Source organism: Amphiura filiformis, chromosome 7, assembly GCF_039555335.1.
Source record: "Amphiura filiformis chromosome 7, Afil_fr2py, whole genome shotgun sequence".
In the NCBI taxonomy this organism is placed as follows: Eukaryota; Metazoa; Echinodermata; class Ophiuroidea; order Amphilepidida; family Amphiuridae; genus Amphiura; species Amphiura filiformis.
In genome coordinates, this window is record NC_092634.1 from 71461709 (window position 1) to 71524543 (window position 62835).

A 62835-nucleotide genomic window follows, 5' to 3' on the forward strand; every position below is an offset into this window, starting at 1 on the left:
TTTGGCCACATTTTATTATACGATTAATACGAATTTATTAAACATGGTAACAAATATTCTCTAGCAAATCGGTTATAGATGGAACTGGTAGGCATATTATAAATTCGGGATATTAAATATCTTCCTGACCAGCCAGATCTGCGCATGGTCAAAGACGAGTATCAGACCGACGCAAACTGGCTTAGTCTCCACATCAGCCAGTTTGGTTCCGCCCCTCCACAGGCAGCGTAACCTGTGAAGGAGACTCGGTCGGACCTGGTCGGACCTCATCTCTCCCCATCGATTGTGTCCTATAATCCCCGACATTGCCCTTTTATGAAGTCACATCGCCCTGATGATGGGTGTGATACACAACTTGCTGCTTAATAGTTTTAGGAAAAGGTCAATGTCTGTATATCATCATACTATGCATACCATGCATGCAGACCCTAACATCCAGTTATATTTCAATAAAATATGACCGAAGTTCCATGTCAAATTATAATTTCTGACGCTTGTTGACTCTTTCAATACGATTTATGATAAAGACTATTTTCAATTATCAAAATATCTTTATGTTTGCAGTTTAAAAACCACTAATCGCGAAATGAGGATATCGAACATAGGCCCCCGCAGGGCTACAAAAAACTGCTAACCGCAAAATATGGATATCCAACTAGTTTGCCCTCGAAGCTGTAAAAACCACTCACATCCAACTAGTTTACCCCGCAGGCTACAAAGAACCACAAACCGCGAAATATGGATATCCAACAAGTTTGCCCCGCAGGGCTACAAAGAACTGCTAACCGCGAAATATGGATATCCAACTAGTTTGCCCTCGAAGCTTCAAAAACCACTCATCGCGAAATATGGATATCCAACTAGTTTGCCCCGCAGGGCTACAAAGAACCATTAACCGCGAAATATGGATATCCAACTACTTCGCCTCGCATGGCTAGAAAGAACCACTTACCGCGCAATATCCTTTTACCTCAAAAAAAGAATTAATATCTACCAAAACACGTTTCAAAACGTAAAAAGGGGCCAAGTTTAAAAAATCTTTCCTGTGTGGCTTTTCACCCTTTTTTAAACTTGGTCCCATTTATGAAAGTTTCTAAAGACCCATACGAAGTCATCTTTAGGCTACTTGTTTGTTTTCTTAGTTGTCAGTGTTCATTTTGTAGAGTAAATTAATTAATGTTCGTGCTTGATTGAAGTTTTTCCGTAAAGACGTTATAATGTATTTTGATTTAAGCAAAAGTAGCAAATACTCACTTTGTTAAATTCTTCATCGTCTTGTGCGATCCTGCGCCTTATGTACAGATGTAGGGACTATAATATGTAACAGGTTGACAGACAGTCAATTTGCTAAGTATATATAATACTCTACTACTCTTTATGAACACGCAATATAATGAAACATAAACCTTCAAATGTTTTTGATAATACATAGCCTACGTCATATTGCACCGCTTTCGAACAGCCTTAAACCTAATTGTTGCATGTAGAAATTAGGACTCATTCTTCATGTTATTACGGTACCACTTTACTGAATGGGACCAAGTTTAAAAAGGGTGAAAAGCCACACAGGAAAGATTTTTTAAACTTGGCCCATTTTTACGTTTTGAAACGTGTTTTGGTAGATATCATTGTCTTATACATGTGCAGGTGTCTTGGTGAAGTGTTCACGTAACGCAATTCCACAGGATAACATAAAAGCACTTATTTTGATTTATCAATAACCGCTGTATCAATACAGGCCTCAATCGAAGATAGAAAATAAATCGATCACGCCTTTTTAATGTTCATTTTATGATTGGTTCATCCAATTTGATGACAACAGGATTTCTTAGAATTGTCATATTGAGGAAAACATATTTTTAAAAGACAATAGTTATTTAAAAGGGCATTTCGTGATCCACAGCCTCATCCCCCACTTTCCTCAAAAAAATTGAGATTTTTATACTACTGGATACCTCTGGCTACATAATGTTTATGCACCAAAAATTTCTTGCAGATTAATTCGTTTAGCAAAAATATCGTCGAATTTGAAATTCGTTCTGGTATACCAGAACGGAATTACAACAGTGGCCTATTATCAGTGAAATACACATAATCATGAAAATCATGCATAACTCACAAACGCAAAATCGGAATCAACTGAAATTTTGGGAGAAAGTTTTTTTCGTGGATATCTAAATGTCATAAAAAGAGGATGCTAGGATGACGATAGCCTCCTTTAATTTCGAATGTGTTCTTTAAAAAAATTAAATAGACTCAATAAATAACATCGAAAAAAATCCTCCCGCCAAAATTGTTACAAATTAGATTCACTTACGACAATAAAGTTAACACTATATCGCTAATCAACGCAACACGCGTAGCAGTTAAATGGTTAGAGAATGTAGGCCTACTAAAGAAAAGATGAACAAAATATTTATAATCGTAATTGAGTTATTTATGAAAAGTACGTCATCCAAATTCAGGCAAGAAATTGCTTAAGGGGTCGGTCACCCACGTTTGCATTTGTGGGGCATGTGAGCACATCAGACACACCAATTGCATTCTGAATACGAGAAATGCGAGGAATATCCTTCTTATATGATTTTTTTTTAAATTCGCGATATAATACAAATGTGATGGTAAATTATTAGAAATTGACATTTTTGATATTTTTTTAATATAAATTAACATCTTTGTAGCCAAACTTTACAAATCTAATGATATATAGGCCTACTTTAAAGTGTGTGTAGCTGGGAGGAAAAGCCGTCCATCATACGAAACTTTTGACCTTTCGTATTGAAGATCATAGAAGATATAGGCTACAAAAAGTGTCCCAAAAGACCTAAAAATATTAGATCTTTTATGAAAATCCATGTCTATTTAAAAAAAAATGATATCAGAAGGACATTACTCGTATTCAAAATGCAACTTGGTATGTCGGATGTGCTTTCAGGTCCAACAAAAATACTATGCAAAGGTCGCTATCCGAGCCCTTAAGCATGTTAAGGGAAGAAGTGCAGCAAAAACACCCATTTATGGTCATATTTCATTGTCATTCCAGGTAAAAGAACAGACTTTTTTCTTTCACTGGCTTACTTTTTATTCCAGAAGTCGCACTTACGGTTCCCAAGAAACTGTAATTTGAAGTGAATGTAGGCCCTATTTATGTAGGCCTATTTTATTGTTTTTCAAGTGGCGATATATGATATCTTTACAGTCAAAATCTGTATCTCAAAAAGCAAAGCTTTTATCATGTTATCTTCACAACAAATTGCAATAAATCGAGTGCTAGCTTGTTTTATATGTTGTTGTAATAAATTGCCATCTATTTTGCATAAATAATTAAAAAGGTGTTTCTAGGATTTTTCGCATTTTTGCGCCTTCAAAATAATACCGGGAGGCCATTTTACGACGGATTTGAATGAAATTTTCACAAAATTTGTATTTTGTTAAAAAAAAAAAAAAAGTCTAGAAGTAGATTATTTTTATTACGCATCGTCATATTGCTTATTAGGTCAAAAAATCGCATTTTTGGCGTAGGCCTACAAATCAGGTTTTGGATTTTTTTCTAAAAATGAAGCCTTTTATGAAAAAAATCTATTTCTATACTTTTTTTGCTGCTTTTTGAATTTCATAAAAAAAAAAATTACACCTTTAGCATCTACAGTTGCGTCCCGGTAGGCTATTTTGAAATCCGACACCTAAAATGCAAGATGGCCGCCAATTAAATATGCAAATGAGATTTTTTTTGTTGCATTTTTTCTGATTTCTTTTGTCTCAAGTACATGTCATTTAAATACCAAGTATGAAGTATTTAGCATGTTTAGTTAAAAAAATAGATTTCTGGCGTATACTCGATCATTTGCAGACAAAAACTTTTAAGTTTTAGAATGCTTCATTATGTACATTAACATAACTGTGTCCAGATGGACTTATCATGATGGATCGACGTGGCTTTCCAACACAGCAATAAGATAGGCCTATGGCGCTTTACATGAAGTTGGAGAGGCGCCTATGAATGTATGTATATACACCTATATCGTTGAACTTGAACCTCAACCTTTGCTCGTTTAACTCAGCATAGGGGTGCTATGTATGTAACAGCATATCAGGCATGATCATTATCTTTTACTCTGATATACAATATTATGTGTTGGTCGTTCAGTTTAGTTTTTGCACACATTGAGAAAACCATCCATCCACAAAATTCAAGGATGTGAACTACATTTCAACAGACGTCGACCGTTCTCCAAGTCATTCGATTTTTAGTAAACATGCAGTCACATCAGTTGATCTAATTTGCGGTACTATAAAGTTGAGATCTAATGGACTTTTTTAGGCCCGTGATAATATTGGATACCTGTATAACCTGTCAAAAATACCAACAACAGATTGCCGGCAATATTTGCATGTGAGACGGGAAACTGCCAATGAAACATTGGCAGCCGCAATTTTAAGTAAGTAGGGACTAGCTAGGGCCTATTGCTAGGCCTAGGGGAAAGTGGGGTAATCCCGGGCATAAATTGGATGATTTGTTTCACATCTAAACATCTCAAAAACAGTAACTAACCCCCTTTAAATAATGGCCATTATTCAAAAACGGACGATTGTATTACAAATCTGTAAAATGCGTTGGAAGCAGAATTTATTTGTAGCAATTGACTAAATATTGACGTCACACACGTACACCGACATAGACCCTCCTCGGGTCCGTGGAGAACGACTGGTAATGTAGATTACATAGCTCAATGGACTTTCGCGTTCACTTATAATACGAGTATATTTCTATATTGCTGCATGGTTGACTGTGGTGGGTGTAATTAGTGGCGTCGATTTGTGGATGAAGAGGAATGGGTTTTTGGCATTGAAGAAAATAAGGGGGGAGTTGGCATTTTTTTCATAAGGCATTACGTAATTATTTATTGTTACATTATCCAGAGATGGAACCGAACCGAGACTGGGGGCCAGTCTAACACCGACATCGCCTGGTTAATAATTACATTGTACAGCAGAGACACTAATATCAATACCCGGGATCGATACACGTGAATGTGCTATGCACGATTTGATATTCAGACGATAAATCTTTGGATACCGGGGTAGAAAATGATGAATATCTCCCGCAATTGTATAGTGAAACTTTCAAATCGGGACCTCACTACATTAAATTTACCGGTGTTTTATTGTTTTCTGGGCTAACGTATCAAATGAGGTGTCAAAGTGCGCAGAAATAAATTCTGCTTCCAACGCATTTTACAGATAGCCCGTTTTTGAATAATGGCCATTATTTAAGGGGGGGTTAGTTGCTCATTCCACATACATTTGGAATAACCCGTATTGTGTACACGTGCTATTATGAATAAGTGAGTGACTCATTTACTCTACACTTAGGGGCTGTGCAATAACAATGAGCCGGGGTAACATTTCCGAACGGCCCGCCAAAAATCGTTTGCATATCAAAACCTTTCTATGTGAAAAGTAACATGTTTTTTACCCAAAATAATATTCACTACACAATGAAAAGCACCTTGATGAACGCGAGCTGTGTGGAGTCATGCTGAAATATGAGATCGTATAGTCTACGCAAAGTCTACGCTTGGTCGTATTTCACGTAATGCGAATTATGCTGTGCCATATAGGCTGTGACTAAGACTGGCAGACCCAGCGAGTTATCGAAGGGACTAGAATTGACTTCTGATTAGGGGGTAGGCCTACCCATAGTTTTTTGTATGCGGCGAGACTAAATTCAGGTCTATCATAACCATTTTAGATGACCATTAGGGAAAATGTCTATACAGTCGATTAACCCGAAAACATTTTTAATAACGTGGCGCTATTTCGTAGAGTGACTGTTGGAACAGGGCAGGTTTGACAGGAAAACCCAGAAAAACTTGATCTCACGCAGGGAAAGGAACAAAATGAGTGAAAAGATGGAATAAATAAAAAATTCAGGCGGGTTTATGGAAGCACCTACAGCTTCAAAAAAATAATTTTAGGGTTAAAGAATATCTCAAGGTAATATAAACGTGGGTATAGAATTCTGAGTTCACTAGTTCGAAATTGACGGCGATTTAAAGAAAAATTTGGTCATTTTTAGCCAGTTTTCTGTTGCGTTTTGAATGGCCAAGTCTGCCGTGAATTCACTGATTCTGAAATGTTACTAAAGGTTTTGATATGCCCCGCCCCCTCTCGGCCTGCCATAAATCGCTTGCCCCCTTCTCGGCCCGCCAAAAAATCGCTTGTCCTCCCCCACTTGCACGTGCCAAATTTTTGGGATCCCAATTTGCAAACCTTAAAATGATCTATAGATATATATATTGCGAGCGCAGCAAGCAGGAAAATGTGCATATTAAAGCATTTTCGCACTGCTGTTAGCGCCCCATCGGAATGTGTGCCTAAATCGCTTGCCCTTCCTCTCGGCTTGCCAAAAAGTTCAAAAATTACTTGGGGAAAAATGGTAGGCCCCTACGGAAACGTTCAGGCCTAACCTCGTGGCCTGACTCCTCTTGTACACATGCATGGGATGAATTTGGATAAATATGGACACTTGTATTTTATTAATAAGGGTGGGGTTATGTTATGATCAGGTGGCTCAAAATAGATCAACAAATTACGGTAAACCAGGCGCGTACCCAGGGGGTGGGGCTTTGGGGCCTGCAGCCCCGGGTCTTAAAAAGAGGGAGACAGAGAGAGAAGGGAGAGTGAAGAGAGGGGGCGGGGAAGAGGAAGGGGAGTGACAGAGCAGTGGCATAGCCAGGCCCGTACGCATTATTTCTTTTAGGAGGGGGGTGCTGATTTTAAAAGGTGGACCTTTTTCCAGGGGGTGGTGCGATTTTGTAAAAAGTGGACCTTCTACCCAAAACTTTGGACTTTTTTGACTAAAAAAGCATTAAAAAAACCTATTATTTTCCTTTTGCCACACTGCACGCCCCCCCATCCCCTGCGTACGGGCCTGGGCAAAGATACAGACAGTGTCCCCTAAAAAATCGAAGGGACGGCAAAGGGAGGGAAAAGGAAAAGGCCTACTTTTTCGGTCTAATTTCCCAAAAATTGAAAGAAAGAAATATCCCGAAAACTGAAAACAAATATAAAATAATACCAATACCGGGACGAAAATGTTACAAAAATCGGCACAAAATATTAGCAAAACTGGGATGAAAATTTGTTTTGCCACAGCCACCAGCCTCATTTCAATGTCCGGGCATTTTTAGGCAAAAGAAAGGCAGAAAAGTGGAAAGAAAACAAGGAAGAAAAGAAGAAGAGTACGTTCTGAGTTATTGCGCATCATATATGTTCATGCATGCTTGAAATTTGTGACACGGAAATCGCATCCACTGGAAATCCGTTCTAAAATACATAGGCCTATTATGCATTAGCATGATATGATTATAATGGCCTATAGGCTATGCTTAATCATGATGGTCGGAAAAATAAGTTAATAATAGGGGCCTAATGCAAAATGTTGCACCAAATGGCTTTTAGTTTGAGGATAATACCCCCCCCCCCCTCACAACTCGGGTCCGTTGAAATTTATTATGCCGAAAATAATACCAATAAATAAGTGTAAACTTTTACACAAAATGACTTTATTGTGCCTTTCATTATTTTTTTGAAAAGTTCCCCAACTTCTGAGAGAGCACATCCCCCTTAGGTAGGGGAGATTGGGAACGCGGGGTAAGTTGAAACATTGTATTTTTTTCTGACACAAAAATTTAATTTGGTAAAATACTGGCACCTAGTAATAGGTATTAGTAAGGGTCATCCACCAAATTAGCAACAGCACTGATGCCCCACCAGTGTTGGCTTGGGAAAGGAATATCTGTTTTTTACTTACTGACTAATTTTTATACCCCTCAGAAAAGATGTGTTATCTCCATGTTGTTTGAAGATTCAGGGGATTATTTTTTGAGTATCATAAGCACTAGTAGTAAGTCCCAGAATAATGTTAAATAAAAGTTTTATTGTATTTCTTATTTTGTGTAATGAACTTTGAAATGTAAAAATAGGCATCGGGGTTAGTTGAAACTTTTGAGGTGGGGTTAGTTGACATGTGAAAATCGAATAGAAAAATATGGTTAAAAATTTGACTTATAAAAAATTTGTAACATGTTTACCATTTCTTCAATATTGCTTTAATATGGTTAAAAAGCAATAATACAAGCAAAAAGTGCACACAGAAAGTACATTTTATAATATTTTAGGCTTCTCATATTTTGGTCCATGGTGACACTCGTCACCTTGTGTCCAAAGTATTGACCCGCACTCCCACATATTTATTTATTCATTTTTTCACACTGATTGTATGTTAAAGGGTGCCTTCAAGGGAAGTATAACCCTAACAACACAATAATAATTATTTTGAAATTTTTACAAGCCGTGTTTCAACTAACCCTACCCTATGTTTCAACTTACCCCAGGCAGGGGCTATTTTAACGTGCCTCCTGGCACGTTCGTGCAGTGAGAATAGAAATCCGTGCAGTGAGAATAAAAATCCGTGCTTAAAATAGTTCTATACTAGTTTCAGCCCGAAAAATGACTAAGAAATTAAAGAAGTTCCTCCACAAAGCAAGTCTGATCTAGTCGGGAAATCCTATATTGTATAGTTTGTGGCGATCAGTCAAACATTCAATTGGCAGGGGAAATCAAGAAAAACGCCTCTGGTAACACCCTCACCTCCCTATTGTTTGGTCACCGTAGTGCAAAGCCACTGGACGAGAAAATCCGCAACAGGCGTGGGGGCAGCTTCATATACCGGACAGAAATTGTCCAGAATTGCCCTGTGCATCTTCTTTTTTAGACCATTAAACACCTTAATTTGGGGCAAAATAGTGTAATGTTGCAAATTACAACAACATATCACCTTTGTTTGTGCTAAAATAGTGTAAAATGGAAAGGTTTTGCGCGCTTCGTCCCAATAAAACAAACCAAAAATTATGACCATCAGGAACATTTTCCTCGCCGCTCACCCTGATATGCCACCGGGGACACCAATAAAAAAAAGCAAGTGCGCAGCCTATACGGCATACAGACCTGGTAACGGGGGCAACGGGACTTTTTATAATCAAAATTTACAATACTTATGGCCAAATTAATGTGAAAAAGGCTAAAAGCGCGGCTTTTCTCCATATGCTCAAGGAAACCTTTAAAGACCATATAATAACCCTTAAACTTTTATGAGTCATTTTACGGCGATACCCATTTTTTAAAACTCTTTGTCCACGAGGTACCATAATTTGAATGAGAGCACACAATGCGAAATAAGGACACAAGATCTTAAACTGGCTTTAACTTAAATCAAGGTGGGTTTTTTTGCGTTCTTTCAATTCCTGTTTTCGGTTCAAACTAACTATTTAAATAGTATAATAGTATAGTGTGCTGACATTCAAAGTTTAGATGTCTCGTGGACAAGCATTAAAATTGTGTATCGCTGTAAAATGTGTCATAAAAACAGAACGGCAAGTGCTATAATTACTACGTTTTTTCACACAAGGCCACTAATGAATATATCATGTGTTTTAAATCCTAAAAGTTCAATCTGGTTATAAAATAAAGATGGATTCTTTGCACTGTTGCACTTTTGGACTCACCCTGTATATTGCTTGTAGAAAATAAACACCCTGTTTATGGACTGAACATCTAGTGTGTTTTTTAAGTTGAGCACTACTATAGAAGAGGGTGTTGAATCTTTTGTATAATGAATTTGTATGCGACTTTTTTATGCAATTTGCAAACAACTTATGCACCTTTGTATCACTTAAGTTGCAGAAATTTTATCACATTCACATTGTGAGACTTTACGCTACTGTGCGACAGGTTAAAAGATGGTAGGGACACGTGTGCATTTCATTCAACATTTAATAAAGAGGTTCTGTGTACTTTTATGGAGTTTTCAATAATGACAATTCAATTAAATGGAATGATATTTTAAATGAAACCTATTACCTTTCTAAGTAAATAAAAAGGATTTTTATATTATCATTAAATTTTACAAATATTAATTTGTGCAATTGTAGGCACCTGTGCGCATTTTATTCATTTTTGCAGAGATTGTTTTCGTTTTTGCATATCAATACCATCAATACCATAAACTTAATAACGTTTATGATCCTAGTGTGTACTTTCATGGAGCTGTAGGTAATTAAAAATGAAATGAATTAGTGAAATACATTAGTGAACCAGACATGAATCAATTTTGAAATTTAAGTGCATATCATTAGATTGATAAACTTTACTTCGGGGATTGTTAATGTCAAAAATGTCATTTTTTAATATAACTTATAAAATTTGTATTTTATCGCAAATTTCAAAATTTCAAAATCATTTGATATCAGTTAAGGCTATTCCTCGTAATCAGTATGCAATTTGGTATGTCTGAGTGGTGTGCTCTTAGCTCTCAGCCCTTAACATCAAAAATGAGTCAATAAAATGCGTGATTTGTAAAAGTTTACAGAACTCAAGGGGAGACAGCCCCCTCTGCCAGCAACCCCTTCCCCTCAAGCTTGTCTCCGCTAGCTGATCTTTTAGATTTTACGTTTGCTAACGTGCAGTGACTTTTTTCTTCTAAAATAGCCCCTGACCCCAGGGGTGGGGTTAGTTGAAACACTTTTTTTTCAAATTTTCAAATTGGATTATATGAATAATCATAAGCAGGTCCAATAAAGTTTAAGGCTGTATTTGTAGCATGTATGCATATGTTTATACTGATATGGTTAGTGTTTCTTGAAAGTAATCGGTTTGTGTTAAAAAGACGATTTTGTGAAAAATGTTTCAACTAACCCCAATCTCCCCTACCCTTCTCCGTTAAAAAGAAAAGGCTAACTTGCAAGTATCCATATAGGCCTAATTGAGCAGGTTCATACCCATAACATTTGCGGCCCAGAAGTCAGGTCCGCAGGAAATTTGTTATGAATTACAGGCCTATCTTTCATAGATATATGCCTATAGGCCTATTATAGCAGATCCCCCTCAAGCACCCCTTGCGTTAAAACAAAAAAAGGCTACACTTAGGCTGAATTGTAGGAGTTATTGAGCACAAGTAGGCCTATTCATTTAAAACTAAAATTTGCAGCTCAGTTGGAAATCTGTAAAAAGTATATGCTCCAAAAATAACCAATAAACATGTTGCACCAAATGGTTCCATTGGGGCCTTCGCATTGAAAAAATGTCTAATTCGGAGGGGTGAGGGGGCACATCGCCCCTCAGACAACCCTAGCGGCGCTGCCACGCCGGTGTTCAACATTTTGAAATTTTGTTCAGTTCAGCCCCGGCGGTCTCGGAATCTAGAAACGCCCTGTAAATAATAACGATGATAATAATTTTGGGAAATAAAAATGTTTTAATGAAATAGTGAATAAAAATGTTTCTAGTTTCTTCTTGGTATTGGTTGAAATTGTTTCCATGAGTCGGGGCCTGAACAATTAATTTACTACTCCACTCCCCATATAATCAATAATGTTGCAGTTCAAGTATAAATACTTTATGAAAAATTAATGTAAAAGTTTTGGTGCATTCATCACCACATGTTGAGTTTTGATGTGTACGGAGAAATGAAATTCTGCAAAATGTCGTCGAGGAGCACAGTTATTCTGCAGCATTTAAGCTCAAAGTTATGAAAAAGAGCAACAAAATTTCTTTTAGACTTCCCCGATTTCTCACGTTTAATATAAAGAGTGTACCCCGAGCCTGCGCTTTAATTCATGAATTGGATAGTTGGATTGCGCCGGTTCACGTTCACCAACATTTACTAATATCGTTTGCGGCTGGGTTTTGAGACTAGGGAGTATGTGATTTATGAGACGTCTCTGAATTACGATACTGTCAGGTGTCTCGGCACTGAAGAGTCTTTGATATCAGAGACGTCTTTGAATTAGCAGTTGATATAGGTCTGATTTCCAACATAAACAGTTCGATGTGGCAGTAACTTTTCTATCTAATTTGTCGTTACATTTTATTAGACTTTTCAGAAAAAAGCAATTAGCTGAAATTCAAAGACCATCGCTATGGCGCTGTACATAATATCTGTACCTATTTATATTCTGCTGGTAATATCTTTATGCTCCAAAACTGGCTACGGTAACTTCAAACAGTTCCATGGGGACATACAAGCGGAATCTGGATTTCAGGATAGATATCGGAGATCTAATGAATTTGATGGACTTCCGTCACAAATGGAGGATGATATAAACCAACTTCCTTATATTTATGAAACCAAAAGGTACGTGTGTGATGTGTTTGTTATTTAACACTCTGATCAAAGTCACCTGTATATTAGGTGGAACATCATCTACAATAAGATGCATCGATTTTAATACAAGGTCAAGTTGTCAATTTATGGTAGAACATACTTCAATTATTAGAGAAAGTTGAAACATGACTTTAGACAGGGTGTAGGTGATGTTACGGTCACTAAAATGATCCAGGCCAAAATCACCTGCTAGGTCTCTCAACACCAAACACGCTGTTTATTATATCAAACAACTTATGATTATTTATATATTAGTGTGGTATTGCTGTCAATCAAGTCACATTACAAAATCGCACAAGAGTAAAAATACTCAGATTTCTTTTGCTGGGTTTACTTATCTAAGCCTGGAGATGTTGATTCATTAACTGATGAGATTCCTTTGATGGTCTCAGATCTTGATCCAAGATCCGGCAATGTCCAAGATCCTGTCTACCCAAGGGAAACCCCTGGTCTACCACATTCTCTGTCCAAGTCCTGAAGACGATGTTTTCACTATATCCTAGCTGCTATGCTAGTGTATTTCAAATGGTCTTCTATGTTGACCGTAAGCTCCTCTGTCGGGGATCACTTGAGCATGCTATCTCCTTCACTTGACAATCAGATAGCACAATTGTGTTAGTTCAGGAAAACACCCCAGTTCGTTGATGGAGATATTTCAATCTGTCACGATTTTGAGTCGATAAGACAATAAAGCGCTATTGGCTTTCACTACCGCCTGTGGTAGACTTTCAAAAAAAAGTTTCAGTTTTTTTAAGTTCAAAAATGTCAAATTGGTGGTTCTTATGATACTAAAAAAAAGTAGCTCTTGATATTTTGAGAAAATATCTCAAAATGTGTATACATGGTTACCATGGTTACTCGCCACCACTTAATTGTCCAGAATCTTTTGAATATGACTTTCCTGTTCACCATGGATGACTGTTAATTAGCATTTTCCCTTGAATTTTTAGAATATTACATGTACAAGCAAATAGAGATACATATGAGAACAAGTGAATATTAATGTTTCAATAAAAATACATAATTTTCAATGAATATTATGGAATACTTTGGGGGCATATAACAGAGATAATAAAGGTTATGGATGATGAAGTAATGGTTCTTCTTAAACTGGACACACCCTATAAATAACATGAGATGACCATGACGATATAATTAGTTTACCCTGCTGCAAAAGATGTAGGCCTACTTCTATTTTAATACCTACCTAGTAGTTCCTATTATAGGCCTAGGAATGATACTGTTACATGACTTCTCGGTATGAGTTTTGGGATATTGTTTTTCCACATCTAGTTTGCCAATGGCGAATGCTACTCAGATTGATTTCCGCTACATGCCGTTCGTAGGCAATGGACATCTCGCTACTACGGTATTGAGTGATTGGATCTTTGTTAATGGGGTCTACAATGGGAGATTAGGTGAGACGCATCCACATGGGCACCCACAAACCCCCACACACTCACCCAACCCACACCCTAACACCCATACATATATTACACCATACGTGCTCATCCCAAATAAGAGTGTCATGCATGATGCAAAAATGATGTTATCGTACACTCTACACTTTCTGCATCTCCACTCCAAAAATACATTTTGTCCAACGCACGTGATTTTACTACTTGCAAGTACATATACCCACGTACAGCCACCCCTCTACCGCATATACACTGACGTACATAGGTTACAACCCTCAGAGGCACACCCTACACCCCACCACACAACAGACACCCTTCCAGCCCCATCTCCACACACAAGCACACAGACCCCGCCACCTAAACCCGTCCAACATACATACATGCACTCGAAATACAATGAAATACGTGATATAGCCTATGTAGGCCATGTAGGCATATATAGTTCAAGAATAGTTAACATTATAAGATTATTGCATTCACTTGCAAGCTTTTTAAATTGAATGCGACGTAGACATCGGTGATAATAAATCTATGATTTTGTTTAATTATAAATCAGGTCTGAGTAACCACGCAAGTCATCGCGCACGTATTCCTTCTACCAACGCCATCGACGTTGCCTTTCAAAATCAGAATGACGAAAATGCTGTGGAAAAGTCGTACACGCTGAATGTACTTAGAGGTTGGATCAATTCTTTCTCTATTTGCTGAATATTTGTCAGTATCATATCTTACATACTTCCATAAGAAGCAGGAGAAGCTACAATCTTGGAAAAAAGTACTTGGAACGCTTGGCACACTCTGCCGTAAATTCCGTGCGGAATTTCTTATAATCATAGAAATGACGTATATTGTGCTGGGGAACAAACAGGACATCTACAAAAAAGATTTACCCTTCCCTCCTCCCCATACATCAATCAATGTTGGACACATTGGAAACCGCAGAAGACTTTGGCATTTCTCAACATTTCATGGGGAAAGGGGGTGACATTTTTTTGTTATTTACACGCAAGCGTTCCCTGACTTATTTCCAAGATTGTAGGTGACAGATATGGGGATGGTCGCGGCAAGCGGCGCTATAACGCGCCGAAGTCCACTTTAAAAACAAAGCCTATTATAAAAGTGGCCAAATAGAATTAGAAGAGTTTTACTCAAACACATAATTATATATGAGTAAAAGAAGTAATAAGTTTGAGGGTTGTGGAAATACATTTATTTTTTTGCATGTTCCCTCCTCCGCCACCCACCAGTTTGATTCTGCTTGTTCTCTAAACAAACGGTCTACCAATTGACGTATGACACCGTTTCTGATTGACTATTTTTCCCATGTACTTCTGAGACCGATTAACGGTCACAAATCCATTGAAAGCCTTGTTTCAAGTCTAGTTTGATGACGTAGTGTGACGTTGTTTGTGTGAATGGAGCGGAATCAAACCGGCTGCGGAGGAGACTACATTGGGCCTAGATTCTGTATTGCAGAAACCTCTAATGATCAAATATTTGTTGCATTTTACCATTTTATTTGAATATTTTTTTGTTGGTAACATATTGAACTCTTTGAACTAACATCCTTATCATATTGAATTTATATATACAGGGGAATGGATAACCCAGCTCGACCATCCAGAAGTGCTTGTTCAGGTCAAAATTTATGCCCATCAATACTACCATCACTTATTGGTCGCAAATGTATCAGTTGTACGGAAAGAGGTTGTTACACCCCGGGACTATGTCTTCACAGTTACCAATAATCGAGGTAAAGACAGCGAGGATATTGATTTCGGGACAGAAGGGCCCTGCAGTGGAGTCAATGTGCCTGACCTGGAGTGGTAAGTCGATCTGAGTTGTATTAGGAATGACTGTAACTTACAGTTGCAGTCGCTGACCTCTAACTAAGAAATCATCAGCATAGTGCAGAGTATGTTAAACTAATCTTACAGTCGTATAGCACATGTTAAGGTAGGTTGCGTTTTTTGATCAAAATTGCACGTTGGTCATTAATGTAGTCAATTTAAGGCTTACAAAGAGTCCTGATTGGACACAATCTTATTATACATTGGCTGACGGTTGAAGTATTGCCACTTGTAATACTTTTTATTCATATTCTAATGGTACGTTGCCCCGAAAACCGCTCTCACAAGACTCAAAGACAAAACCGAACCACCGCATCATTTCCACACGTATAATGCGCCCCTCAAGAATCATTTATTAAACATTCACCTTGTACATTCTTACAGCCTATACGTTACTGGAACCATTAAAGAAACAGAGAAAGAAGACAGCTTTCGAACCCGTGTCCATGTATACTACACACGTGTTCCACAAACAATAACTTTAACGGCAGCAACGCAATCTCAAACCTGGTTATTCGTCACATCAATCGATATCGATGATGCGAAGGCAAAACTTGCTTATAATAAACTTAAAGACATAACAGTTAAGCAATTAGAACAGAGTCACGTGGACGCTTGGCAGAATAATTGGGATGACGGCATGGTGATGGTTGAAGGAGACTTAGAAATTATGAAGGTAAATTCAAAATAAACAAAAACACCCGGTTAAATAAGACTCTATTCAACCCACAAAGGTAAAGGCTTCTTTTTCTCTCTTTTTGATAAGGAAGCTTCCTCCTATCCATCTGCATGAGTGGATTACAGCATAACAGTATTTACTCATTATTTATACGGCCACGTGTACGCTTACGTCTACGTGTCCCTTAACCTGGGTGATCGTTGTGACGCCATCAACGATACACATACACGTGAAATTATTTCTTTCCTCAACTGCCTATCTTGGGCGGCTCTGTGGTGTTCTGAGGCCAGTCCAGGAAGAGATGTTGTTGTTAATACCAGAATAATTTCAACGTGTTGCGCTAACGTAGTGCTGCAGCCTCTCCGAACTCTATATATTATGATTTATCATTTATCAGCTCTGTTCCATCTGGCCGTGTGGGGTGAGGCAAGCGAGAAAAAAAACACAATTATAAAAGTGCATAACACATTGGAATTGCGGAGATTTAAACCGTACCCACGCGGAGATTTAAACCGTAACCACAATGTGCTTAGGATTTAAGCAGCATTAGGCAACGTCAGCTGCAACGTGTCCCTTAAGATTCTAGTCTTGACCGATTTAGTCCCCAAAGAAATTCTTTGTTCTGAGATTATGGAGATTACGAGTTTACCAGTCCGGTCCGACTGCCTGCCCTGGAAATACTGTCGGACCAGGCAGCATATTGCCTGCGCAGGCAACATACGCTTTTGTAACTCTTCCGAATTTTGCACACGAAGCTCTTATTGTTCATGATGACTTTATTAAAGATTGGGGGAAATTTTACTTTTACAGACATTAGCTACATCTAATTTGACAATTTTTGACCAGTCGACAATTAATTTCACCTTGACGAAAATAATTTAAATAACAAAACAATTTCTAACGGTTTTTTGAAAATTCGTTTTATTTAATATACAAATTACCTTTATTTTATTAAAATTGATGAAACATACCACTGATTGTATATCCATTGATAATGATTTAGGGGTTCATTCATATATTTTCATGACTAAACGGTTGTTTATGCCCTTCATTTTTCCTACCCGGCGATAGCACATCCGGGACACCGGGCATCCGGCTCTCGACCAATCACGCGCGCCGTTACATAGCGTGTATGTATGAATATATATTTTATTTACTTCATTACTCTGAACCAAGAAATAATGGTCTATTAAAGGATACTCTATTTGAAATAGAGCATTGCATTGTGGGTTATCAGGGCAGGAAGTGTTTTCTGGTCAGGCAGTAGAACCGGAATGTTTACCGATTCATAATACAGACAAGGGCAACTCAGATGGAATCAGTTACATCATATGACCTCGCCCAGTCCAGCTTTCCAGAATGTGACCTTCGCTTGAGGCAATTGGTTGTCAAGTGTTGACAGTTGGTAACAGGTGTCATGCAGGAAGTGTTTTGGTCATACATGTCATAGTATACGGTTCAATGCCTTATTGTCCGTCTTTTTTTTAGCAAAAACATGACTGCTTTATTTCAGGAGTATCATAACCTGATGGCTGGCGCTATCGTATTAATGTTTTGTTTGACTAAATTGTTAATGCAGGTGCTTTACGGAGCTCAGTATTATATCAAAAGTTCTCTTCCTGCTCCAAACACCGACCAAGATCGTGACCAATTCTACGGTCTAAGTCCCACTGGCCTCGGTAAGGGTGCCAGTGAAGTGAATTATCTAGGGCACGTGTTTTGGGACATGGAAACCTGGATGTACCCTGGCATGTTGATGTTACAGCCTCAGTCTGCTAAGGATATGTTAAGTTATAGGATCAGTGTGATTGACGAGGCGAGGGCGAGGGCGGCACTGGATAATCACGAAGGAGCCAGGTTCCCATGGGAGAGTGCCTTTACAGGTAGGGACTAAGGCACGGCAATAGTATGAATATCGCACCTTGTGTATTATTTATTGACCTACCCGGTATGGCCTAGGAATATTCGTAGATCTTCAATCATACTTATCATTTTTAGGTACGTTTGATTACATACAGCCCTGTGCAAGTTCTAAATCCAGCGACCAGTTTTTACTAAATACCTTGTTCAAATCTGCACCTAATGCCATGATTACTGGCTTTGTTTGCTTACCGATACATATGAATCTTATTCTATGGGGCACAAAGTCATTGCACATGTCGGGTTTAATATATAAAGGGTATAAAATGGGTATAAAACGTTTTCATAACATTAAAAAACATTTTTTGATAACCTACTGCCCAGCAAACACAAAATGTTTTACAGAAAACGTTTAAATGTCGGGTTATATAAAGGGAATAAAACATTCCAAAAATATTTTTGAAAACTTAATACTAAACATTTTAAAACAGAATGTTATTTTGGGGTTGAAAAATTATTTTTAAAAAATGTTTGCCCAAAATATTTGCAATAACGTTTTAAAAACGATTTCATGACCTTTACATAACCCGACATTTAAATGTTATTAAAACGTTTTGATAAAAAAAACATTTTAAGATCATTTTGGCGTTTGCTGGGTGCAAATATTTTAAACATAATGTTAATTAAGTGTTGACAAAATATTTTGCAAAAAATGTTTGCAAAAATAGTTTACAATACCGTTTTGAAAACATTTTAAAAATATTGTTGTAGTGTGTTTTCATACAAAACGTTTTAAAACGTTTTCATGGCCTTTATGTAACCCGACATTTTAATGTTATTAAAACGATTTTACTAAACCAAAACCCAAAATATAACTTATTTTAAAACGTTTTTGTGTTTGCTGGGTACCAGGAAAACATGGTCGTTAACCCCGGGCCTGCGTGGATACCATCAGTTCATTTGTAATTTTGTTTGCTTATATAGGTGTTGAAGTGACGCCAGATGCCTGCGTCCCTTGCCGCGAGTTACAGCAGCATATTACCGGTGACATTGCCTATGCAGCTCGTCAATATGTATCCGCTACTAGAGATATAGATTGGCTGGTTAACGAGCGTGGTTGCGAGTTCATTATCGACATGGCGAGGTGGTGGGCGACAAGAGCGGAGCCTGATCCGGACACGGGACGCTATCATGTACGAAGTAAGTTCTCATTTAATTTTAGATGGTTAAAATACGTCTATCTGCAAGCGGCGAACGATCCGTCAGTATTAGTATAAGCTGGTAGATGCACCACCCAAAAACTATTAGTAGAGGCACCACCCTATCTGTCTCTCTCTCGCTCTGGGAAAACTATATTATACTATAGTTTATAGCGTAGAGTGATATGAGTCATCTGATGGGAAGGGGTTGATTCATAATCAGAAAATATTTGAATACTATAATACATATATCTAATGGAACAATATATTAACGTAATCTGTTATAAACACTTGTCATCAGATACTGTGAGTCAAAGCTCTACAACAACGTAATTATGTTGATGTCAAGGCTGAAGACATAATATACTCCTTGTATATAGATGTCGTGACTCCCGACGAATACCACGCCGGGGTTGACAATTTGGTTAGCTTCGGTATTATGTGCTCAAGGAAATTATTTGTTTGTTGCAACAGATATAATGCCACCTGATGAATACCATGAAGGAGTTGACGATTCAGTGTACACCAATGTTGGCGCTAGTCTGGCCATACATTTAGCCAATTACTCTGCGTGTCTGTGTGATCAGGAGATACCTCAGGAATGGTTTGATGTGGCTACAAAATTGGTCTTGCTATATGACGAGAAAAGGAATTATCATCCAGAATATGACGGATATAATCCGGGTAAGTGTACTACTCAACCACTCAATTTGAAATGATTACCGTATATTATCAAAAAGTCTTCATTTCTGCTTGTTTTATTTAGTGTTTACTTTTTGTTTGTTCGTTTTGATTTCTCATCCCAGAGGACGAAACTCTAAACCCGGGACTGCGAAATAAATCCAACAAGATCGTGAAACAAGCCGACGTTGTTCTCCTTGGCTTCCCGTTTAATTTTAAATATGAAAACCCACAAACCCGTGAGAACGATCTCAACATATATCGAGACGTTACGAATCTTAACGGACCGGCAATGACATGGGGGATGTTCTGTATAGGGTACAAAGATGTCGGGGATGACACGCAACAAGAGGAGATGTTTTATGAAAGTTTTAAGCCGTACGTCCGTGAACCTTTTAAGGTAAGGTAAAGGTTGAAACTCATACAGTATCTTTAATGGTGTGAGACAAATTAGGAGACCTGCGCCAAAAGAAAAGAAATCGTCCACAAAGTGCGAGTGATCCAGGCCCTCGTCTAATGCTCTATCATCTCTCCCCTGTTTCCATTCCATGTTTTTTTATCATGGCTTTTGTCTTCTCTTGTTCACCTTCCCCCATCTTTCATCTCCTTGACATTGCTATTTTCTTCACAAACAGTTTCGGTAGGGGAGTCACTCATCCAGGGAAGAGGCCCATTCCTTTGTGGGAACACGAAATAGTCAAGACGATTTGTGAAGATTGCATGCAGTCCTCTGATTATCATCAGATCTAACATTATTATTGGAAACACTCTAATCAAATACACACAGGTATGGACAGAGGTACGTTCAGGTATCGGCGCAACAAATTTCATCACTGGCATGGGAGGTTTTCTACAGACTGTCATCTTTGGTTATGGTGGCTTCCGACTTTATCTAGAAAACCTCGCCATGAATGCTACATTGCCACCAAAGACAACATCAATGACAATCACAGACCTAAACTACATGGGCGCAAGGATGACTTTTAAATTTACCGCCGATAGTATGAGCATTGAGGTACATAAAATAAGCACAGAGTTCCCACTGGTTATGGAATTATATGACGACAATGACATTATCAATCTGCAGGCTGGTAAGTTTCTCATTTTTGCTACAGGATTTTATTTATTATACATGTTATATGTTCTTAGTCAGTGGGTGTGGTTTAGATTGTAAGCGCCAACTTTGATTGGTTCCTGTGTGAATCTACGGAGATAAGCGACAGTGGCCACGTCGTCTGTGAACATGGTTGTCGAGGCTCGCGCATGTAGTGGGCGTAGATGTACGTTCACACGCTAACGCAGTACACGTAACTGAAGATCTTAACAAGTGTGGTTCATTTTAGAAGTGGAGTTTTAGCTTATTTTCTAACTCTAGCTGTTCGAGTCCAGTACAAAAATATCGTATTATCAGCATTAATTGCTGACATCCCTAGTACTAATAGTGAGGGAAACCGGACACTAGAAATTACAAATCGATGATGTTACGTCCAGAATCTCATCTCAAATTGGATCTAAGCCACAATAATTATATTCGGTTCAAATCCGCTTTAATGAAGGCTTGATAAGACGAATTTTTCTTTGCTTTCTATAGGTCAAACGTACGACCGAAACCGCCAACCGGGACAATTCTACACAACAAAGGAGAGCAACTGTCCATTGCCACTGGACACTATCATTAGAGATGGTTGGTATTGGTTCTAGAAAATTTTTGCCAAAGCTTACTATACCATTCGCAAGATGCTATGATCTACCAAATCGCAACAGTTTGTTGCTAACCTTAAATTGAAATCTATGAAATATTATGCTTGAGGTAAAAATTCTTTAAAATTTGTTTTCTAGAGATCGTCAACCCATTCCAAGTTCCAGAGGTTTGGCTGTTGTTTGTGACTGTTTTCGTCTTCTTCCATTTTCTTTTTAGGTGCAACACATCTTCACGGAACCTCATCTCTCGTATTAGTCATTTCTCTTCTCTTTTCCTGGATCAGTTTTCTACAATGGTGAAGCGGTTTTACGGTCATTTTCTCTAAATCTCCAATGCGCACATAAACTTGTTATAATCGGAGCTAAATACAAAAATACTAGTTCGCGTCTGAGAAGGTTGAGTCATCTGGTGCCTTTCAACGAAGAATGGCAGAAAATGGTGAAAATCTCAGTGCTTTTTCAAGGCAAAAAGCAACTTTCCTAGGCACTTTTAACAGGATGTCTTCAGTGACTGAAGAATAGAGAAGACGGTTTGAATGTTTGAAGTTATAAAATTAACCATGCGGCACACTGTTTTCAGAAATTTCAACTGACCTTCACGACAAATCGTAAAAAAAATCTTTTCTGGGTATGATTGATAGATGATGTCAGACGCAAACTAGTTTTTTTAATTCAGTCTCAGATAAACATTTTTTTTTTATTTCTGCATTTCGTGACATTATGAAACCATAATAATTTAGTATGTGATTGTGAGACATAGTTTAGGCACACCCACCCGCACACAGCCGACTGAGACAAGAGGGTCATCATATAGAAAGTAACTGAAACCCAATCATAACTGTTAGTATAATTTTAAAAATACTATCAAAATTATAATGATGCTAGGAAGACAATGAAAGTAAGATACAGTTTGGAGAAATAATAATGAAATAATAAGAAATAATTTATGATTACACAAGTTCATTTTGTCATCGTATCTGTGTAACTATTACAGGCCAAAACGTTGCATTACATAAAGGCGAAGTTTAACCTTAACAGCCCTTTTTATTTTTGTTGGGCAAGGTGCAATAAGGCAAATAGAGCTTGAGTATTCATTATTTTGGAATAAACTTGAACATTCCAAGTTTTGAAACTTTATATAAATGCTACATTTAATAGGGCCTAGTAACCTTGGGTGAAAAATATAAACAAATCGCATTTACATACTCATTTTTATAAACCATTTTACTCTAATAACCATCTTAAACTTTGTCCACGAGGCATCAAAATGTTGAAAGAAAACGCACATTGCCCAATAAAGACAAAACAGATCTTTAACTGAAGTTGTTTCTTTAATATTTTATTCAACAAGGAGTCAAGAATCACAAGGATTACGCAAACTATACAATTGTATGTGCACAAATGACAATAATCACCAACACTAGGCCTATACAGTAAATGTTAAGAAAAATCATCAAAAAGAATAGAAAAGGGACAAGGAGTCCGTTTCCCACCAAAATTTGCCCCGATCATGGGGCTAAAATACCATACATTGCCCAAATAGCGCCTTTTTTGAAGCTCTCTAAAAAGAGCCTATTCCACCTTAAACCCTGGAAATAGAACCGATAATACCGGGTCAAAATGATGCAACCAGGAAATTCGACTTTTAAATCCCCCCCCCCTTCCAAGAAAGATGGCTTCGCTCCTGGTGCGGTTCATACGTGCAGATTGTACATTGAAGATTGCGATTTGCATCTTTGAAAGGACGTTGAAATTTACAGTTTTGTACTGCGTCACGTGGTTCAAAGAACGCGACTAATTTTCTCCACGAAAAAGTACAATATATTTTTTAATAAAGTCATGATATGCATGTAGTGGTCATTGCATGTAGTGGTCATTAAGGGGTACTACACCCCTGCCCAATTTTGTGCCTATTTTTGCATTTTTCTCAAAAATTATAGCGCATTGGTGACAAGTAAGATATGTATATTATAGGGGCAAGGACTACAATTACTGCACTGTAAATTTTATTTCAGCACAGACAACAATTGTGGAGTTACAGTCAAAAATGAGGGAAAACCAGTATATGATCAATAAATCAATAACTACTTGCCTTGAGTTGCTGAATTTTCAGTGCAGTAGTTGTAGTCCTTGCCCCTATAATATAGGCCTACATATTTTACTTGTCACCAATGCGTTATAATTTTTGAGAAAAATGCACAAATATGCACAAAATTGGCCAGGGGTGTAGTACCCCCTTAATCTAGTGAAATATTTTTGGGGGGGGGGGGTGCAACAATAATATTCGGGCAGCACTGAATAATTAATTTTAAGCACAATGTTACAGTCAAAATCAAAACCATGCTCAATTAAAATATAGGCCTACATAAGATCCGGACCGCACACATAGACCTTTAATTATCTTGCTTGTTGCCCTTCTGTGGCCAGCACAAGCATTTGTCTCGGTCCCAGCCACCTTGTGGTCCTTCGTCACGACATTATTTGTCTTGTTGCAAAAGAATAGTTTTAACTATCTAGGGTGCTGCTTTCTTATTCAGGTACCACAATAATTATTATCAAGGTCAAATTATTGACTTAATAGAACTTAGTGCGACTCAATGGGTATTGTCCGATTTTGATGTGTTTACGGAGGTGACGAAACATCCTACATAGCCCAAATTATTATTTGTCTGATTTATCATAGAAAGACAAATAATTTGAGACCATTTTCAATCAAATCTGAGCATTTTTTTAAAAATTGTTTGCTCCATGTAGAGCCAACATTAGACATATGACGTTACAATGTTACATGTTGGGGAATAACTCCATAACCGTCGTAGATAGGTCAAACTATACTTTTTCTGAATCCTTATGACTAGATGAACACATTCCTTGTGTTTTTCGCCAAGTCTATGCAATTTTGAACTTGGCTTCTGTGTAAAAGTTCAACGACATTTTCCCATCAAAATAAGTCCTTTCATATATAAACTTCTCAAAAAAAAAGGCTTATGGACTGCCTCCATAGCCTATAACGTAAATATCTGGTGATAGACCTGGTATCCCTCAAGTATGTTTGCCAACATTCATTAATCAGGTAAACATAATATTTCAAATATGTACATTCAACTTAATTTATCAATATTCAAATTTATCCATGGATGAATCTGTCATTATATCCATACATACAGCTCCCCCAACTGTACCAAACAAATCTGAGAAGGTCGCGCTCATCATACACTATTACTGATTATCTTGGTACGTTCGTTTGCTATTTTCTAAGTAGGCCTACTCATTCACACACAATATATACCGCCTTGGTTTTCCAGCAAATTACTCTTTGGGTTTCGTTTGATGTCATTTCAGTCCTTTTATACAGGTTGAGTCAAAAAGGTGAAATAGAGCAAAGAATCGATATTTATGTAAGAACCAAGTTGAACTTTTCCATTATTGAAAGTTTTTATATGTGCCACACTCAATCTGTGACTCGCTACTACCGTTTAATTTTATGAGTCCTTTTGATGCGATACCCAATTTCATTACTAGTATTTGTCCACGAGGTACCATGTATTTTGAATGAGAGCACATAATGCACGATAAAAGCACCAGCTCTGAAACTAACTTTAACTTAAATAAGGTTGATTTTTGCGTTACTTTAATTTTTTTCTGTTCAAACAAACTTTCTAACATTACTTTAAGTCCTTCATACCTCACTCGACTCTAACCCCAATATGTCCAACTTACTGGATATTTTGTAATTCACTCCACTTCAAAATTGCACGCTTTCCATTTCGACATTTTCGAAAAACCAGCGTACAAATTTATATGTTTTGATGAGAATAATCATCTTTAAAGTAAAGGGAAAATGAAAATAACAACAAATAATGTTTCTTCTCATTAAACAAGACCAAGGATAATAACACTTTAGGTGCTCCATTTTATGGAGCACCTAATGCAACGAGGTTAAGAAAATGGAAGTGGTTCCAAATCTACCTTACACAGAGTGGGCTGACATTCAAATTTTAGGTGTCTCTTGGACAATCATTAAAATTGGGTATCACTATAAAATACAACAAGGTAAATGTTAATTCCTTGATTTTTTCACACATGATCTCTAATGGATATGTTAATTATAAAATGTTTTAAAACCTAAAAGGTTCAACTCGGTTCAAAATGGATTCTTTTCCCTATTGCACTTTTTTTTGCACCCTGTATAATTTATATCCAGAAATTCGTGTGTAGGCCTACACTGTACAAAGTCTAATATTAAATACCTCAATGGTAGTTTCGGTAGCACTTTCTCAAATTTAATGGCGAATTCCCGTACATCGTCACAATTAACGTGCCTGCTGACCCTTACAAAGCCTTTTCCATAAACGCTTATTATATGAACAAATCCAGAGGCCCTTAGACGCGTTACAAAAATAGCTGAAGACGTAATTGGCATGTGAAATCGGCCAGTATTCGTTTCAAGCGGCGTATTTGTTAGAGATCGTGTATAAATACGATTTAAATTTTAAGGCCAAGTGCATTACCAATCATCGCTACCACACCTCGCCACATCCATGATGAATCGTTTGTGGATGTTTCATCATGTAACACCTTGTGTCTAAACAAGTCAGGGTTTTCAAGGTCTTCGGACGTGAGCAGTTGATTCACCCAGGGGCGGCGCCAGGGTATTTTGATAGGGGGGGCAAAAAATTTGGAAAACTTGTTATGCGGCGCGACAGAATTTGGAAAATTTTCAAAATGAAAGCACAAATGATGCCATTTGATGCACCATTTTCACCCTTTTTAGGGTTATTTATATATTTTCCAACCGCATATTTTTATGGATTTCATTCACGGACCGGGCCCGACTTTCAGCCCACTGGTTTTAGGCATGGACCTACTCGATTAGTTAATCCAGCACTCCCTTTTGGCAACAAAATAAATTCATGGTACAAATGTGCACAAAGTGAAATATGGTGGAAACAGTAAATAAAGTCGCGCGAGGCGCGAAAAAATGGGCAATTTTTAGGCTAAAATGGCCAAATATGAGGTTACTTTGGTCAGAAACCCACATACAGGCGTCAACATTGGAGAATGATTGTAGGCCTATATGGACCATCTACCCTATCAAAATATTAGGGGGATTTATACCCCACACCTCGGATATACGCCTCTTGTCGCAACACGGTGCAGGCCCAGCAAACACAAAACGTTTTCGACATCATTCGCAAAAGGTTATAAAAGGTTGTCAGAAAATGTTTAAATGTCGGGTTATATAAAGGGTATATTAAGAGTATAAAACGTTTTCATAAACTTAAAAAACATTTTTTGATAATCTACCGCTCAACAAACAAAAATGTTTTACAGAAAACGTTTAAATGTCGGGTTATATAAAGGGTATAAAAACGTTTTAATAACATTCCAAAAACATTCTTGAAAACTTGATACAAAACATTCTAAACAGAATGTTATTTTGGGGTTGCAAAAATATTTTGCGGAAAATGTTTGCCCAAAATATTTTCAATAACGTTTTAAAAACGTTTTCATGACCTTTATATAACCCGACATTTAAATGTTATTAAAAGGTTTTGAAAAAAACATTTTAAGAACATTTCTGTATTTGCTGGGTTCAAATATTTTAACATAATGTTATTTAAGTATTGACACAAAAATTGGCAAAAATGTTTGCAAAAATAGTTTACAATAACATTTTTTGAAAACATTTAAGAATATTGTTGTAGTGTGTTTTCATACAAAACGTTTTAAAACGTTATCATGACCTTTATATAACCCGACATTTTAATGTTATTAAAACGTTTTTATCTAAACCAAAAGCCAAAATATAACTTATTTAAAACGTTTTTAAAATGTTTTTGTGTTTGCTGGGGGCCTATGTTAAGTCAGTTGCATTGTATATGATATATAGGGAGGCAGTCGCCCCATATGATCACTAAAAGCCGAGAAGGTCAGCTTTGCGAGCGTAGCGAGCGAAGAAAACGGGGATTTTTCTGCTTTCTTGGTCAAAATTTTAGGAAAAGGTCCAAAATAGGTCCACCTTTTCAAAATCAGCCCCCAATAAATCCTGGCTGCGCCCCTGGCCGGCCGTAGTGAAGCCAATTGCTTATTTATATTGGTGCATAATTTTTACACTATTTCTGAGAGAGGCGTTCTAGTATAGGTTTCGGATATACAATGTGATGAAACCCTGTAAAAGTTGTGTGATATCGGACTGAAAATAAACTTATTTATAATGATCAATTGCTGCATGATACAGACTTGCATGTGTTGCTGCGCCTGGAAGTGACGTATAGCCATGGAATTTTCCAAAGTAGTTGGGAGAAAAGGCAAGAGAAGCCATGTGACTTTCATGGGGGAAAATTTGCCGAAAATGGGCCTAAAATATAAAAACCAACAACTTTAAAACCGCGTAGGTCAGCATTCCACAAGGGGCAAGATGTCCGAAGGGGAGTTTCCTCCTTCTAACCATCGCCAGGGAGGGAATGTCTCCTTTTCTTCTTCTCCCTCCTCTCTTTTTCTCCCCTCCCTTTTTTCTCTCCTTCTTCTCTTTCTCTTTTCCTTCCTTTTTCCTCTTTTTTGAAAATCATAGGGGGGGGAATTGCCCCCCTTGCCCCCCCTCTGGCGCCGCCGCTGGATTCACCTCTTTCTGGAGGTCTGACACGAAACACTTTCCGCCATTTTTGATGATCATACTCTCCAACAGATCAATTAGTGCCTTGACTTGCTTTTCATTTTCATCTTCATTACCTAGCCGGGACACCGGCTAGGTCTTGTGATGCTATCGGATCTTTCTTCTTACCTAGCCGGGACACCGGCTAGGTCTTGTGATGCTATCGGATCTTTCTTCTTCTTTCTTCTTCTGGCAACAAATTTCAAAATGCTTCTTCTCGTACATGTTACATCCTACAATGACGTCACTTGCACATATGCATCGGCTATATCCAGTGTCTATAAGATGTTCACAAATTTAGGGTCAAAGGTCATTAAGGGGTCATTTCCGGTATAAAACCAAATATCTTCAAAATGCTTCTTCTGCCACAAATTACATAGTACGATGATGTCACTTACACATATGCATCAGCTATTACAGGTACACAAAAGTTATTCTCCGATTTTGGGTCAAAGGTCATTAAGGGGGTCATTTCGGTCTGAAAGCTAAAAATATTCAAAAATCACTGTTTTTACAAATTACATAGCAGAGTGTTGTCATTAGCACACATGCATTGCTACCAACCAGGGTCTTTGGGGTGTCTACAGTTTTGGGGTCAAAGGTCATCAAGGGGTCGCTTCCGGTCAAAAACCAAAAATCATCAAATATGTTCATTTTTTTATATCTCAAAATGTAACCAGACCAGAGTGACATAAACTTCATATATGGATTAGTGTTACCCGATGTATGCACGGTATTTTTATTTTTTTGGTCAAAGGTCATTTATACGTCATTTCCGGTTTTAAGCTAAATAACTTCAAGAATTTTTATCTCCATAACTAAGCATAGTAGATTTTTTTGTTTCAACTGTAACAATGCATTTTCGCGGTGTGTATAAGGTTTATTTTATATTGGGGTCAAATGTCATTAAGGAGGTCAAAACGTCAAATTTGCAAAAAATGTTTAAAATTACGGAAAAGTAGCTGTATCTCAGCCTATGGAAGACGGATGTTAAAAATATTTATGACCCAAAGGTCAAGGTTAAGGGTCAACGGTTAAATTTTAAAATTGGTCCAAGGAATGATTCTTACGACATTCTTAACATGTTGAAAATATTTATGACCCCAAAGGTCTTTCTTCTGGGGACAAATTTCAAAATGTTTCTTCTCTTACATGTTACATCCTACAATGACGTCACTTGCACATTTGCATCGTCTGTATACAGTGTCTATAGGATATTCGCAGATTTGGGGTCAAGGGTCATTTCTGGTATAAAACCAAATATCTTCAAAATGCCTCTTCTGCCACAAATTACATAGTACGGTGATATGCATCTGCTATATCCAGTGTCCATAGGGTGTTCACAGTTTTGGGGTTTAACATGTTTAAGGGGTCATTTCCGGTTAAAATCTAAAAATCTTCAAAAATTCATATCTGCTACATGTAACATACGGTAGTACGCTGATGCCACTTGCACAGAAATGATCCTTTTGATATCCTAAATATATTAAAATATTTGTGACCGCAAAGGTCAAAGTTTAGGGGTCAAAGATCAAATTTTAATTCAAATTTCACCGTATTTTTGCGAAACGAATTAATCTGCAAGAATTTTTTGTACATAAACATGTGGATTCAAAATAACTTTGGAATAAGTTTTGTACCAAATGCCACCTTAATCTTTCCTCTCTCTCTTTCTTAAATTCCAAATAATTGCTTTTATTGTATTAGGTAGTTTTATCGGACACCAGTAAATTATGGCCCTATTGCCATTTGACTCCAAATCTGCGGCAAACTTAAAAGAGAGAGAGTTATGTACAAGATTCACAGTGTCAAGACATGAGTAATCAAACCCACACGCAATCGCGTTACCCGTCTGGGGTAAACCGTGCACTGAGTATGATCGGAGAGGGAGCAAAACGTTTGCAGCGTCATATAGGCCCAGACTTTGATTTTTAAATCAAATTTAAAAATTTGATGCAATAATTAAAAACAGGATGACAAGACGCAATTTCTTTAAAAAAATAAATATAAAGTGTTCGCTCATAGATTTAAGGATTTATGGTTCACCCAAGCTAGTGTGTATCGGCGGGTGGATGGGGGGTGTGTGACGTGGAGGGGGGGGGAGAGAAAAACTGAGAAAAAGTGTCTAATTATTGTATGTCTGGGTTCTGGTTTATGTCGTAATGCTAACATTTTTGTTTATACTTCTACAGCACATGTATGATGATGATGATGATGATGATGATGATGATGATGATGATGATGACGATGACGATGACGACGATGATGATGATGATGATGATGTTGATGATTATGATGATTATGATGATATCATCATCATCATCATTCCCCTCCCCTCTCGTAACCATATAGGCTGGGCTAAATAAAAAATCTCAAAAACAAGCGGAAGAACTAATATTTGTATCAGGAAAGTCAAATTATTACAGAAAACATGCAATCTCTTCAGTGGTGTAGACATTATTTTTTGCGGGGGGGGGGGTGATTTTGAAAAAGTGAAATTTTTGACTTTCTTGACCAGGAAAGTATAAACAGGGATATTAAGAACCTCATTTTTTTGTTATGAACTCCCGTCGTTAAAAAGCCTACTATCACACAATTCAGTTTTATTTTCCTGACCTTTTATATTCATTTAATTATTTCTTTGTTTAGTTATCATTTACTTATTTACGTCTATTATTTACTTCATCATTTTTCTAGCAGTAGCGGCTATGATTCTCAGTTTTTTCTTTTGCTCAATTAGATAAATCTTTTACCAATTTCACGACATCGGATGTGTGCGGCAATGGGAGGTATTTATGTGTGTGTCGGTTGTGTGTGTGTAGTGGACAATGCAGTGTTTAGTGTTATTCTACAGCCGACATCACTCATAGTACATTCGGCGAAACACAAAGGGGTTGTGTGCGTGCATAGGTGCGTGGTACACAATACAATGTCTATGTGGGTACAGTGATGTGGGCGTGGTTTGGGTGAGTGAAAACAGGTTGGTGCACGCACTTGCTTTGATAGCCATGGGAAAATTATTTTCCCAGTGTGTCTCTGTGGCGTTGCTCTGAACAAGACACGTTTGTGATTGCTCGTATAAAAACCTCGTATATGTGAACGTGAAATAAGAAAATTACTTGCTTGTTTTCTTATTTCTTACTTTCTTGCTTGTTTCCTTCCGTCATTCATTCAATCATTCATTTACTCATCTCATTCATTCTTTTATTCTTCTCATCTCTTTTCTCTGCCTTCTTTCTTTCCGTTTGAGACCTAGAAGTTGCCTAGCTTCGGGTGCCTACCCCAGGCTGTGGGGCCACATAAACGTAGCCAGGACGATAACCAACTTGAGTGCAATAACTTGATATATACTTATACTTTATACATACAGTGTACTTACATACTTTTATATATTATAAGAACTGATATACATTTGATTAAAAGAAAACTGCAGTAAGTTATACAGTAAACTTTGTTATTATTCATATTGTGAAAATTCCTCGTCCATAAAAAGGGCACGAACGAACATATGAACTTGAATAAAGAACACTATACTCAATATCATCATAACTTATAATCAGTGCTTGATATTATATTCACCCTACTGCCTGGTAGGCCTAGGCCTAATATATATGAATTTTGGTTACCTGGAAAATACCATTAAATATCTAATAACGCTGTATACTATATCACAGCTTATTTCACTGCGAGAAATTCATTTGTATAGCGATTACAATTATACTGTGGGACAAAACGATTGTATTTGAATAAATTGAATAGGCTAAACTAACAAATATGCCACGCAAATCGAGAAGGTCCCGTGCGATGTCGGAACAGCAGGCAAAGAAAAACTTGGTACAAGTTTAGAAAGGCATGAAGCAGGGTTAACAAATAAGGTCTTTGGAAACTTCCATCAAGGTGATGAGCGTTTTTCCCCACTATCAAGAGCAAAACAGTGCCCGTGTAACAGTTTAGCGATGCTCTGTAATATCGAGCATGTTGAGAGCATATTGAATTCATCTCATATAGACGAAATGTTGATACATGGAGATGCCTTATATAAGACTACCGCTACCAAACTAGAAGCATGTTTTGAGCTTGCTAATGACGGAATTTTGACGAATGATCAATTGCCAACTAATTTTGCTCTTGGTAATAGAACTTACACAGTTCGGTACGAAACTATAAGGTACGGGAGGCTTGATGACAACATTGAACGCGACCCGCTTACTATTGAATTGGAAACATCATTTAATATTACAAATAAGGTAATTTTCAATGTTGATTGTTACATGATGGCCATTTACAAGAATTCAGAGACTGGTGGTTTCATATTTTTGATTCTCATTCACGAGATCAGTCTGGTTTCCCTATTGCAGACGGCACTGCCATTGCATTGTTTTTTAAAGACCTTCAACATTTGCATACATACTTGAGTTGTTTGGCTAACAAATTGCACTTGTCTGAAAGAATGTTTTACATTATACCCATTGCTACTAATGAAGATACACATACAGAAAGTGACCCAGGGTGTTCCTTCTTTCCAACACGGACAAATGACTCATCAGATCAAAAGGACACGGAAAACACAAGCTCTCTAAATGAAATAAGTGAGCCAAGTCCCAGACTCTCGAGATGGCAAACTTGGTACCAAGGGCTTTCCGAAGAAAAGAAAAGTGACCTTCTTGCCAAAAAGCGAAAACGTGCAAGAGAAGATTATGCGTCGATAGAAAGACTTGAAAGAAAGAAACAACAATCATGTGAAGCATATCAGAATCCAGATATAGCTGAAAGAAAGAAACAACAAGCGCGTGAAGCATATCAGAATCCAGATATAGCTGAAAGAAAGAAACAACAAGCACGTGTACATTCACATGAAGCATATCAGAATCCAGATATAGCTGAAAAAAAGAAACAACAAGCGCGTGAAGCATATCAGAATCCAGAAATTGCTGAAAGAAAGAAACAAGAAGCACATGAAGCATACCAAAATCCAGAGAAAGGACGACGTAAACGTACTCAAGCCCGCGAAAGATCTAAAGATGCTTATAGCGACCCGCAAAAGAAGGTATCCAAAATCCAGGAAAACCAATTACGTAGATCAAGAAAGCCTTCTGATATTGACACGGTCGTTTCACGATTCAAATCATTTTGCAAAGAAGGTATGCAGTTGATATTTGTATGTCAAATATGTCAAAGAATCAACTTCAGACACCAGGTTAAAATACTCAAAAAAGAAAACTACAATCAACGGATTCTACTCAAAAGTCTGCCTCCTGACATGTCCATTGAAGATTTAAATGTAGTGGAAGATAGGGATGACAGCAAAACATGGGTATGTAATACCTGTCATGCAAGTATGAAAGCTAAACGTATGCCAACAATAGCAACAGTTAACGGGTTGAACCTACAAGAACAGCCTCCCGAACTTTCGCATTTGAATATGCTAGAAAGGCACCTAATAGCTCCAGCAATACCATTCATGAAGATGATATCTCTAATTAAGGGTGCTCAAAAAGGAGTTCATGGCCAGATAGTGTGTGTAAAAGCTGATGTTAACTCAGTTGCCCAAAGTTTACCAAGACTGCCAACGGACCATAGTCTGATCAGAGTAAAACTGAAAAGAAAACTGGAATATAAAGGACACCACATGTGCCAAGATGTCAATCCAAGTAAAATAAGATCAGCACTTGTTTGGTTGAAAGAAAACAACCCTGAATACGAAGATATTGACATTAACTTTGAAGCTTTTGACAACATGTTAGATGACCAGTTAATTCACAATGACCACTCCGATGATAACGAAGATGACATACCAGATTCAGGAGATAAATGTACACAAGGTGACAGTGATACCTCCCCCAATGTGAATCATATCCAAGATAATGATGATGTTTCTTATGTTCATGACTTTGACAACGATCTCAATGATGAATCGGTCAATCATGCTGATGACAATAGTATGAATGTAGATAATGTCACTGATGAGTGTGGAGATGATATAAGTTTGCGACACTCCCATGATAGCAATGAAGACGATCATTCTGATAATGAAGATCAGACCAGAGATGACAATGTTGTTGATCGAGATAACATTCCAAGTATTGAAGTCAATGAAATTGAACATGATGTTACAAACACGTCAGCACCGCTGTATTCATTCTTACATGCTGTAGATTTTGCACAGTACGCAGCAGACAAGAGTGATAGCACTATTTTGTCAGTGGCTCCAGGACAAGGCAATAAGCCAGAACACGTTTTAGAAATGGAACCGAAGTGCTTCCCAGTAGAATTTCCAGATGGTTCTAATACGTATAACGAGAGTCGAGAACAAAAGCTGTCGCCTTCTAGATATTTCAATGCCAGGCTCTTTTCAGCTGATAATAGATTTGCCAGGAACCCGGAATATATATTTTTGCTCTCTACTGCACAGAAGTACATCAAATTCATTCAAATGTATCTATTGCTACCAGAATAGGTTGCACAAAAACTTCAGCTGGAAAAAAATCACAGCATCTATGTTACGAGACCACGAACAGGTGAAGCAACTTATTAAAAGAGACGAAGGTTACCGATTCCTGGCTCAACTTAGAGGAACCCCTGCATACTGGGAAAAATCGAAGAAAGATATCTTTGCAATGATTCGTCAACTAGGAATACCTACTTTCTTTGTGACATTTAGTGCTGCTGATAGACGATGGATCGAAATACATAATTCTATCCTTAAGATGTTAGGAAAACCACCAATGACACCAGAGGAACATAAGAATATGTCATGGGATGAACATTGCGATATCATCATGTCCAATCCAGTTGCAGCTGCCAAACTGTTTCAGGAAAGACTACACACATTTATCAATGACGTGATTATGTCACCAGCTAATCCTATTGGCAAAGTCAAAGACTACTTTACAGGACAGAATTCCAGCAACGTGGCTGGCCGCATATTCACATGGTTGCGTGGGTTGAAAATGCCCCCCAAATGGGTGAAGATCCAGATAATGAGGTCCTAGAATTCGTTGATAGATACATATCATGCGAAGTTCCTCCAGAAACTGATCCTGAATTACATGAAATTGTTACGAGTGTGCAAGTTCACAGTAAAACTCACACAAGATCGTGCAGAAGTACCGTGAAAACATGCCGGTTTAATTTTCCAAAACCGCCATCAGACAGAACATTCATTTGTACCCCAACAGCAGAAAGAGATGAAAATGATGAAGAACATCAGAAAACCCTAGATCGTGAAACAAAAGCAAAAAATATGCTGAACAACATTTGGGAACTTTTGCAGAATCCTGATCATGACTTTGCCTATTTTTATGACGCTCTTTGTTTAGCTGGAATTGGACAAGACGAATTTGAACAGGCACTAGAGACGCTTTCAAAGCGGCAAACCATGTACCTAAAAAGGCGTCTTGAAGACCAATGGATCAACAATTACAATCCAGACCTGATTCGCTGCTGGAATGGCAACATGGATATTCAATATGTACTCGATCCATATGCATGCGTTATGTATATTGTTTCCTACATTACTAAATCAGAAAGAGAAATGGGTGACTTGCTCAGAAATGCCCAGAAAGAAGCAGCACAAGGAAACAATGATGCCATACAGCAATTACGAAAGCTTGGAAGTATCTACCTCCAAAACAGAGAAGTTAGTGTCATGGGAGCAGTCTACCTTATCTGTAGTATGCCTTTGCGAAATAGCACACGAAAAGTAATGTTTCTGCAAACTGCGTTAGACGGACAACGGATATCTCTACCTCTGACACAACTACAAGCAAATGCAGGTAATTCTGAGCAAGTATGGCAGACTACTCAAATTGAAAAATATCTTGATAGACCAAGTACGTCAAAGTACAACAACATGTGCATGGCCACGTTTTACTCAACTCACTATCAAGTGTCGGCCAAATCGGACAATATCAATAGAGACCCAGATGATAACGTAGATGATGAAACCGATGATGACGAAGCGTCTGATCGTCGTGATAAACTAATACAGTTGAACACCCATGGCATCAAGATGAAAGAACGTAAAGGAAAGCCAGCTGTCATTCGTTACCCAAGGGTATCAAAAAAGAAAGACAGTGAGAGGTATCATATGAATATGCTACGCTTGTACCTTCCTCATAGGAGTCCAAATATCAAGCCAGATAGTTTTCCCACCTACGAAAGTTATCATATGACTGGATACACAACTATCAACAATGACAGACTACGAGTTAAAGACGTGGTTGAACAAAACATGTCAGAATTCGAACCGAAAACAGATGAACTAGATGACGCGTGGGAAGTACTTCAAGAAGTAGAAAATATGGAAGATGCTTGGGCAGGAATTGCTCCACAATCTGAGCAGCAACGTATTGATGATAGATTAAAAGATGTCAGAATCGAAGACTCAGATGATGACTTAGCTGAAATTGAAGTTCCTGAACTTCAACCAGGAAATAGACCTGGCCAACGTGATGCAGGTTTACCAAGGTGTGCTATTGAAACCCGTAATCCAGATATAACTGAAGAACAGGCAGAGACTATGATGCGTCAGCTTAATGATAAACAACGACAGTTATTTAATCATGTTGCTAAATGGTGCGATGAAAGAGCCAGAGATCACAGAATAGACCCATTTCATATCTTCCTCACTGGAGGTGCAGGAACTGGAAAATCGCATGTGATCAGATGCATCAGTTACTATGCTCAAAAGAAATTTGCAACAATGACCGAGTCCGCTGATGATGTAACTGTGCTATTAATGTCACATCTTGGAACAGCTGCATATAACATTTCTGGTCAAACCATCTGTACAGCCTTAAAAACAGGTATTAGAATGGCCAAAGATTACAAACCTCTTGGAGAACAAAGTCTCAGCACGCTCCGCACAAAGTATCAACACGTACAGCTTGTAATTATAGATGAAATATCTATGGTTAGTGCTACTCAGCTATCCTACATTCACGGACGATTACAACAAATCAAAGGAACATCATACACTTCCTACTTTGGCAATGTCTCTATCCTGGCAGTAGGAGATTTCTTTCAATTACCACCGATAAGTCCACCAACACCTTTGTGTTTCCCACACGAAGAACCCTTGAAAGACTTGTGGAATTCACTGTTTGAGAAAGTTGAACTAACTGAAATAATGCGACAGCGGGATGATGCAATATTTGCCCAAATGTTGAACCGACTTCGCGTGCGGAAAAAAAACGAACCACTAGAAGAAGCAGACAAGGAACTCTTACGTTCCCGCATAGTTCATGAGCACATTCGTCAAGCACCTTCTGACGCGTTACACTTGTTTTACCTCAACGTGGATGTTGACAGTCACAATGAAACAAAGTTAGCTTCACTAAACACGGAAACATTTACTATCAAAGCAGAAGACGTTGACCAAAAGGGTGGCAGAGTGATCAAAGTCCACGAAACACCACATGACACATCACGTCGAAAAGACGACACATCACTTGTACCTTATCTGAAGTTAGCAGTAGGTGCTAGAACTATGCTAATAGCTAACATTGATGTTCCTGATGGTCTTTGTAATGGAGTATCTGGTACCATTAAAGGAATTGAATTCGGTAACTCCAAGAACATGCCACAGGCTGTCTATGTCAGGTTTGACAGTGACAAAATTGGAAGGAAGGCTCGATCATCACAAGTTATACCACCTGAGTACGTATCGTGTATCGCTATAATGCCACGCAAGGAAACATTTCAATTGAAAGGAAGAAACTTCACTACCACAAGAGAACAGATTCCATTGAAACTTGCTTGGGCTGTTACTGTTCACAAAGTCCAAGGACTGACAACTGAACAAGCTGTGATTTCTATGAAATGTTTCAAAGAATCAATGGCATACGTTGCACTTAGTCGAGTGACAACTTTAGAGGGAATGCATTTAACCAACTGTGATTTTTCCCGGATCTATTGCAATCCAGATGTAGCACGATATGTTGCAGAGATGCCTACTTGTGATCTATCCAATGCCAATCCTATGCTACCCATCGATCAGAATAAGTATTTCATAATTGCTCATCATAATATACAGAGCTTACGTCGACACATCGAAGACATGAAGAGCAATACAGAAATTAGGAAAGCACATGTTATTTGTTTATCAGAAACATGGTTGACAGACATTAGTAGCCTAGACTCTCTTGTAATAGAAGGCTACTCTTTAGAAGCAATACGTTCTACTCGAGGCAGAGGTGTGGCAATTTACATTCAAAATGGTGTCAACTACACAGTAGTGCCCATTCCAAGCGATGTATGTGATGCACTTGCAATTAGGACACATGGAAACACAAACATGCTAATTACCGTAATATACAAACCCGTTGGAACTAGTACGGGCACATTTTGTACAGAAATGAATAACATCACTGCACAAACTGATTTACTGGATACAGATTATACAGTATTTGTTGGCGACTTCAATCACAATTTAATGGGAGGTAGAGCAAATGATTTCCAGTCCTTAAGCCAATACCATCAAGTTATCACAGATCCTACCACTGCTGGTGGCACCCTTCTTGATCATATCTACATAAAACCATGTCCCGCATTATATTATGCATCTGTACTTAATACATATTATTCATACCACAATCCAACATTCATCGCGATTAGGTATTAGCAATCTGGTAATCAGGAACCTGAAGCACAGACACTTCATGGATGAAATGTCAGGAACAGGATAGTGGAAATTAAGGACATAGAAATAGGAACATAATTTTTAAAAGAATTTTGAATAATGAACAATCGATATGGTATGGAAGAGTTAGAAAACTGAGTTTGAATAACTAACATTGATATTATTACTGTAGTAGAAATTAAATTAGGGACAGTAGAAGAGTTATAAGATTGAGTTTGAATAACAAACATTGATATTATTACAGTAAAGATACTTGAAGAACAGAAGCTTTACCATCAAGAACAGGAACAAGTACAAGGTAGTGGAAATTAAATTAGGAACATAGAAATAGGAACATGACACCTGAAGGAATTTTGAATAATATATGAATTAAATTAGAAACATAGAAATAGGAGCATGATATTTAAAGGAATTTTTAATAATTTATATGAATTAAATTTTGATCAATGAACAAACCAAATAGTGTAGAAGAGTTATAAGACTGTGATTGAATAACGAACATTGATATTGTTACTGTATAAAGAAATTTGAAGAACAAAAACTTTACCAATGAAATGTCAAGAACAGGAACAGGGTAGTGGAAATTACTCCACTACCCCCCCCCCACCCCCCTTCCATTCACCACCGCCGCGCCGCAACGAGACCCCATCACCTGGCAAGATTTTCACCCTTGAAAATGCAGAAGGAGTATAGGCCACATCTCACGTAAATAACAACCACAGACATATCGGCTCAGCTCCCAGGGGACATGGCACAGTCGACAGCTTTGGTATCGCACGATGCTATATACGATCTTCTACCTCATCGGACAGAAGAAGGCCACACCAAGACTACGGAATATTACAACGGGGCAGGTCATCGACCAAACATGCTTAATATTGACAATAACATACTATAGAATGAGATTTGAGGATGAAATTCTGTTTCGACGCATGCAGTACCAAGAAAACAATGGCCAATTTACATGTATGTTGTAAGTACATTTTGATTATGTTGACTTATATGACTTTATAACCCATTTAATACCAAGACCAATTCCGGGAGTTAAAACTTACAAAATACTCTTTCTTTAATATTCAATGAATAGTCCAACTGCAGCCCTGATCAAAACCTTAAACAGTATAGAGGCTGCAATGACCATTATACGGTACTTCGTTGTTTTGATTAATAAAAATCATAGATACAATTACATTGTCCATTTCCAAAACTAAAATGAATCTGTTCATAAAATAACCTGTGTCTTCAGAGATACTACTGTAATCTTAGATTTGTTCTGATATCAAATTATATGTGTCCAAATCCCTGATATTGGTTAAAATTTTATATTACATTTACCTTTTTTCAGGTTTCCTTAAAGGTTTTCCAGACCAACACACGTCCATGGGACCAGGGCTAAGCCTATAGAACTTCATATGAACCAGACCAAGGCCATATCATGAATATAGGTCCTATAATTTATAGGCCTACTAGGCGACAAACTTGATGAGAATTCGGTCAATATAGGTCCCTATGTTTATAGCCTTTCCACGTTTACGGAATATGCTCTGCAACTAAGTAAGTCTTCAAATTGGGATTTCAAGATCATTCAAGAAAATCTGTCACAAAAGAATAACCAAAGATTCGAGGAATGTTTTACAAATCAGACTCTCGAGGACCAAATTCCTAATAGCACATCAGTACCAAGACATAAAACCCAGCATCATCTGCAAAAATATTTTGTAAGTATACTTTTTCATTTGATTAATTACAGTTATAATTGATTGATATGATTAATTCCTCAGTGAAACCTGAAAGACATCCAGATTCTTTCCAAGGTCAATAAAAAATTTTGACCAAATTTTCACCAAAAGTCATCAAGAAATGCTAAATTTTGCTCAAAAATCATAAAAAAACCTTGTTTTCGCCCAAATATTTTTTGTGAAGTTGATCCTAGATACTTCTAGTTTTTGATACATTTTTTAGGATTTTCTCAAGAAATTAGCATTTTTACCAAAATTTGACCTCCCAGATGGATTCATCAAATCTTTTCTATTGAAATATGTATATCTTTTATATACTGTCGATCAACAATTTAGCAGTTATGAGGCACAACATTTTCCATAATTCCAGTGGATGACCATTGATTTTCATTCATTCATTGGAAATGTTTATTGTCATAAAAGATTATTTCTATTTTTGTTTTTCTATGATTTTTTTGCAGCATCTTTCGCAAACACCGCCGGAGGAATCCGCCTGAATCCACCAAGGGTCATGTATGCACTAAAGTTGGTTATCAAAATAGCTTTAAATAGCAACAATGAACGTGGCAAGGAAAAAATATGAATTTAAAAGGATTTTTTACCATTGGAATTTATAAACTTTTAAATAGTATAAATGTGCCGTGACCCGTCCACCATTAAGTTAGGCAACAGGTTACGCCGACCAAGAGCCAGGACTTGCCGCTGAAAGCGCCCCGTCAAACTCGGATAATAACTCAAGCATATCCTGACCAAAATCAAGAAGACGGAACTGCGTCTGATGGAGTGCGAGCGCAATTATGGATGGATCTATCCTGGAAAGTAGACTTTCTAACCTGGAATTACTTTTGTGCTTCAATTTGCTGAATGGATTTCCTGTGCTTTTGAGCGTAAATATGTCGGACAGAGCCTGAGACTAGAACAAAGCAGTGTATGGACTTTTGCAGTAATTTTGTTTCGTAAAAGTTTTACTGCATCCATGGGAATGATTTCCTATGCTGGAATATATTTCGTGTTTGTTTCCTGAATTAGACTCATGGAAGCTAAACGGTGAGCTTGTATTGTTACTTCATAAACTTTCGCACTTCTTTTTACCTGAGTGCTATTTGCCTATTTCTCCTTTGAAATAATTATAAACTATGGTGAATGACATTTGCACTGGGGACGAAAAGTATCTATTCTGGCCGCAGCCGAGTGTCTGTAGCCCACGTCCAGCGTCTGTTGTTATTTTGTTTTTAAATGTAAAACAAATATATCTTTTTTGCCAACTCTGTACTTGTGTGCCATATTGTTACTAATCTTTTAAGATACAGCTGTATATTTCATGTGATCCTATTGAATGTAATAATTACATTGAATGACTTGTTGGTTGATATTAAAGACCCATTCAGTGATTTGCTCATTCAGAAGATTATTATCAAAATTCAGTTATTTACACCATTGTTAGTAGCATACATGTGCTAACATAGACTGCAAGTGGTTGAGTCAAAAGCTGTGTATTCAAGACAAAATATGACATTTTACATGAAAATGTAATTTCTCTATAGCTCCATTTCGCTCGGATCACTGCATGGGACTTTTTAATGTCATTAAACTGAATAAGGCTTGTGAATTGTGCTAAATTGTTTATTATTTTTGTTTATCAAACGAAAGAAAATCCCATCTATCATTTAGTGAAACCGCAATTTTTCTAAAGCCATTTATGACACTTTGATAAGGTTGTAAAAAAACTGTACATCTTGATATGACTGGGAAAACAAACAAATTTGTTTTGCACATGTCTTGTAAATATTTTGCGATACATTTTGTCATAAAACAAGCAAAATAATTATGTAAAATCAGCTGTTTTGATTTTGTTATATTTTTCGATGACTATGTTCATGTTCACAGACCATCTGCGAGGGTTAATTTTTTTAGAGCATTGCTATGTGCGCGGTACGTTTGTGCATATAGGGTCTAGTAACCTCACTAACCTGGGGAAATGATGTACACCTGTGTTTATGGTATACCACTCCCGTAGTTATGAGCTGTTATGGGCGCACCATTTGATACTCAGGAGGGGACGTGGAAGGTTTTTAACAAATAAAAAAACTCCCCCACTAGTGAGTGAATGAAATATAAAATTCTATTTAGCTGTGTATCAAATGCTGCGCTCCTTTTTTTGCTATTTATGTCACAAACAAGGGTGTTTTTGAAATTAGCAGGTGCACTTCTCAGAAATGGGTTTGCTGTATGTGTATAATGTACAAATTGCTATCAATCGGTCTTCTTATTCTCTTTGTTTTTTGCTCCTGATTGTAAACAATTAGTGCTTGAACCTTATCCTGTATAATATATATACAATAGTCTTGACAAATTACAGATTCCCAACAAACATAAAACTAAAACCTTTAAAATCCAAAACAATTCTATAACGTGTTGATAACTATAATTATGTAATTGTGATAAAAAGATTAAGAAAACGTGTGCTAAATTGCTTGCACCAGAAAATGTTAGTTTTTAAATATGTAATTTTCTGTTTGTTTTGAAAATGTTATGCATTATTATTAAATTCACATGTAGAACGTTGCATTTCACTCAGTTTTCTACGCGCACGGCATGCATGTCCAGACGGGCCTGATACCCCGCCTGATACCCTCCTTTCATCTTTTCGCTTCCGACTGTCATGCGATATGCGTAGTTTTTGTCCTGGATTGTATTCACCATTTTGCTCTGATCTTTGCCGCGATACGTACCGATGTATGCGCCGCATTTCCGTACATGTATAATGTACGTACATACTGAACTTGTTTACAGTCATCAGCGAAACTTAAAGTTATGGGCGGGGCTAAAACATTGCCGCTGCAATAACAACAAACAAACAAGTTCGTAGCCGACGGGTTCCTGTAGCGTGTACCATGTGTAGGAGTTGTAAATCGGCCCCAATGCGGATTTTTATTTTCAAAATTTTGGGAAATAAGTGTAATTTTACTTTTAATTTATAACTTGTCAACACTCACCAAAATTTTCATCTGATTTTGGCCAAATTTAAAGCAAATTCCCATTTTTAACTGTGATGTACCCCTACATGGTTACTGAGAAATGTATATTATTATTATTATTATTATTATTATTATTATTATTATTATTATTATAATTATTATTATTATTATTATTATTGTTATTGTTATTATTATTATTTTATTATTATCAAATAGTATTATTATTATTGTTACATTTCGATTCCGTACAAATGACTGATTAAATGTACCAAAGACATCACAGAAAATCATACTCCTGTATTCTTTGTATTCTGTTTGTTGTATTTTTATGTAGACCTATCGCAATATCTGGTATATTTTACCTCATCATTATTTACCATGATATTTTACTTTACAAAATACATTATCTGTCAGTTATAATTTGAATCTTCTCTATTCTTGAGATCATGTCAGGTGAGGGGTGACTTCCGGTCAAAAACCAAAAATGAATTTTGTTCATTTCGAAAAGTAAACAGCAAATTGACTTTGCTTTCACATATATATACATTGCTACTATCCAGTAGATTTTTAGATTCGGGATCAAAGGTCATTAAGGGGTAACATGTTGAAAATATTTATGACCCCAAAGGTCAAGGTTAAGCGGTCAAAGGTCAAACTTTAAGACTGGCATTTCCGGCCCCGGCTAGGTCCAGATCTGTAGCCAGATCTAGTTTCTTCTGCTTCTTTCTTTCTTCTGGCAACAAATTTCAAAATGCTTCTTCTCCTACATGTTACATCCTACAATGACGTCACTTGCACATATGCATCGGCTATATCCAGTGTCTATATGATATTCACAAATTTGGGGTCAAAGGTCATTAAGGGGTCATTTCCGGTATAAAACCAAATATCTTCAAAATGCTTCTTCTCCTACATGTTACATCCTACAATGACATCACTTGCACATATGCACCGGCTATACCTAGTGCCTATAAATTATTCACAGAATTTGGGTCAAAAGGTCATTAAGGGGTCATTTCCGGTCTGAAAGCTAAAAATATTCAAAAATCACTGTTTTTACAAATTACATAGCAGAGTGTTGTCATTAGCACACATGCATTGCTACCAACAAGGGTCTTTGGGGTGTCTACAGTTTTGGGGTCAAAGGTCATTAAGGGGTCGCTTCCGGTCAAAAACCAAAAATCATCAAATATGTTTTGTTTTTTTTATCTCAAAACGTAACAAGACCAGAGTTGCATAAACTTCATATATGCATTAGTGTTACCCGATGTGTGCACGATATTTTTATTTTTATGGTCAAAGGTCATTTACACGTCATTTCCGGTTTTAAGCTAAATAACTTCAAGAATTTTTATCTCCATAACTAAGCATAGTAGATTTTTTTATTTAAACTGTAACAATGCATTTTCGCGGTGTATATGAGGTTTTTTTTGTATTGGGGTCAAAGGTCATTAAGGAGGTCAAATCGTCAAATTTGCAAAAAATGTTTAAAATTACGGAAAAGTAGCTGTATCTCAGCCTATGGAAGACGGATAAAGCCCCTACATGCTACAGTGATGCACCATTAATGGTATGAGATGTCCATAAACTTTAAGACTGGCATTTCCGGCTCCGGCTAGGTCCAGATCTGTAACCAGATCTAGTTTGCCCTGTTTTCAAATGCAATGCACCTGTTATCACACTTCCTTATGATTTCTTTGAGATGCTCAGATGGTACCTTTGTCAAGAACTCCTCCAAGGTCAAACCTTCGTAATCAAGGTCACCTTTGTGAGTAAAAAGCAAGACCATGTACCTGTTTAAAAAATGAACATTTTAAAATGTATTTTAGATTACAAGATACTACACTATAGATTATAATAATAAAGTTGGGGTTTAGTTTTACTTTTGATCCCTTAAGGTAACAGTTCTCATGTTTAAAAATACTTTTTATGGGCCATTGGCTATACAAAATGGGTATTGCCACCAATTTTAGCTTCACGTGACCTTGACAAACTGAGATATTGAATATTCTATATTATTTCAAAGGCGGCCATTTTGAAATCCAAGATGGCCGTCAAACGCATACTCGTATATTTTGTATCCATAGATTTTTGAAACCTGCATACTTCAGAACCCCTAAGTACCAATTTCTATGATTTCTGCCACAAGTAAACATCTATCACATATCCGCCTCACTATTAAGCCTTAAAAGATCTAGAATTGAATGGATTTTTTCATATACAGAGGTGCCACTCAGTTTCACTGAAAACATGAGATCGGTCAATGTTTAAAATCATTACTTGTGTAATTCATCACTTTAATTAACAAGGGCGGTGCTCTAACCACCAAGCTGGACCATGGGGCTTAAATCGGCTTGGTGCGGTTCGTTTATGCCATTATATGGTTCTGGTAATGTGCCGAAAGCACCTGGGGGATTTCCCTGGTTGAAGGTGTTATTTGGGTATTTTTTTTGTGTGAAAAATTGGAATACTGTCGATGGGTTGCAAAAACAGCAAAAAGTAGGTATAGAGATAGTCAACATCCGAAAGTCGAGTCTGCGTGGCACCCGGGGGGGGTCACTCCCATTGTGGCTTGTACACCATCCGCGATAATGAAAACGCGTAAAAAGGGTCGTTTTTCGTGGGTAGGCACGATACGCGCGTATCGCGTTTAGGGTGTCAAAAACATGAAAAATTGGAAAAAAGGGTAGCAAAATTGCCATTTCTAAATACGCGGAAATGAAATTTAGGGTATGAAATTTGATGTTAGAAATGAAATCCTTGTTTAGGGTGTTTTTCAAAAGTTGATTATCGCGGATGCCGGTGTACAGGCCACAATGGGAGTGACCCCCGGGCGTGGCACATCCCGGACAAATATTTTCGAAGAACCCCCACGGGCGAAAGCACGTGTTAAACCAAGTAAATTTACTCGCATACTCGCATACTCGCATGACCATAATATGAATAGCTGCTGATGCGTTTGAAGTTTGTTTATCTAACTACCCAGATAATGTGGACAGTGATTCTAAAGGTAAACATGCATTTCATTTGTTCACAGTTTGTTGAACTATCCAAATGAAGATATAATGTGGCCGTACACTAAGAATGAGCCGTAAAGTCGGCAAATTGTATTCTGAATTACAATGTAAAATGTGCGTGAAGGTCGTATTCATAGGTACCTCAATTTGGTGCAACAAGTATCTCATTTACACCGTTTAAACCAATCAATAATCCTATTGCTGAAGAGGATAATAAGCTTCTACCTTATCCACCCCGGTACTGGGGAAGATATGTGGATGACACCATGGTTATCATTCAAATATCGGACCTCGACAGCTTCACCGCGCATTTGAATTCCATCCACGATACCATCAAATTCACGATTGAACACGAACTGGACAATCGCATCGCTATGTTGGACACCCTCATCACCCGAGCACCGAATGGCAAGTTGAGCTTTAGTGTGTACAGAAAAAGTACACACACGGATAAGTACCTGAGTTTTGCCAGCCACCAACCTCTTGAGCACAAAGTCGGGGTGATTCGCACTCTCACTCACAGGGCGGAAACCCTTTCGTCTGATCAAGCAAGTCTAGACAAAGGAAGTCCATTCTATTTATATAGCCACCAACAACCCAGACCTCAACCAAAACAGAGGCCGTCACCACCTTTCCAAAACCTACGGAAGGCTTCTGGAGTCACATAGATCGATATCACAAGATCGATCACGTGACTCCGTCATCAGTACCGCTAACGTCAACCAGCAGTCACAACACTAAAGAAGTGAACTCGGATGAATTACGAACATTTCTGAATGAGTTTTCTTTTCGCTTGTGTGAATTAGTTTAAAAGTTTCAAATAATTAAGCTTCTACCTATTTCTATAAAATCCTTAAATAGCTCTAGTCTTTGTTTTCTTTGGCTAAATCCTGTTCAAGTGGTGGATTAAAAAGCATTGTATTTAATCTAGGTATATATAACCACAATTAACAATAAGAGGACATTCCTGAACCTCGTTGACCGGGGGATGATTTGAAATGACCGCCAATTATGACTGATTGATATTTATTACCAGCAATGTGGAAAAAGAGACACATGTAGAAACGAAAAAAGGTACCATTTTGTTGAAGGAGCAGAATTCAGCAAACCATAACCCGCTTCTGGATATCGTTTAAAGTCAATTTAAAGCTTATGATATATATTTTCTAAACCCGAAATGAAACAAAATTGACCGGGAGCCGACTTTACGGCTGATTCGTAGTGTACGATCACTACATATGGACAGTTCATCGACCTTTAATTTGGACAAAAGAAATACAATGGACAGTGAAAGAAAAGAAAGACAGAAAAGAAAAACAGAAGACTGGATACATTTTAAAGCTACATTCATACATTGTACGGCTTACAACTCTCTCATGTGTCAAAGTCTGAAGACCCCTGACCTACTCTGTAAACATGTAAAAGAGTGAAAAGGTATAAAAGATTGCCTACTGTGATCACTCTAAACATGCTAAATGAGTGAAATGACAATTTTCTTGACATGACTTAGTAAATATCACTCTAGAAAGAAAGAACAAGTACAGGAATTCACATTCTAAAGAGTGACATTTCACACCATTGGGGTGATCTCTCAAGCAATCCATAAAATAGTGAAGTTTCACTCTTTCACATTTAGAGACTAGTCCGGTCAGCGTAATTTCTTCCTACAACCATAATGGGCCGCAACAACTTAAAACAGCACAAATGAGTCATATATATGGATATCTTTATATATGAATATTCATTTATGCAAATCAGTAGAAAATGTAATATGCTAGTCGATCAATATGCAAATATTACGCGTCCGGTCATGGTCTGACAACTTCTGACACAAGTGTTTTCAATCGCCAATCCAAAGTGTGTAATAGATAATCGCGTAAGGAGTGAAATCAAAACTCGACCGCCGGTTGATGTGTGGTTACCGGCATTTGAACCGCGTTCCATTGTTTAGAACAATAGAAACCGGCTCCAACCGGACGGAACCGGCGGTTGACTGCCGGTCGAGTTTTGATTCATCATTAAGGCTCTTCGCGGTTTATGGTAAACTGTTATTCACATTATATACACAAATCAAACGAATTATGATAAGTTAGTAACTCACTTGAATGCATCAGTTCCAAACACCTCCAGTAACAAGTCTATGGTGTGCCGTTCTTCGGGTGTCATGCGTCCGATTCGTTGAACCAGAATGATAGCGTGTGGACCAGGTTGCAGTAGAAGCATGGCTCTTGCCAATTCTCTAATGGTGTCGAGGTTTTTCTTCTCTGTATCGAACAACCCAGGAGTATCCACTATAGACAACGTTTTGTCGAAAACTCTATCAATGCCTAGTTGGCATGAAACTGTAACAGACCGGGCAGAGTGAATTGCTGCATGGAACACGCGCTTCATTAAGATGCTATTGCCAGTGGCACTTTTTCCGGCTCCAGTTCTTCCAAACAACGCCATACGTATTTCTGCAATAGGAGAGAGAAAGAAAGCCAAATAAAAGATTATTCATAAACCTTCCACTCGTTATAAATTACCTAAGGACCTACAATACATAGATTATAAGCTATTATAAATAAACATAGGCCTACCTTCCGTTGTATTACGAAGATCAGAAACCACTGATGCAATGGTAGGTCGTTGTTTAGGATCCGTCTTCCAGCACTGTTGCATGATATGAGATAGATGTCTTGGGCAATCTTGGGGAACATCTGGTTTAGCTCCACCACCGACTTCAAAGACCACTTTGTGCCATTCCCATGTTCGGAATGGTGGTGTCCTGGTGCAGATTTCCAATATCAGCATCCCATATGCGTAGATATCAGCTGGCTTTGAAAAGATAGCTCTTCCTTCCTCATTCCCTACGTGGATTTCTGGTGCCATGTATCTGCACGTCCCTTTTTGAGTAGACGTTGTTTCTGAATGATCTAGTTTGCGAGCAAGTCCGAAGTCACAAAGCTTTAGCAGGTTGCTTTCAAAGAGAAGACAGTTGGACGGCTTTATATCCCTATGCAGATAGTTCTGTTCATGGAGATACTGTATTGCCAATGCCGATTCCGTGGCCCACTTTTGCTTCAACTCATTTGGTAGAGGCTTGGAAGAATCAGATAGATAATCATGCAGTGACCCATTTGGCGCATACTCCATCAGAATAACATGAATTGGTCCTGTTTGGGAAAACCCGATCAATTTGACAATATGTCGGTGCTGAAGCTGACTCATAATTTGAACTTCTGTTTCATCTAGCTTGAATACAGTTTTACCAGCAGCTTCTTTGTAACCTTTGTAAGGGATCTTAAAAGAGACTCGGTTAACTGAGCCAAATGCACCTTCTCCAATGTTTTCATGGAATGTGCAATTTGTGTAATCAATTTTGTCTATATTTGGCAGAGCGGTCGCCATTTTGCAATGTTTCAATCTGAAAGACAAAAACAAAATTGAAAATTTATTATTCCATCAAAATTTCTAATACAGGCACTTACAGTGACTCAAGCTAATATGTTGAATGAACACTTTTCTAATGTTTGTTGCCAATTGCCACCACTCAGATTGGAATCTCTACCTTCCTACTTACCAGCCCTTGCTCCTCCAACAATCCATGTTTGGGAGGTTCAAAATCGGTTAAGCAAACTCAATCTTCCAAGGCTGGCCATCCAGAAGATATTCCTATTAAGATCATTAAGAAATTCTCTTACGAGTTGGCTGACCCCCTAACTAAAATATTCAATGCTGGTCTCCAGGAAGGTGTATTTCCATCTGTTTGGAAAACTACTACAATTATTTCAGTGCCTAAAGTCAAGAAACCGTTGACGGCAAATGAATTGCGCCCAATTGCCTTGACTATAATCTTGGGTAGGGTGTTTGAGTCATTTTTGGCCGAGTGGTTAAGGGATGATTTTATTCCGGTTCTTGACAATAAGCATTATGGCAATGTTAAGGGTACAAGTAGAACTCATTATCTTGTTGACATGTTGCACAAGGTTATCTCTGGTGTTCAAAAAACCATCCACTTATGCTACATTAGTGGCGATAGATTTTACAAAAGCATTTGACCGAGTAAACCATAGTGTTGCTGTTAACAAAATTATCTCTTCTGGATCGAGTCAGACCCTCAATAATCCCTGCGATCAGTAGTTTTTTGACAAACCGTACGCAGTACGTTCAATACAGAGGTCAGCTTTCTAGCCTTAAAACCATCACCTGTGGTGTTCCCCAGGGAACAAAGTTAGGGCCCGGTATATTTACTGTGATGGTTAATGACGCTGCCGAAACTACTTCTGATCGATGGAAATTTGTTGATGATCTCACCTTGGCAGAGATCACTAACACTGAGGCCAAAATAAAATTAAAGCACCAAAAGCTTCAACACCATCTAGATGCTTTAGATGATTGGTGCAAGGTCAACGATATGCTGCCGAAGCCAGCCAAATGTCATGTTTTGCATGTAAATTTTTTGAAAAATCCTGTCCAACTCCCACAACTTTCTCTTGGTGGTGAGGTCCTTCAAGCTGTCGATCACATGAAGTTACTTGGTCTGGAAATTCAAAATAATCTTGGTTGGGACATACAAGTTAAAAACATGATATCTCGTACTAGTAGACGTTTATTCATGCTCTATGTTCTTCGTAAACATGCTGCTCGAGCTGAGGATATGCTGGCCATTTTTCAGACCTATATCCGACCTGAGTTTGGAATATGCTTGTGCAGTTTGGCATCCAGCGCTTACTAAAAACCAAAACCACCAGATCGAAAGGATTCAAAAACGCACTTGCAAAATCATCCTCGGCAATGACTATCAGGACTACGAGTCTGCTCTTCGTGAGCTTAACATCAACATTCTTGCCAACCGTAGGGAAGATCTGGTTGTGAAGTTTGGCCAGCAGGTTCTCAACTCTGAAAGACACCGCCACCTTCTTCCAGAGCAGAGATCTATGAAGTACAATCTCCGTCACAGCAGGATTTTTCCTAAACCTTCTGTAAAACAAACAGGTTTCAGAATTCCACCATTCCGTTCATCATCAGTAAACTCAATTTAGAAAAGTAGTGTAATGCTATGCTGGTATTTAACTCGTCTGCCTGTATCACTGTTTTTCATTTTGTTTTTAAATTGTTGAGTGTATATATTTTTGTATTTTTGATGTGTAAATTGTATTTTGTAAAGCCGGCGCTTTTCAGCCTATGCTGCCTGTCGGCTATTTGTATACCGTGAATTCAAAGGGGGGGTGAACAGGAGCTGACTACAAGGCGACATGATATCTCAGATATAATAACTGGAATTGGATAATTGTAGATGCTTTTATTCCATGATAGGAATGCATTCAAATGACATTATCAATCAAGTTTTAATTATTGTTTTATGCTTTATAATGTCTAAAAGACATAGGATAAATGAGAAGGCAAGGTTACCTTCAACGGGAACCGGTTTTCGCCTGCGCAATATAGCCAGACTCATCAGCCGCACAGTTAAACTGTATCAGGGATAAAGTATATTAAAAGCATATAAACTTCACACAAGTACTCCCCGAGTTTTTTTTTGATATCTTTTATTCACAAGAATTCTTGTAACAATAATTTGTTAAAATAAATTGTAGGGTATAGTTACTTGTTTTCAGCATTATATTTAATAGCCAATGGCTTTCTGAGGATATACCAATCCTTCATGATGATTTGGATTGACATTTTCGAATTTTCATATTGGATATTCTTTATTATCATGATTATCGATATATTTCTTAGAGACTGAGGTTTAAAGGAGCCACTTTCAAGTCATTTGGTAATTATTTATTTTAATTATGGGATATTTGACTTGTATAGACCACTTGGTGTCTGGGATTATGATATACCGTAGAATTCCGTCTAGAAGCATATATGCCTCTAAACGAGGTTTTTTTTAACGAAAGATATGAAAGGCCAATACCCTTCTCATAAACATTGCAATAGATTGGTCCCCGGGGATTGGTCTTACAAATATACATGTTTGTACAGCCTCCTTTATCAGTAATATAGTTGTTCAAACTCCAAATAACGTTTTTGTTGAGAGTGTCTGCCTCTTGTCTCTTGTGTCAAAAAAAACCTCGTTTAGAGGCATGCTTGTAGACGGAATTTTACGGTATTGCAACTCTGTTGTATGAGATTGCTACCCTTTGTCAAATCTTGGTCTTTTTGAAGTGGCTCTAAAAAGAGCCGTTTGTTTTGCATACACTGACTGGTTCCTGTGCAAGTTATTTTTCCACGGATATTTCCGTATACGGCAGATATCATGACTAGACCCACCTGTGGCATGGAACTTAGATCAAACATTGAGATCTTACAATCAGGCCTTATTTCATTAATGAGAACTTGTTAATTCGTGCGGTACAATTTGCATTAGACTCACCGTGTATTACAATACACAGCGGTAATGCCGATGTTAACATGTCCGCTCAAATTCTCTCCTTTTGGCCTGTCTTTCAAATATTTCCAGTCTGATCATGAATCTCCATGTGAGGATAAATAGTCCAAGTCTTGTCATTGATTCTTGTGTGTGTAATCTTTACTCTAGCATTTTAAATTGCGAGAGCAGTTTCGCCGTAATGCACGCAGTACAGTGCTGCCGTCTCTATCGCTGTGTGATTGCATAGTGTGCGCCAAGTTTTGGCGCAAACGATAATTCTCCCAATGCGGACGTGATTGAAATCAATCACTTCCAAACTCGCCAACCTTTTACAACTTGTGCTAGTTTGTGTTGATATTTTTTGTGTTTGTTTGCTTTTCCTTGATATTCAAGGTGCAAAATCTTACTGGATGCTTTGAGCTATCAATCTCCCATCAAACGATTGGTTGAAATGTGTAGGATAATTAAAATTCATCCATTTTAAGGTGTTTATTTGATGTTTTTTTCACAAATGCCCCATTGATTTCAATGGTTATTTTGAATTTAGTAAGAGATCGAAGTTTAAATGGGCCACCTTCAAGTCATTTGTTAGTTATGAATTTTTATTATGGGATATTTGACTTGTATAGACCATCGGTGTTTGGGATTATGATATATTACAACATCAATGCATAATGTTGCTACCCTATGTTACCTTGTGGTTTTTTTGATGTTTCGGTGGCTCTGAAAAGAGCCGTGTGATTTGCATGCAGTGATTTGATTTTTTGGTAAAACGCAACAAGTTGATTTTGTTTTAACTCATCCAAATGGACTTTGGTTTCTTATTCACAAGTATACATTTTTCTTATTATGATGTTGTGCATGTAGTTATTTATATAAAATTGGTTTTCAAAAACCCGAATTTTTTCAGGAAGAAGAAACCAAAAAAAAAATTTTGACAAGGGGGATGAACAGGAGCTGACTACACATGCTACAAGGCGACATGATATCTCAGATATAATAACTGGAATTGGATAATTGTAGATGCTTTTATTCCATGATTAAGAATGCATTCAAATGACATTATCCATTGAATTGTAACTACCCTACAGTGTAATTTAACAAATTAGTTTCACAAGTAAATTGTGAACAAAATATATCCAAAAAACTCGGGGAGTACTTGTGTGAGATTTTTATGCTTTTAATATAATTTATCCATTTATACAGTATAACTGTGCGGCTGATGAGCCTGGCTATATTGCGCAGGCGAAAACCGGTTCCCGTTGAAGGCAACCTTGCCTTCTCATTTATCCTGTGTCGTTTAGACACTATAAAGCATTAAATAAAATTTTATAATTTAATTGATAATGTCATTTCAATGCATTCCTATCATGGAATAAAAGCGTCTACAATTATCCATCTCCAGTTATTATATCTGAGATATCATGCAGGGGACATGTCGCCTTGTAGTCAGCTCCCGTTCACCCCCCTTTACTTTTTACAAAAAAACTTTTTGGTTTCTTCTTCCCGAAAAAATTCGAGTTTTTGAAAACCAATATTTATATAAATAACTACATGCACAGCATCATAATTAAAAAGACAAATAAATAAGAAAAATGTATACTTGTGAATAAGAAACCAAAGTCCATTTGGATGAGTTAAAACAAAATCAACTTGTTGCGTTTAACCAAATGCAAATCAAACGGCTCTTTTCAGAGCCACCAAGACATCAAAAAGACCACAAGGTAACATAGGGTAGCAACATTATGCATTGATGTTGTAATATATCATAATCCCAAACACCGATGGTCTATACAAGTCAAATATCCCATAATAAAAATTCATAACTAACAAATGACTTGAAGGTGGCTCTTTTAAACTTCGATCTCGGACTAGATTCAAAATTACCATTGAAATCAACGGGGCATTTGTGAAAAAATGATGTATATACCGTATTGTCATAATACTGTGGCGGAAATGGATGTCGACGAGAGAGGGCCCGGGGAGAGGGCTTCCTTCAGTCACGTGGTTTCATTGGCTATATAAGCCGAGTGCAAGAGCACTCTTGGCCAGTTCGCCAGGTCGGCCGGGCCAGTGCGCCCGGGCCGGGCCGTCTGTTCAACAAGTGTCAGACCAAGTGTGGCCAGTCTGTTTGTAGCCGTGAGTGTGGTTGGTCGGTGAATGGTCAATTAGCTCTCCCTCTCTTCTAAACATCCAAACCGCCGCTCTCCGCTCCTGATTCCACTCTGATCTTGGATCAGCCCGAAGCCCAATAAAGGTGTTGAGCCAATTGTTCTCATATAGATGTGTGTCTGAGAGTATTTCATTTGCCAGTGTCAGGTACGATATGTTTCGTACACCTACTATATCCCAAGCCTTACTTTGCCAATCGCTACCATATATACCGAAGGCCGGTTCCGCTACATTTGGTGCCAGCGGCGGGATCTCCGTGACAGTGGACATGCAAGTATACGTATTCACATATCAGATTGTGGACAAGTGTTTAGCAGAGAGAACTATGGAGTGCGAAGTTGATAGACTCAAACCCTACGAAGCTCCGGAAATCCGGCGCACCGTGTCTCCGAAACATATTGCTCCGGATCCGATAGAACTCGGTAAAGTGTTTGGAATGATGAGAGCAATAATTGTGAAATCTGGGGAAATTATCGGAATAATTAATTGGAACTGTAGCAAAATGAACTTTGTCGCCGGATTTGTGAATGCTGATAGCGAGCTGAAGAATAAAACTAGTCCTCCTTCACACTAGCCGTTGCTCAGTTAATTAACTTGAAATAAAGAGACTCCGGGGAAATTGAGTTGCTGTGGTTGGAGCAGTGATGCAGCAGACTCCCACGAGGAAATTGAGTTGCCGTGGTCGGAGCAGTGATGCAGCAGACTCCCGCGAGGAAATTGAGATGTCGTGGTCGGAGCAGAGTCCGAAATGGAATGGGACCAGAGAAAATTAATTTTGTAGTTTTAGTTTTCGGCAGTGTGAAGCGCAAGGACAGGGATCTGAATCTAACGAAGCAGAAATCCAAATCCAACGGAGCAGCATTGTGAATTCGATGCAACAGCTTACCGAATCTTGCAGAGAAGACTTTGGAGGTGACAGCGTGCAGACGAATCCCGTGATTATAATGCAGACTTGGAGGTGACAAGGTGCATGCCGGAGTAGGCTTCGGTATTCTTAAGTAGATGAGTACATGATCAGTGATGATACGATGTACATGTAGCTCTGCACTTTGAGGGTGAGCCGACAACTGCTTTTAATCTGATAATTCTGCACACTGGAGGTGAGCCTCCAACGCATGCGAATATGTGTAGTGTGGAAACAACAAGAATGTTATTCAGTTGCTCCGGCGGCAATGATCATTATATCGTGCATCCGGAGAAGTTGCTCCGGCGAAAAGAAAACGGGTCTCCGGAGAAGTTGCTCCGGCGGGAATGGTTAATGTGCATCCGGAGAAGTTGCTCCGATGGAATGATTCCTCTAAATTCGGCGAAGTTGAAACAAGCAAGAACTCCGAGAAGAATTGTGAACTGTAATCATGGTAACGTGTTACTGGGAATGTACACGAGAAAATGATGTGATTTAAGTAGTAAAATGTTCTGAATTTCTTATGACTGTCCATTTTCATTTATCTAATAATTCTGGATTCTTGAAACATTTTAATTTAACAATGAAAAATAATCCAGCAAAAATTTTGCTCTTTTAATACTCCGGAATTTCGGAGCAAGTTTATATAAATGTGAGGCGTAGCTTTTCTTTGACGCTGTTAAACACACTAGTTTATTTTACTTCAACATTAGCTTTGAAGTTTGAATCTAGAAATGATTCCCACTAAAGCTCCGGATTGTGCTCCGGATTGTGGACCCGTCGGATCGGAGAGGAGTCTGCCGGTGGGGGTATGTGCACGAGGATCGTTTGACTGTCATAGATGTTCGACCTATGATTGCTCCTCTTGTGTTCTTGCTCATCACTGGCAGGCTCTTTCTTTGATGCGATGGCTCCGTGAAGGAGTAAATGATTACTCCTACAGTAGTATTTTGTGTGTGATGTGAAATGTCAACATCGCACACATGTAATCGCGATGTAATGCTTTGATGGTGCATGGTGGTGAAACATTTATTCCGGATGCCGGGAATTGTTGGATCATCGGTTGTGATCCCTGGTGTCATGTATGGGCTTTGGTTGAGGATTTGTCGGAGTCTTCCCATGTCGTTGCATTTCGCTGTATGGGCCCTTCCGCTGCTCCGCGGTGATTCCTGAAGGCATCTGGGAATGAGTGGAATGCCTACCGTAAGTGAAATGTTAATGATGCACAATAATGCTTATTGATGGATCAATCATTACGAATTGTTTAATTATCAGTCAAATTACTAAGTAAAATCTGGATAAAGACGTTAAAGGCAACATTATATTGTGTGGATTCTGATGAAGAGCAGTTGCAACATGTACAGATTTTTTTTATGTTGTATTATTTTGTAAGGTACTTACAAGAGCATGGCCATGCATTTTGTTAAAACAACTAATCAGGTTGATGTTGTATGATATATTTCTTTTAAAAGGGCATTTCGTGATCCACAGCCTCATCCCCCCACTTTTCTCAAAAAAAAGTTGAGATTTTTATATCACTGGAATACTCTGGCTACATAATGTTAATGTACAAAATATTTCTTGCAGATTAATTCGTTTAGCAAAGATATTTGAATTTGAATTTGCACCAGAACGAAATTACAACGTATTGTCTATGGAGCAGTGTAATACACATAATCATGCATAACTCGCAAACGCAGAATCGGAATCAACTGAAATTTTGGGAATATGCTTTTTTCGTGGATATGTACTGAAAAATGTCATACAAAGAGGATGCCATACTCCTTTAAATGATAATAGGTGACATTGTTTGCTCCGGATGGGGATTCATCCCGGGATTCATCGGATCGGAGGGGGAGTCTACCGGTGAGTGGTATGTGCACTAGCGAGGATCGTTAGCCTGTCATAGATGTTCGATCTATGATGGCTCCTCCTGTGTTCTTGCTCATCACTGGCCGGCTCTTTCTTTGATGTGATGGCTCCGTGAAAGAGTAAATGGTTGCTCCTATTATTTGCGCGTGAACTAAATACACATGTAATCGTGACAGTAAAACAATTTTTTTTATGATCATTGGTATTAATAACCAGCGATAATGCTTTGTACCGGAGCAATTATACAGTTCTTTTAAGGCGACTCACTCCGGATTTGTAACTATAATGTCATACAGGTTAGCAGCATATAATAATACATGCTGTGAAGTTATGTAGAACTGCTTTGTTTAACAATTCAATATCACAAAGCATGACAACATTGCCTCATTTCAAATATATAGTTTTAGTTTTGGTTTTGGTTTTGGTCACGTGGTTTCCTATTGTCCTGCCTAACCACTTGAATCATAAGATATCGAACTCATTGTTTCTACCTTTTGTTTAAAACCGAACATTTGTGTCAGTCAGTTTCGGTTTTGGTTTCAGTTTCTTATAAGTGGTGTGGATCGTAAAATTATTTGATTTGAAGTTACCTACTCTAAGCATACAAAAGAAATGTTTTAATTTCGCAGTGCAATATTCACGAGCAGAGAAGTCGAACAAAGCAGTCTACATTTGAAAGCATTGATTTAGTTTGAAAGCATTGACTTGAGACTACGAATTAGCCTAAGTTGATTTCACTGTGAAAATATATAGACCATCGAAATATTTCCACAGACATTACAATAGGCACTTGACAGATTATGACTTCAGTGATATAAACACTTTTATACACAATTCTATTTATGTGCATGTCGCATGACGGAAGATCAATATCATAGAAAGCTGGTTTAAACTAACTTTTATTCAATTTATTTATTAGAGAATAGAGAGAGAGAGAGAGATAGAAGAGATCGCCAGGGAAAGAGGGTATGTGTGTGTGAGGGGAGGGGTAAGGGTAAGGGAGAAAGAGAAACAGAGGGAGAGAGCATCGGAAGTGGGAAGGAAGGAGGGGAGAGGGGGCTCAAGAGTGGAGTGGAATAATAGGGGAGAGCTGATATCGAGTGTGGTGAGGGGGAGGGAGGAGGTTATATATAGGTGGCGGAGGGAACATAGGAAAGAGGTATGGGTTGTGCTTTCCGGGGAATAATCTAATTCATAATCAAATCATCTACATCATCATGCATCGTTTATATTTCAGACAAATAAACAAAACACCCCACCCCCCCCTCAATATATGCACATGATGTCTATGCATAACTTATCAAACTCGGGTGTAATTTTATGGTGTCATGGAAGTGTGCCAGCTACGGCAGAGAACATCAAAAGTCGTCCGCGTTGATAGATATCGATAATGAAAATGTTAGCACAATAGGCTATTATATACGTATGGTTATAGGCCATTATACTTTTGATTATATATACCCTCTTGTGTCCTCTCAGCACAATAGTGTTATGATTGCATACCAGTTCATCTCCACATTTTAATCCCTTGATTTTTGGTTTCTGAACAATAGAGAAACCAAAACTATATATTTGAAATGAAGGAATGATTTCATCCTTTCTTATGAATCGTTCTCAGTGTGTCCAATTCAGGGGGGCTTCATCCGGATGGATCCCTGCACAGTGTCGACGTCCTATACGATAAATATAAATTTAATACTCCGTTGGTGAGCGACGGGCGAGTGGTAGTGAGCGACAGGCGAGTGGTATTTCACTGAACGCAAGAAAAGGAGTTCTATCTGATTGGCTAGCAATCGATCGCTTAGGTCGCTCAGTAGTCAACTACAAAGTCATGTATTCAATTCGATTGAAATCGATTATTCTATTATTGACGAAGATAAAGAGAGTGATAGTGTGTCAATAATGTACATTGTATTGCACCTGGTTTTACCAGCATTCCTTTATAAAATAATTTTCTCAAAGAGTTGAATATTATCAAAATTTTTACAGCGGATTTCAAATGTTTTACATCAAAATTGCAGTTAAACATATCCACAGCAAAATACCGGTCCTCACTAATTAGTTAATTTAATTTCCAGGTAGTTAATTTAAACGAAACCTGTGATTTACGTGACAACAAATAAAATTTTCTTACAATAGAAATATACTGATATGGTAGGCCGCAACCGCCACAACGTGGAGCTGCTACGCGTAGCTGACTTTTTGCTCCGTGGAGCCAAATTGACCAATCATGTTAGAGTTTTTCATTACTCGGAGGTAAAACTGACCAATCAAGTACGACTTACTCATTACGTGAAACGAATTTAGTCATTAAGAATTTGCCAGACGAGCTTCACGTAGTTGCAAGATATCCTCGGTCACGATAGTTATGATTCAAAAAGTAATTTATGAAAAGTACGAACCGACTTATTATTAAGATGGACATGCACTCACAAGAAACTCATACAGTATTGTACACAACTATATAGCTAGGCAGAGTGGTGGTAAACCATGCACACAATTCTGCGATCTGCAGTGTATCGCCGGGAGCTGATTTGTACATCTTGCGCGGCGTGGCCTGCGGAATTCGACCTTCAGCAAACCAGTTCGGATTTACTTTATATACTAGTAGTAGGCCATACATACTGTAGTTACGGTACTGCCCGTTTTCCTATACACAATACTCAGTGCGCTCACCATTGACGCGTGACCTAGTGTATGTTAGAAGTATTATGCCATTGCCTATATGACGTCACTGTGTAAAAAATAACCAGCCAATATTTAAAGTATTCTCTGAAATTCTAGAAAATATAGTTTTGTAACATTTCCTAAATTTTTACCTAATTTAGGTGTTTGGAAATATTGGTACTTTTGTGTTTTAGGAAGGATATGTAAACGACAGATAACACCAAAAAATATGAACAAATTATTTCTAAACCGTGTTAAGTCTGCAAACCATTATGCTTCTCATTTTCAAGAACGCTGGTTAACAATACGCAGACTATTGTCTCATTTCGTAAACAAAAGCCCAGACAGTATTGTTACCTTGCGTTCGCTTTATAATCATTCACCCAACTGAAACTATAATACCAGCTCATTGTTCATTGCACGTGTACAGGTAAAACAGACACAAGTGCAGTGTGTATTTAACCAGAGAAGATCTGATGTAACATAGTTGAGTTGTTTTCATTGAGTGTTATCTTGGTTTAATAGCTTTTAATGGGGTTTAAGTCCTTCAAAAGGTCGTGGTGAATTCTACTGTAGACATGACTGCATCATGATTATTTCAAAGTCAACAACATTCAACAATATGATCACCGTGATAGTATGACAGTGTCAGTACCGTGGGTGTCAGTGATCCTGGCCTGACACAGTAGACAAACAAACAAACACGCCACACACATGACACATGCATGCAAGGTAACATTGACTATACACTAATCAAACAATGGTATTGATCCTGTACAACTGTTTGTGGTTTATTTACATTCGATTCATTTAAAATCCACATAGTAAACATTAATTTTGGCAAGAGTTTTCTCTCTCTGGAACGATGATGCATCAACTGGCTCCGCGTAATGAAAAGATCTAACATGATTGGTCAATTTAGCTCCGCGAAGCGAAAAGTAAGCTACGCGTAGCAGCTTCACGTTGTGGCGGTTACGGCCAGCCATATACTGATCATGCGAAAATCGTAAAACATAGAATAGAAACAGTGTGGCCGGCTCTCAAAATCTCAAATTGTATGCATAGCCTGAGTCGCACGGCCTATCTCGAACAAAATCACCATGCGTAGTTGTTGAAAAACGTGAGGATTCATCGTACTACCACGGCAATTTTTAACACGAAGATATAGGGATGATGACGGTGTGCCCTGTTCAATCAGGGGTCCCCCCAAGGCTCGGTCTTGGGTCCTCTTTTATTTAATTTGTTCGTTTTGGATTTACCAAACTATGTGCAATCTTCTCTTCCGCAATATGCGGATGACACACTTCTTTACACATGTCGCCTTGTAGTCAGGGGGTCATTGGGTAATAGGTAGGACCATAACACAAAAAAGGGGGTCATTGGGTACAAGCCGGTTTGAAAAAGGGGTCTATCCCGAGGCACATGATGCATATCTGTCATGGAAGTGCCCCCCCCGGGCAGATACCCCCAAGATCAAGAGTTCCCGGGGGCCCTAATGTTAATACAAAGGGCCAGTCGTTTCTCATTAACTATTTCTGGGTACATGAGTTCCAAAGGTCATATATTATAGGCCATTTGGCCCTTTGTTTTAACATTTCCGGCCCTCTACCCCAGGGCCTAAAATGTTTTTAAAAAGTAATTTAAAGCAAATATAACAGTTCATGGTTCTGAGTTGGACAGTGTACCTTTACATGGGTACGCGGAGCTTCATAATGCCAAATATTATGGGCTATATAGGGCCCCAATGGGCCCAGACCCATGGCCCCCAAAATGTGCCCCCGCCCCCCCAAAAAAAAATTGCCCTGTGCATCTTCTTTTTTACCTAAAACACCATGTTTTGGGCCAAAATAGGGTAAAATTGCATAATTTTGCCCGCACGAAGCGCGCACTGGACCTATATATAGCAAAATTCGCCTTCATTTTGGGCTAAAACAGACTGATTTTTTGTCCGTGCTTCACCCGCAAATATCATAGTAAAATCGAAAATAAAGTATGCTTGGCTCCCTCTAAATTGTTATGCTTCTGCCGCAATCTTATACGTAAATCAAATTTAACTAAGCCACTTGAGTGCCCAGGGCCCCCCAAAAGGCAAATCCGGCCCTAAGGTGCATAGGCGTAGATCCGGGGGTGCGGGGATGTGGGTTTTAACAGTTAAGTTTCGAAATTCCTATTCCTTGAGGTCAGATTGTGATATTAAAACTGATTCTGGACCTT

General features: G+C 38.0%; 3 protein-coding genes across 3 annotated transcripts; 2 read left to right on the forward strand and 1 right to left on the reverse strand.

Annotated features, from left to right (window-relative positions):
* The first annotated feature begins 4089 nt into the window (after nt 1-4089).
* On the forward strand, nt 4090-22901 carry LOC140157575 (protein-glucosylgalactosylhydroxylysine glucosidase-like). The gene is made up of 13 exons (XM_072180815.1): nt 4090-4439; nt 11937-12196; nt 13520-13644; nt 14201-14323; nt 15239-15470; nt 15879-16170; nt 17753-18056; nt 19018-19233; nt 19707-19916; nt 20039-20313; nt 20701-21004; nt 21505-21597; nt 21832-22901. Exons 2-13 carry the CDS (start codon nt 11982-11984, stop codon nt 21912-21914), a joined length of 2472 nt encoding a protein of 823 aa, XP_072036916.1. The 5' UTR covers nt 4090-4439; nt 11937-11981; the 3' UTR covers nt 21915-22901.
* Nucleotides 22902-35512: 12611 nt separating this feature from the next.
* Nucleotides 35513-38893, forward strand: LOC140158062 (uncharacterized). Its single transcript, XM_072181310.1, has one exon. The coding sequence runs from the start codon at nt 35513-35515 to the stop codon at nt 38891-38893; it is 3381 nt and encodes a 1126-aa protein (XP_072037411.1).
* A 9126-nt stretch (nt 38894-48019) lies between these two features.
* Nucleotides 48020-50035, reverse strand: LOC140158063 (putative mitogen-activated protein kinase kinase kinase 7-like). Its single transcript, XM_072181311.1, has 3 exons — nt 49225-50035; nt 48747-49101; nt 48020-48053 (listed from the first exon to the last, which is right to left on the reverse strand). The coding sequence occupies exons 1-3, from the start codon at nt 50033-50035 to the stop codon at nt 48020-48022; spliced, it is 1200 nt and encodes a 399-aa protein (XP_072037412.1).
* Nucleotides 50036-62835: the final 12800 nt, after the last annotated feature.

What these genes read in the sequence shown, in the direction of transcription:
- LOC140157575 (XM_072180815.1), top strand. Translation starts at nt 11,982, where the DNA reads ATGGCGCTGTACATAATATCTGTACCTATTTATATTCTGCTGGTAATA. An exon ending in TATATTTATGAAACCAAAAG is followed by an intron (nt 12,197 to 13,519) that starts GTACGTGTGTGA and finishes TTCCACATCTAG; the next exon opens with TTTGCCAATGGCGAATGCTA. An exon ending in GGTCTACAATGGGAGATTAG is followed by an intron (nt 13,645 to 14,200) that starts GTGAGACGCATC and finishes ATTATAAATCAG; the next exon opens with GTCTGAGTAACCACGCAAGT.
- LOC140158062 (XM_072181310.1), top strand. Translation starts at nt 35,513, where the DNA reads ATGCTGAACAACATTTGGGAACTTTTGCAGAATCCTGATCATGACTTT.
- LOC140158063 (XM_072181311.1), bottom strand. Translation starts at nt 50,035, where the DNA reads ATGGCGACCGCTCTGCCAAATATAGACAAAATTGATTACACAAATTGC. An exon ending in TCTTCGTAATACAACGGAAG is followed by an intron (nt 49,102 to 49,224) that starts GTAGGCCTATGT and finishes CTCCTATTGCAG; the next exon opens with AAATACGTATGGCGTTGTTT. An exon ending in TTTGGAACTGATGCATTCAA is followed by an intron (nt 48,054 to 48,746) that starts GTGAGTTACTAA and finishes ACATGTTTACAG; the next exon opens with AGTAGGTCAGGGGTCTTCAG.